The sequence below is a fragment of the Rosa chinensis genome, chromosome 5 (genome assembly GCF_002994745.2).
Source record: "Rosa chinensis cultivar Old Blush chromosome 5, RchiOBHm-V2, whole genome shotgun sequence".
NCBI classification, from domain to species: domain Eukaryota; kingdom Viridiplantae; phylum Streptophyta; class Magnoliopsida; order Rosales; family Rosaceae; genus Rosa; species Rosa chinensis.
Genome location: NC_037092.1, coordinates 86,420,228 through 86,491,072, shown reverse-complemented (window position 1 = coordinate 86,491,072; position 70,845 = coordinate 86,420,228). Strand labels below are relative to the sequence as shown.

Sequence of the window (70,845 nt, the reverse complement as noted above, 5' to 3'; positions counted from 1 at the left end):
AAAATGTACAAAACAACACAATTTACATGTGGAGGTCATGTTCAGGTGTATTATTATATTTACAAATAAAGTTAATATCTCAGTTGATTACAAGTTGTAAGTTGAGCCCAATAGAAACCACTACTATTGGTGAGATACGATCTAGGGATAGTCGCCTAGACATAAGTTGCTTTCCTTTGTTTCAGAAGGCTAGATGGCCAGATTAAGAGGTAAGTGAGAGGGAGGACTCATTTTGGTGACGCTACGGAGGCTACTCCCTCATTGAGGTTTAGGCCCCTATTGGCTACTCCCACATTGTGGTTTACGCACGGTCTATAGTGTCTCTGAGATCCAATTTGAACCCATCACCCAGGGTCTCAACCTAAGACACCATCTATATGCCCCTTACTCAGCTTGGAAAGAACTCATGTGTTAGACAGTTCTCCAAATGCTAATAAAAGCCGCCCTCAACCTCATAAGACCTCAGAAAGGCACTAATGAAGGGTTAAGGCCAATATTAACAAAAGGGCCCTTATCTACTTATACGATTTTACACACTTATAACAATCAAGAATTTAACAATATTCACAATTAATTCTTTTCTTTTCTTTTGTATAACAAGATTAGACACATTTTATACAAACATCTTTCAAACAAGAGCAACAAACAAACGACACACATATTTTTATTTTTTATTTTTTTATTTTTATTATTATTTTTTTATTTTTACGAAGATACTTACAAATATTTTTATTCTTTCCTTTTCTGTACAATTATTTTCAACACTTAGGTACGGGAACAGGGAGTCTCGATGTGCAATGGGACTGAAACAGCTACCCTTTTCAAGACTATGTTTAATTCAATATACCTTAGTATATCACAACATTTTCGTTTGTTATAAATATCATTGATTTCAAATTAAATTCCAAGCAGTAAATCAAGAGGACGTGCGGCCCAAGTATAGTCGTCTAGACACAAAGTCCCTCCTACATCCTTTGGGCAACCTTACTGAAATGGCCAGGTAGGGGAGGGCGACCACGAGAGGTAGAATCCATTTTGGCATGAGCTACTCCCACATTGTGGTTTAGGCCCATTTGTAAGCACTTCTGGATTCAAGAACCTGTCATGAGCATTGTCCCCTTCCTAGACACCATCCCACATAGGCTATACTTACTTGGATGAAAAAGGTCCTAAGTGTGAAGACAGTTCAATGAATGTTAATAAAGGCCGCCCTCAACCTTAAGAGACCTGAACTAGGTACCAATAAGGGGTTTAGGCCAATATTAATAAACACGACTTCACCTATTCATTCTTTAATTTACAACTCACAATTAAAATTCGTATTCAATAATATAAATAACAACCTAAGTAATTAATTAACTAATTAACTAATTTCCTAGAATTATAAACAATTAACAAGTAAATTTTTTTTTTTTTCCGATCACAAAATATAAACAAAACAAATATTCACATATTTAACAAGTGATTTTTCAATCCCCGGCAACGGCGCCAAAAATTGATACGCCTAAAAGCAAGCGCATAATTTAACCCTGAAATGTCATTGTTAGTATATAGTAAGTAGAGATCGTTCTATTCTGGGGATTGAGGGTACACCTGTCAATGTAGGACAAACAAACAATTAAAATTAAAACAAAGTGTATTATTTACACTATATAAACATATGTACGAAAAAAGGGGGGTTTTGGATTTGGATTTCGAAAATTAACCTAAGTAAAGAAAACAAGTAAAACATAAAAAAACACAATTATACGAATGGAGTGAGAGAACAAAGATCAAAACCGAAAACTATGATTAAAATCGATTCAAACCCTAGTATTGTTCATCTAAGTCATGAGAAGGGAGTTGATCATGTGAAACGTTAGAAAGCAAACGATTTCCCATTTTTACTTTTCAATGCTACTTAATCTAAGTGAAAGCACAAAGACTAATCCTATCAAACATGCACTCAAGCCCTAGAAAGCCAGTCAATCATACACATTCAACGCATTAAACACCTAGAAAGGCTATCAACTCAAGTGTGCAACTTAGTATGAAAAAGTCCACCTAATTGCAATCCTTTTTAATTAAATTCGGTTTTTGCACAAAACCTTTACTACTTTTCGATTCAAGAACACAAAACCAAAAAGTTGATTCATGTTCTTAAATTGTAGCACCAATCATACAAAAACCCTAAGTGTTTCGAACCACCTAAGATTAAAATACGAAAGATATCTATAAAGCAAATTTAATTAAACAAACTCACATAAGCAACCTTCGAATTACAATAATAGAATCTGAAAATTTCATTCAATCATATAAAAATTCCAGAAATAATACTTTGTTCAAACACATATGTCAACTAGTTCATAACCAACGAAATTCAAAGCAAAGGTTACAAAGGAGAATCGGATTACACCGTGGATGAAGATGAGATGAACGAATTGATGTTGTGGTCTCTTGAATCTCGAAAGCAAGCTTCAAGGATGGTGGTGGATGAGTGCTCACGGCTTCTCTTCTTCTTTTTTGGCCTTGCTTGAACTCGTGGAGATGACTAGAGGATGGAGGAAGGAGAGAGCAACCTCACGGCAACACTAGGTATTTTCTGATTTTTTTCTAAAGTGTAAACGTCAAAAGAGAGAGAGCCCAAACGTTGAGAAAAGGGGAGTATATATAGGGGACGGCCTCCTTGCTCTCCAAGCCGTGTGCTCCCTCAATAATCTCACGGCAACAATGTGATAACTCCACATAATTTCCTCCAATGCTTGCTTGCCACATAAGCCCTATGAGGTGGTTCAACCAATCACAAAATTTTCTTTTAATTCCCTAGAAATCTTGGCCGAAATTCCTTGAGATAATTTCTGATTTTTCTTGTTTCAATTCGGCCAAACTTCCTTTAGGAATTCTAGGGATGAATCTAGACTCCTTTTTAGCCGTTTCTTGGTCTCCACACATATTTTCTTTCCTTAAAAATTTCCCTAGAAAATCTCTTTTCCGAAATCTTTTATTTTCTCTTTGATTCACACGGCTATTCCTTCTTTTCCTCTTGGCTTGGACGGCAAAAGATCTCCTAGGGTTTATCTTTCCTTTAAAATTGCCCTAGAAAATCTCCACCGAAATCTTCTTTATATTTCTGATTTCCACGCCAACTTCCTTGTTTATCTCTTAGGATTTCACGGCAAACTCTTTCTAGGGTTTCTTCATTGCGTCACAAACCCTAATTCCATGGGCTTTGTGGGCTTTTAATTCAATTGCCGAAAATCCACTTCATTCTTGAGAGTTCTTGGGCCTCCATGCGCCACCTTTATGCCATGTCATCATCTAGAGTCTTCAAGAAGCTTCCCTCATGCCATGTCACTTCATTAATTCGATCTCCACTCTTGGTTGGCTCAAGAGTCTTGTTTTGGCAAGCTTTCCTCTCTGGACAGGGTTTCCTGGTTGGACCAGGAAAGCTTCATTTCTTCATTTCTGCTCATTTGTGCTTCCCTTTGTACTTCATCTTGTCTCCCTCCAACGTTGGCTAGCTTCTCTCTCCATTTGTGAGCTCATTTCAGCTCATTTGTGACAAGGACCTGAAAATAGAAACTGTTAGTGAAAAATAGAAACTTCCCTAAAATGAAAAATGGCAACTTTCCTAAACTGAAAATGGGAAACTTTCTAAAAATGAAAAATAGAAACTACAAAAATGGAAACTTTCTACAAATAGGAACTTTCCCAATCGAAGAATGGAAACTTTCCTAAACAGAGTTTTATTAAGGAAATAACGCAGAAAATGTAGGGAATTGCAGTTAAAACGTCGCATTAAAATGCTCCTATCACTTCCACATGCAAATAAACCACCAGCTCCTCATGGTGGTAGTCGTTGGCTCTGCTTCCATATTTGTCGGCCGCATCGGCCATAGTTGATGCGGTAGTGATCGTACAAACAGATTCCCATGCGGTGGAGGGGGCGGCCCTAGTGGTGGTACAAATACATTATTTCCAGCTGAAGGCAACGGTGGGGCGAGGGGGAGGCCATAATGGTGGTAATAATATACTCTCAGCTGGAGGCGGAGGGCACCGAGGGGGAGGCCAGGTGTTATAATGATGAGCCGGACTATTATAGTCATCATGTAAGGCTGGCTGTCTAGAACGGGTAGCATGGGTGGCAACAAATCAATAGTCTAGCTTGGGGCATTTGGAAGCAACTGCATGGAGAAAGTGGAGTAAATAGTTGGATATTTTTGGTTTAGTTTATAGAGTTGCTTATGCTCATAGACTGCACTCACTACTGAAGATGCCACTGATTGTTGAGATTGATACTCGAGACACTTCAACAACTGCTAATCGCTCGGCCGGGCTATCTCCATCTGCACAGATCAGCAAATGCTACCGTCATCGATCACCAAAACGGGTGAGAAAGCTTAAAGAGTTTATGTATTCTCGTAATTTCATAAAGGAGTGATGCGGCTAAAAGCAAGCGCATAATTTAACCCTGAAATGTCATTAGTAGTAAAAGTAAGTAGGGATCGTTCTATTCCGGGGATTGAGGGTACACCTGTCATTGTCAAACAATTAAACAATTAAAATTAAAACAAAGTATAATATTTACAAATATATTCACGAGTATAAACATTGTTTACGAAAAAGGGGGGATTTTGTTTTTGATATTCGAAAATTAACCTAAGTAAAGAAAACAATTAAAATGCAAAAATATAAAAATACGAATGGAATGAGAGAACAAAGATCAAAAACCGAAACATATGATTAAAATCGATTCAAACCCTAATATTATTGTTCATCTAAGTCATGAGAAAGGAGTTGATCATGTGAAACATTCGAAAGCAAATGAATTCCCATTTTTTTACTTTTCAATGCTAATTAATCTAAGCGAAAGCACCTAGATTAATTCTATCAAACATGCAATCAAACCCTAGAAAGCTAGTCAATCATGTCATGTTTAACGCATTACACATAGAGAAAGGCTATCAACTCAAGTGTACAACTTAGTATGGAAAAGTCCACCTAATTGCAATCCTCGTTAATTAAATTCGATCTTTGTACAAAACCTTTACTACTTTGATTCAAGTTTACACAAAACGAAAAGTCGATTTCATGTTCTTAAACCTAGCACCAATTATATCGAAACCCTAAGTGTTTGCAACCACATAAGATTAAAATACAAAAGTTATCTATAACGCAAATTTAATTAAACAAACCCACATAAGCAACTCTCGAAGAACAATAATATGAATCTGAAAATTCTCAATTAATCATAAAAATTCCAGAAATTAATATTTGTTCAAACACATATGTCAACTAGTTCATAACCAACGAAATTCAAAGCAAAGGTTACAAAGGAGAATCGGATTACACCGTGAGATGGAGATGGTGATGAACGATTGATGTGGTGGTCTCTTGAATCTCGAAAGCAAGCTTCTAGGTTGGAGATGGATGATGGATGCTCACGGCTATGCTTCTTCTCCCTTGGCCTTGCTTGAACTCGTGGAGATGACTAGAGGATGGAGAAACTCACGGCTATGCTAAGAAGATTTTCTGATTTTTTTTCTAAAGTGTATGGAACTGTATGGGGGAGAGGAACCCTTGACGTTGAGAAAGGGGGAGTTTTATAAAGGAGCATGGCTAGGGTTCACAAAGCAATCAGAATTTTCCACATAGCTTCAACCAATGATAATTCGCCAAGTAAGCTTGTGATGTGGTCCAACCAATCATAGAATGCCAAGTAAGCCTTGTGATGTGTTCCAACCAATCATAATTCTCTAAAATACCTCCCTAATATTTAATTGCCGAATTTCCTTGAAATTATTCTGATTTTCTTCATGAATTTCGGCCAACATTCCTTTAGGGAATTTAGGGATGAATCTAGACGCCTTTTTAGCTTTTCCTTGGTGCACACATATTTTCCTTCCATAAATATCTCCCTTGAATCTCTCTTGGCGTCATCTCCTTGATTATTTCTGATTTTCACGTTGGCAATCACACCAAATTATTCCTCCAACAATATTTCTTTCCATAAAAGTCTCCCAAGAAAATCTCTCCTTGAAATCCTCAATCAATCATCTTCAATTCCCACGTTGTCACCTTGTTTTTCCTTAAGTATTACATGGAAAATTTAATCCCCAAGGAAAATATATTTTCCTTTTTTTAAAAAAAACTCTTCCTTGATTCTCTCCTTGCCATGTCATCTTCATGAAACTTCTCGTTCCATTTATGAACTCAATTCTGCTTATTTATTCCAAAAACCTGAAAATAGAAGCTTTCTAAAATAAGAAATGGAAACTTTCTTAAACTAAAATGGAAACTTTCTAAAAATGGAAAATAGAAACTACAAAACGGAAACTTTCTACAATTAGGAACTTTCCCATTCGAAGAATGGAAACTTTCCTAAACAGAGTTTTATTAAGGAAATAACGCAGAAAATATAGGGAAATAACAGTTAAAATGTCGCATTAAAATGCTCCTATCAAATTCCCCCACACTTAGCTTTTGCTAGTCCCTTAGCAAAATCTCACAAAGACTCAACTAAGACTCAACGAAAATTTAAAGACTCTACACAAACAATGACTCTATTGCCCTTCAACTTTTTGTCTCAACAATCTCTTACTTTCACAACACCAAGATTAGCACTCCACCAAGAATCAATGTTTAAGCATTCGAGAGTTAATTGAAACACATAATCTTCACTTACACAAGTAGGACTTGGTTGTAACAATGGTGATGGGTTATGTTAAGCATGTTTCAGACAAGTATGATTCATATCCTCACAAGGTATATCCACTCTTTCTTCTCTCAGAATTCAAGGCAATGCTTAAAAGCTTATAATCACTCAATTATATGTGAGAGAAAATATTTTGAGGCAATCAAATAGCTCACATATATAAGAAATGAAAAGCACTTTGTGAATATAATAATTTTTTTTTTCAAAAGATCTCATGAAAGATATCAACTACTTGCACAGATAGACCCAAGCCATATGTTCAACTCTTGTAACTCATCTCCACATCAAAGGTTGTCCCATCTTAAGGATCAAGAAGGTCTTCTCAAAGGTTGTAATGGGGCTAAGGCTCAAGGTTTTAAGAAACGAAAGATAAGGATTTTAACAAAGTGTCCTAAAAACCTAGCAGAGTTCATGTAGATGTAGAGACTTCTAGAAATCCACCAAAGCATAGCAAAACGTCATGTCCTTCCTAGGGGTAAAATAAAAGGGCCTAATGTCTTCATGTTCGGCCCAATCTTCACTCTAAACTTCCCTTGAATTCTTGTGAATTGGACAAAGACCAAATTTTTCAATAGTGGGCCTTCAATTCAAAACAATCTCCAAACTCACCAAGTATGGGGGACTACAATCCATAAACATTTTTCTCTTCATTTTTTTTCTTTCTTTTTTTTCTAGCCGTATACATGTTTTTTTTTTTTTTCTTTTCATTTTCTTTTTCACGACTTTCACAAATTTTTTTCTGTATGGACAAGTCTACCCCCACACTTGAACTTTCACCTCTTCTCAATCCTCATCCTTGCGCTAAATCCTCAAGTAAAGTCTCAAAATTAGCTCCACTAAGTTTCTAGAACAAAGGGTAGGGTTGTAACTATACTAAGCTTCATGGTTAAGGATTTTAAGGGTGATGAACGAAAAGGCTTAATGTAGGCTCAAAGGGGCTTATCTAGGGGGGTCCCACGACGGGCATAAAAGGGGACACAGGCTTATTTGGCAATGGTGGTAATTCCTAGGGTGCCTCTATCCTTTCCAAAATCAGGGCCATGAATTGATAAAATGTCTCAACAAGCACAAGAGCGAATTCTAGCATTCTCTAGTCCATCAAACTTAATCTATGGCAAGCAGTCAATCAAATGAAAGAATAATGAGATCATCAAAACATCGCCAAGAAAATAAGAATATATTCTTTTTAATTATCACTCCAAGAAAAAGGGACATGGCTCAAATATCTCACATGGGTTTTTATGAATCAAAACTCATCTTAACATGCTTATATTCTGTACCAAGGTCACGAAATCCATATCCACTACACATGCATACATTTTTCATATATCTCAATTAACCAAAGAATACCATTTTAGAAATCATCTCAATTTTGTGATCCTCTTTTAATCATGATTTCAGAGATGTAGAATCATCCTAGACAGTTGAAAGGGCATCCTAAGACTCAAAACAAAAACAAAAGCAACGAAAATTTTTAAATTTTTGACATTTTTCACTTTTTTTGTATTTTTCAATATATGACTCAAGATAAAAGTGTAAATCCCTTCCCCCACACTTAAATATTGCATTGTCCTCAATGTAATCAATCATAAGCATGCAATGAAACAATTAAGCATATAGGAATGGAATTTACGAAAAGACTACAAAAATAAAGGAGAAAATTATAAAGTAAAAGAAATAGCGAAAGAGAAAGCAAATCTGTGTTATTGAAGACTCCTTCACAGCTGCTTCTGAATTGGGTTGCCTCCCAAGCAGCGCTTGAATTTAACGTCTTTCAGCCAGACGGTACCTCCATTAAATAAAGTTAGTGACTATAATTAACAAAGAAATACAAAAAAAAAATATATATATATATATATATATATAAACAAGTATAACAAGTTAGTGAATTACAAACTACATGTAATATTAACAAGTTAAGTACACAAGTTAACAAGTCAGTACATAAGACACAAGTTAAGTACACAAGTGAGTAAAAAAAAAAAAAAAAAAAAACACGAAAAATATTTACACAAGTGTTTTTTTTTTTTTTTCTTTTCTTTCTTTGTACGAAAATACTTACAAATATTTACATTCTTTCCTTTCCTTTACAATTATTTTCAACACTTAGGTACGGGAACAAGGAGTCTCGATGTGCAATGGGACTGAAACAGCTACCCTTTTCAAGACTATGTTTAATCCAATATACCTTAGTGAATCACAATATTTTCGTTTGTTATATATATCATTGATATCAAATTAAATTCCAAGCGGTAAATCAAGAGGACGTGCGGCCCAAGTATAGTCGTCTAGACACCAAGTCTCTCCTACATCCTTTGGGCAACCTTACTGAAATGGCCAGGTAGGGGAGGGCGACCACGAGAGGTAGAATCCATTTTGGCATGAGCTACTCCCACATTGTGGTTTAGGCCCATTTGTAAGCACTTCTGGATTCAAAAACCTGTCATGAACGTTGTCCCCTTCCTAGACACCATTCCACATAGGCTATACTTACTAAGATGAAAAAGGTCCTAAGTGTGAAGACAGTTCAACAAGTGTTAATAAAGGCCGCCCTCAACCTTAAGGGACCTGAACTAGGTACCAATAAGGGGTTTAGGCCAATATTAACAAACGCGACTTCACCTATTCCATTCAATTTACAACTTACAATTAAAAATCGTATTCAACAATATAAAAAACAACCTAAGTAAATTAATTAATCTATGTTTCGAACAAAATATATACAACAACTATTCACAATTTAACAAGTGATTTTTCAATCCCCGGCAACGGCGCCAAAAATTGATGCGCCCGAAAGCAAGCGCATAATTTAACCCTGAAATGTCATTAGTAGTAAAAGTAAGTAGGGATCGTTCTATTCCGGGGATTGAGGGTACACCTGTCATTGTCAAACAATTAAACAATTAAAATTAAAACAAAGTATAATATTTACAAATATATTCACGAGTATAAACATTGTTTACGAAAAAGGGGGATTTTGTTTTTGATATTCGAAAATTAACCTAAGTAAAGAAAACAATTAAAATGCAAAAAATTGATCTTTGTTCTCTCATTCCATTCGTATTTTTATGTTTTTGCATTTTAATTGTTTTGTTAACTTAGTTTTAATTTCGAAAAACCAAAAACAAAATCCCCCCTTTTCGTAAATATGTATATATTTTGTTATATCTTTGTAAATATTATACTTTATTTTAATTTTAATTGTTTGTTTGTCCTACATTGACAGGTGTACCCTCAATCCCCGGAATAGAATGATCCCTATTTATTACGTACTAAAATCGATTCAAACCCTAATATTATTCATCTAAGTCATGAGAAATGAGTTGATCATGTGAAACATTCGAAAGCAAATGAATTCCCATTTTTTTACTTTTCAATGCTAATTAATCTAAGCGAAAGCACCTAGATTAATCCTATCAAACATGCAATCAAACCCTAGAAAGCTAGTCAATCATGTCATGTTTAACGCATTACACATAGAGAAAGGCTATCAACTCAAGTGTACAACTTAGTATGGAAAAGTCCACCTAATTGCAATCCTCGTTAATTAAATTCGATCTTTGTACAAAACCTTTACTACTTTGATTCAAGTTTACACAAAACGAAAAGTTGATTTCATGCTCTTAAACCTAGCATCATTCATATCAAAACCCTAAGTGTTTGCAACCACATAAGATTAAAATACAAAAGTTATCTATAACGCAAATTTAATTAAACAAACCCACATAAGCAACTCTCGAAGAACAATAATATGAATCTGAAAATTCTCAATTAATCATAAAAAATCCAGAAATTAATATTTGTTCAAACACATATGTCAACTAGTTCATAACCAACGAAATTCAAAGCAAAGGTTACAAAGGAGAATCGGATTACACCGTGGATGAAGATGAGATGGATGATAAACGATTGATGTGGTGGTCTCTTGAATCTCGAAAGCAAGCTTCAAGGTTGGAGATGGATGATGGATGCTCACGGCTATGCTTCTTCTCCCTTGGCCTTGCTTGAACTCGTGGAGATGACTAGAGGATGGAGAAACTCACGGCTATGCTAAGAAGATTTTCTGATTTTTTTCTAAAGTGTATGGAACTGTATGGGGGAGAGGAACCCTTGACGTTGAGAAAGGGGGAGTTTTATATAGGAGCATGGCTAGGGTTCACAAAGCAATCAGAATTTTCCACATAGCTTCAACCAATGATAATTCGCCAAGTAAGCTTGTGATGTGGTCCAACCAATCATAGAATGCCAAGTAAGCCTTGTGATGTGTTCCAACCAATCATAATTCTCTAAAATACCTCCCTAATATTTAATTGCCGAATTTCCTTGAAATTATTCTGATTTTCTTCATGAATTTCGGCCAACATTCCTTTAGGGAATTTAGGGATGAATCTAGACGCCTTTTTAGCTTTTGCTTGGTGCACACATCTTTTCCTTCCATAAATATCTCCCTTGAATCTCTCTTGGCGTCATCTCCTTGATTATTTCTGATTTTCACGTTGGCAATCACACCAAATTATTCCTCCAACAATATTTCTTTCCATAAAAGTCTCCCAAGAAAATCTCTCCTTGAAATCCTCAATCAATCATCTTCAATTCCCACGTTGTCACCTTGTTTTTCCTTAAGTATTACACGGCAAATTTAATCCCCAAGGAAAATATATTTTCCTTTTTTTTAAAAAACTCTTCCTTGATTCTCTCCTTGCCATGTCATCTTCATGAAACTTCTCGTTCCATTTATGAACTCAATTCTGCTTATTTATTCCAAAAACCTGAAAATAGAAGCTTTCTAAAATAAGAAATGGAAACTTTCTTAAACTAAAATGGAAACTTTCTAAAAATGGAAAATAGAAACTACAAAACGGAAACTTTCTACAATTAGGAACTTTCCCATTCGAAGAATGGAAACTTTCCTAAACAGAGTTTTATTAAGGAAATAACGCAGAAAATATAGGGAAATAACAGTTAAAATGTCGCATTAAAATGCTCCTATCAAGGAGGGTAGAATATCTCCCAAATCCCAATTTTGTACGTTGTGATGAGAATTGCAATTCGGCAAACCATTCAGCTTATAAGCAACAAGGCAATTTTTGGACACTTAACTAAGGCTGGGATGCCGATTAGGAATCCTTGGGACTCCCAGGGCCACATGACAGACGCGGTAAACCAACCGCCAGCATCCAATTCTCTTCAATACTGTCAAACACGTATGAATTATTTTGCTTGTCTCATGCCGATCATGTGGCCCCATGCAAAGAGTCCGGAGATAGATGTAGACGGTGGAAGAGGGAGAGTTTTCCACGACCGGTGAAGAGGATCGAAAACCAGAAAAACCTGAAAGCTTCTACGGTAAGAGAATATAGAGTCTGTTATCAATGGTGATTGCCAGGTTTGGCATCATGGATTCATGCAATTTCAAGCTGCAAATTTCATCGGTCAGGTTGTAGAGGCAGATATTGGATCAAAAATGACGCTGATTAAATCCAAAATCAGCGAGATGCTGAAGTTGAGACCAACTTTTTTCGCATAATTGACTAATATTTAGAGAGAGCGCACCATTAATCTTCATATACATGTACCAATCCTTATTCAACATTTATTTTTTCTTATGTGAATGGGGGTGTCAAACTATGATTTTTTTTTGTTGATGGAATCTAGATCTATGTATTGACAACTAACGTACTGTATAATTCTTTTCTATACAGTAAATGTAAAATGGAAAACATGATTACAAATGCCACCTATGACATGGTATTATTGTCTTCTTGTACTTTCAGATATACACAGATATGAAGAAAGTGCTCAGGGTGCATTAAGTTGTTTGCCACCCAAGAAAATGGTAGATCCAGTTTCGGTTCAATACCTTGTATACGAACCAGCTTGATTTCAGGCTCTTCATATTCGTAACTAGCCTTTACAGTTTACACAGTCGTCGCATGAAGTTTCTACTTCCTCTTCGGCTTTTTTATCATCGCTTGCATCTTCGGATGAAACTCTTTGCTTGTCATCACCACCTACTGTCAATGATTCAGCAGTGCCCAAGGATTTCTCCACAAAATAGTCTGGCAGAAGGCTTTTCACTGCATCATGTAAAGTAAAGCATCTACCTTCTCCTTGTATCTCGACAGGCTGGTTTATGTAAAAAACTTTGTCCCAACTATCAATCGGTGGTGCATCTTCCAAGTCATCAAAGTCCTCAATGACATACCAAACATATAACCGAACAGGAACTCGGCCTTGCTTCACCTGCCCAGAAACATCAATTTCACCCATACTCGATCGGGATCTTGGAGAGCTTGAGTTCATTTCCCCAAATGCTCCAAGCTTAAGTTTAGAAGATACCCGTAGGTAGGCTTCCAAATTACCATTTAAGACAGAGCGCCAGAGCTCCACCTGATCAGGTTGACACATGTTCATCACATTCTTGCAGTTTCCATTGATTATATATGCTGCCTCTTTAAATGAGTTGATAAAGCTCCACTTGATGCTATCTTCACCTTCATAAGGGATCAATATGTTTCCTGGATATCCTCTAAAATGCACCGTTAAATTCCAAGGTCTCTCCGGCTCTGCACATAGAAGATCAAAAAGAACTCCTGTTGGTATATACCATTTCAAGGGCATGCCTCTGTACTCGAACCAAATAGTGTCAACACCTGGAGGAAGTGCACTGCTGAAGTAAGGCTTTAAATGCGAGGCCAACAATGGTAGGCATCCTAGCCGAGGAGCTAAGATCAGGGCTGGTGGGGGAGAGGGAAGAGTGGTGACTTCGGATTCGTGGAGATGAATCTGTAAAGGAATTGCTCCTTCCCATAAAAACCTCTGTGCTTCCATGTCCATTCTTCTCCCTTTGGTGTGAAACTATAAACAGAGACGAGAGAAAATAGAAGAGAAGCCACTGCTTTATAGCCTGCAACCTAGCTAGACCGGATCGTATATCAACACATAAGGGTGTCAATTAATAAAACCCTAGACGACTAGAGCAAGGAGTATGTCTTAAATAAGGGGAAAAACAAAAAAACGAAATCAAACCAGAACTTTGTACGGTGGTAATCGCTAGACGGGAAAAACGGATATGAGGCAAAACATCTGTGACAGGGGGAAGGATGTAGTTTCACCTCTCTCTATTCTATATATCAAACATGACTGCGGGCTTGCTCGGCGGGGTCTCTCAGTTTTGGTTGTTCTCTTGGGCTGCATCAGCAGTGGTAGAGGCCGGGTGATCGATCCAGGCTTAATTGGATCAGATGTTTGTTAATGGGTGCCAAGCTGTGATCGATAGCATTAGGCTTGGGGGCTGCATTTGGAGGTGTTGGTCAGATCTCGTTATGGGGATCTTTGCGACATCTATTCATCTTTCTTGTCTAGTTGTCTATGATAGGAGGATTTGGAAGAGGCGCCGACTTTGGTGACGTTGTCGATTGTCGTATTGCAGAATGCTGTCGCATTCTGGCTTCAAGGTCTACCCACATAGCTTATTTTGGGAGTTGGGCCTTTAGGCCAAAGTCCAATTATAGGTGGCAGGTTTCTGGGTCTGGACTTATTCGGCTGAGGGCCAGCCGGGTTACTTTAGAGGGTGTATTGACGCTCTGACGTATTACTTAGCAGTTGGGTGATGGGGGTAGGGAGGTCTCTCTGGGTGTTTATATTTAGGTATAGACCCTCTGGGTGTCGGTGTTCATGTAATGAGTAGTCTTTTATCATTGGTAAATATATCCATGAGGCGTCGTACTACAGAAGATAAAATTAATTACACAAGTAAATTAGTCAATCCAAGCACTACAACAAAACCGAGTAGTGGCTTGCTGCAGATCGACTATTTATCATCATAAGGTGGAACATCCCTTGCAAAAAGAATTGAAAAGCAAAGAAAAGCTTAGTTAGAGCAGAAATGCACCCACCATTTCTATGTCGGAGGTTTTTGAGTTGTTGTCCTGCTTCTGCTTGGTATGTAATGTAGTAGAGCTATTGATATCGTATTCAAGCACGCGATGAAACAGAAATGTGGCAACCAAGGAATCCCGGTTCTCTGTAACTTCAAACTCGAATCCTAAGATGGAAACACTGATCTTATCAACCTCAGCTAAGTTATACATCTTGTATGGACCCTCGAATAGGGACGACAATACAAGGCAGACTCTTCTACCTCCTAGATGGACAAAACTAGAGTGACCATGGTTGTAACCATCTTGTGCTGCTTCAAGCAAAGACGACACACTCTCTGGCAGCTCCAAAGGTGGGAGATATACAATAGAATCAAATTCACGTGACATGAGATAGACACCTATAGCATTACTGGATTTACAATAGGTGAAAAGCACGAAATCACCCCCGCAATAGTCAGCGGTGGCCACAACTAAAGTAGTATTGCCGCCAAATGTAAAGCCGGACTTTTCTATTAGTCTCCACTCTCTGTGGATGTGGTCAGCTACGTCAAAGCGAAACACTCCTGGTGACAAGTGACTCGTCACTAGGATGTTGGTGCCCGCAATTGCATGGGAGTACCGATGGGAGTACTGATGTGGAGCGTAAAGAGTGTAAGGCGGAGGATCTGGCAGCTGCGACCATTCCTTCTCTATCGGGTCAAGTACCTCGAAAAATGGACCTGGATTCAATTGCTCGGCTATGGGGTACCCGGCAAGAGCATATAGTTTGCCTTCGACCGCAGCCAGCAGCGGCTCAGGTTTCAATCCTTCAAAAGATTTTGTGAAGCTCTTGATGTTATCATAACCATGGTTGGCATTCGTTGAATCCATTGACGTCACATCAAACACATGAATATCCGTTCTAGGTATTCCTGCTGTGTACTCGTACCCGTGGAAGTTCTCATACCCGCTGCCAGCAAAAAGAATCTGGGAACCGAAGACACCACAACGTTGGGGACTAGCAAGATGCCAGCCAGAAGTAGAAGCAACTTGGCATAAATTTTGAGATGGTGATGATGATAGCACATCACTGAATTTCATGGCTTTTATAACGTAGGAGAATGAAAAATCCGTTCTCTTCTCTACGAAACAAAAGTATAGGGACTTATCCTTAATGCCATCATCCCATACCGTGTCTGCAAAATCCCATTTTCGTTCAGTGTCTGCCGTTAGCTCATTCGCAGAAGTTTGTGCCTCTGGAGTTGAAGTTTTTGCATCATTGTCATTGCTTGCATGATTCTCATCATCCTCGTCGTGGTCAGAAATATAATTATAATCATCATCGTCTTCATCAGAAGGCAGGTTGTCTAGCATGATGGTTGGCATGGAACCAAGTTGATAGCTTGAAGAATTTGGAGGCAACTGTATGACGAAACATGAGTTAAGAGTTTTGCATGACCAGAGCTGATTGAAAACTCCACCGACTAGTTTATAAAGAAGCTTATGCTCAAAAACTGCATCGAGTACTGGGATACCGCAGATTGTTGAGATTGATAATCGAAACACCGCAACGAGTAGGAATTCTTTGTTCCATCTAGTTGTACAGAGGAAGCAAATGCGGCCACCGTCATCACCAAATCGGTTGAGAAAGCAGTCATCTCCTGAGATGCCATCTCCTTCCAAATCTATAGGAGGATAGAATATCTCCCAAAGCCCATGTATATTCTGGCGAGAATTGGGATTCGGCAAACCATTCTCATCCAACTTATAAGCAACAAGGCAATTTTGATTCTCGAATCTGCTCGGTTTGCCAATTAGAAATCCCTGGAACTCTAGGGCACAAGTTAGACGCGGCAAACCTTCTGCGACCATCCACTTCTCTTCAATGGTATCAAAAACGTCTGAAAACTCATAACTTCTTTCAAAAATGGCGATCATGTGGCCCCATTCAAATTTGTTGGGCATATAACACTCTGTCGAACTACGAGACGGGGGAAGAGGGAGGTTTTTCCAAAGCCTATGAAGAGGATCAAAAACCTGAAAAACCTGATAGCGTGTGCTTAGAACATAGAGTTTGTTATCAATGGTGGTCGCAAAGTTCCAGTGATACTCACACCTAGGCAATTGAAACTGGAGAATTGTATTGGAATCGTTGAAGAGGTGGATATTGGATGGAGATCGAGATCGACGAACCTGATCGGCTCGAAATTTATGCAGAACTTCAAATTCAGGCCTGGTCGACTCTTCGCATAGTTTACTCAGATTTAGACGACAGAGTGCACCATTGTCAATATTCATATAAACATACCAATCCTCGTTCGACATCTTTTCTCCTTAAGCAAAGAACCGACTGCTTAAGCGACGGCTTATCTATCCTTCAAACCCTAGCTAGAACCCAATAAATATAAGAAAACAAACCAATCCTAATCAGGAAAGTAAATAATTAAAATCCTGGTCTGACCGGAACAAGCAACCCTTTGTTTCGAGTCAACAACAATCTTTTGTGGACTTTTTATTTGGGCTGGATGATGAGATTGGCCCAGGCCCAAATGCATTACCCAAAAGAAAAAAGAAACTAGTTTTTGAGTTCAGGCACCTCAGTGCTCACACTGAAGAGTAAAGCCGCATCATAAGACACCAAAGCTCTTCTGAGTTCGAACTTCGAACTAACCTTTTGTCTTTCTCTTTCTAGAACAATAAAGTTCTTAGCTTTTTTGTTTTTCTGCTCTTCACATTGGCGCTTTCTAGTGCAAAAAGGTTAGAGATTTATGTCGCATTAATCCTCTCTTGTTGTAATTGTTGTTGTTATTCTGAAATGTAGTAGAGGTTTTGGGTTTTTTTTCCCCAGATGTGTTTCACTGTTGTTGAAATTTTCTGGGGTTTGAGGCAGGTATAGGTACCTGAATTCATACTGTGGTGGTTAGTGAAGTTTACTCTTGTGGGTTTATGGTTTCTCTTTCCCAAAATTTTCTGGGTTTATGTGATTTTGTTTTCTGGGTTCAGCTTACTTTGAGTAGATTTCTGGGTTTCCTGTGGATTTGCTTGTGCTGCTTTTCTGTTGAGAGTTACTGTTGAAAAGGGGGTTTCTTTAGCTTATGGGTTCTGGGGTTTTATCAGCATTTTGGGAATTGCAAGATAATAGTTGCAAAATGACTACTTTTGATTTAGAACAGCAGAAGTTGAATGTTTTTCACCTTAAGAAATGTTGGCAACAACTGTGTGTTGAGTGTTCTATTCCAAGTTTTCCTTCGTTGTGTTATGAATGTGAATTCTGATTTAGTGTATGATGTAATGTAGATTCCATTTAGTGAAGATGGCAACTACTGCTGCTTCCAGCCTGCAAATGGCAACAGCAAGACCCTGCATTTCCTCTTCTCATAGAGTTTTCAGGTCTGGTGCCGCTATGCTTCACGGCAATGTTAAAGTGGTATCATCGTCTAAGCTCTCGAGTGCGTGCCATATATCATCTGTGCAATCTTTCCAGCGGAGCTTTACATCATCATCTTTGAAAATGGATAAGTTTGTTACAAAGGCAATGGCTGGATCTAGTGAGAACAAGCCCTCTGGGTTGCCAATTAATCTGAAAGGTTTATTTTCTTTCCAACTCGTTGCTACCATACTCATATTGGCACTTGATTCATATTTGAGGTCATCTTCATTCCGTTTTAATAAAAAGGCCTTTTTACAACTTCATATATCTTGTTACAAAAAAATCATTTATGTGATTCCTGTCTTTAGTTCTTTTTAGTCTCACATAGTTTAACCTATTGATTATTGTTCCTTATATGGATTGAATGGATTCTCAGTTTTGCAATAAAAAAAAAGTTGAAAGTTACTTATCTCTAGAAGCTTTTAGTTCTCCATTTACATGATTCCCCTCTCTGGTTGTAAACGCATGTAAAGGGTGACTGTAGCAGTAGCCAACGTGCTTTGAGGAACAAAGTTATCTCTACATGATGTACCAGATTACGGTTAATTATTTAATTAAACCATCATTGTGTACTTGCAGAAGTTTTTCTTCAAAATTTAGCTTTCAGGTTTTTACTGATCCAGAATATTACATATGTGCCCAGCTCATTATCTGTATTTCAGTGAGATATTCACCTATTGCTGATCACATTACCTTTCCAACTAAAATTGTATGTGCTTTTTGCAGGTAAGAGAGCATTCATTGCTGGTGTAGCTGATGATAATGGATATGGGTGGGCTATTGCAAAATCTCTAGCTGCTGCAGGTGCTGAAATTCTCGTGGGAACTTGGGTCCCTGTAAGTTGATAGGCCTGATCTTGTGTGATTTCACATTTGCCTTTTGCTCTTTGTAAAATTTGGATAGTGATTTAGTTACTGAATCAGAACCTTGTACCTGCAGGCTTTGAACATTTTTGAGTCCAGCCTGCGACGTGGGAAGTTTGATGAGTCACGCATGTAAGATGTCAGATCTGGGTTCGCATTGGTATTGCTGTTCATTTTGATGAATAGCATCTAACATGATATATGATGTTTCAGGTTACCAGATGGTTCTTTGATGGAGATTACTAAAGTATATCCCCTTGATGCAGTTTTTGATACCCTTGACGATGTTCCTGAGGAGGTAATATTTCAGTTTACATTCATTTAAATAAACTAAAAGTGGCCAGTCATATTGAATCCGTAGACTTTACTTCATCCAGGTGAAATCAAATAAGCGCTATGCCGGATCCAGTAACTGGACTGTCCAGGTATGACTTAAAGCATGTTAGTATTATTTGTTTCCAAATCAATTGGGGAATACGTGAGATTCGACTTAGTTTTTGGCCAACAGTTTTCTATGTTGCTACTCCCGCCTTCCCAAAGTTTGAACTTGAAATTTCATCTGGGTTCTGAATATATGTTTGCAACATGTAGTAAAGTTTTTTTGTTTTTTTTTCCCCCCAAGTATTATTATCTTGGCCAAAGTTCCAATTTGATCATCTAGTCAAGGGTTTTTCGGATTTTGCTTCACTTGCCTCTTTAAACAAAATAATTCTTTTTAATCTTGCTTTGTTATTTTGCAGGAAGCTGCTGAAGCCGTGAAGAGTGATTTTGGAAGTATTGATATTCTTGTTCACTCCCTTGCTAATGGACCAGAGGTACAATAATAAAGTTACAGTCATATTGAATTTTTGGTCACCATTTTCGAGCGCACATTAAAGTTCTCTTTAATAGGTCACTAAACCTCTGTTGGAGACATCCCGGAAGGGATATCTTGCTGCTATCTCTGCATCAAGTTATTCGTATGTTTCTTTACTGAAGCATTTCCTCCCAATAATTAATCCAGGTAAGCTTCCACATTCACTCATTCATTAGTTTTTCTTTTTCTTTTTCTTTTGGTGCACTTGGTCTTTATGTCTTACTGTAAGATGTACTACAGATAAGCCTTGTGTGTGGAATTAATGAGGATTTTGTGCTTACAGGTGGTTCTTCACTTTCTCTTACATACATTGCTTCTGAGAGGATAATTCCTGGGTATTTTTCCATGCATCGTGTTCTTTACAATCTATATGTCCCAGTATTATATGTTAAGATGATTCATTCTTGAATGATAATATGCAGATACGGTGGAGGTATGAGCTCTGCAAAAGCTGCGCTTGAGAGTGACACTCGAGTGAGTTTTTCTTACATGCTTACATGTCACATATCATACCTTTTTTTGTCCTTACAATCTTAATTTGATATAACAATTGGCATTGTGCAGGTGCTTGCCTTTGAAGCGGGCAGAAAAAAGAGAATTCGGGTCAACACAATATCTGCTGGTACTGTGTACACCTATTACTGACTAAATTATCTTTGTAGTCTGTCCATCTATCATATTTTTGGGCCCCATGGATTGATTTTAAATGAACCATGTGTGATCTTATCTCTCTAAATGACCATGTGATCAAATGGCCCCCTCCAAAGCATCATGTGCATTCTGAATCATGAATTCAAATTTCCTTGATAAATTATGAATGACCACTTTGAGGATGACCAAATTAGGCTTGGTGGAGTTCTATTTTCATATTTTTCTATCCGTACCAGCTCAGCTTTATTTCTTGATCATCAGGTCCACTTAGAAGCCGTGCTGCCAAAGCAATTGGATTCATTGATATGATGATTGACTATTCACTAGTCAATGCACCTCTGCAAAAAGAACTATCTGCAGGTGATTTTTTTTTTGTTACTTAAATTTCATTGAACTTTTCCCTTTATTGTGTTTGTTACATTCTGATCCCACAAATCTGAAATAACAGAGGAGGTAGGGAACACAGCCGCTTTCTTGGCATCACCTTTGGCTTCTGCCATCACCGGTTCTGTTATATACGTTGATAATGGCTTGAACACAATGGGTGTCGGAGTTGACAGTCCAATTTTTGAGAAACTTGACATTCCCAAGGATCAGCACTGAGGATAGTCAATGGTTAGTGGTTAGCCACGATCTTAGTCTCTTAGATTGTACTTATAACAATGCAGTTAATTAGATGTCTTGGCCAATGGCCCCATTTTGTCATGAGAAATAGTTTCCCCGAGGACTAACATTTTCCAAGAACTTTGAATCTAAATCCTTTTCAATTTCCCTTTTTTTTTATAAATTGTGCTTGTGAGAACTTGTGTATAAAATATCAAACCCTGCTTGAATAAATGGCATTACCGATCGTAATAGAGAGGCAATTATAAAAGTCTTGTGTAATTTGAGTGCAATTTTCAGTGGTATTTACCACATCTGTTCATTATTTCTGCATTGTCTTGATCTCTTATTGTAACAAGCAATTTCATCAAAGTCGGCCAATGATGCGTCCAGAGCTTCATTATAGTTAATTAAACAAGCACCGATACATGCATCTTCATATTAATACGATCCGGTAAAGTACTAAATGAACATTCATTTCAAAATGTCACCAGGGACATAGTTACCCAAAGTATGCGTGTATACCTACTTGATATTCAATTTGCAGTGAGTAGTTCAAAACTAATACAGCTCCAAGAGGATTAGAGGAATGTCAAAAGGTCAAACCTAACCTAGTGCAAAATGGAATCCAAGTAGAAAGCTGTCTGCCTAATCTGATACTGTGTAATAATGCTCTAGATATACAGCTGGTTGCTGAACAAAATAAACATGCTGTCCGTGTATGACTGTGATCCGGATCCTTTAGTGATCTTAACAATGTTGGTTTTGTGCTTACGTTTAATTACGTTGTCTTGAACTTCTGTCAATAAACTACGTCATTTTGGACACGAGTGCAAAATCAGCACCCTAGGATCAGTAGAGGACCCTGAATCCAACCTTCCCCTCAACTTAAGCTACCGCTTGCACATGTCAAGCTAAAGCTTGCGCTTACAGCTGCGAAGTGCTGTGGCTCCAGAAGCATCATCATTTCCAAAGAATTCTTCTGCAGTAGATTTTTCCTGTACAACCGGGCCATGGTTTCTGGTAAGTTTTCAAATCCGGTTTGTCTGTGGGGCTGTGGCTGTTTGGGAATTGAATGCTGCTGGTTCCTCCTAAGGGGCAGGTGTGCACTTTGTGTGGTCTCTATGAGGCATCAGCTCCTCACCAACAGCCACCATTTCAGTCATTATCTGCAAAGCAAATAAAAAACATTTAAGGACAGACACAATCATCAAAAGGATGGAGAAGTATAATTTAAAAGCTCATTAACCACGACTAATATGCAGAGGACAATCCATGGATCATCTGTGTTATTTCTATAGTTTCTAGACATATTGTTTTTAAAAAAACTACCAACTGATTTCTACGAATGGGATTTTGATACGGAGATGCGCTGATTCCCAGTTTCTGCATTGTACAGACCATGCTACTATACTAAAACTCAAGAAGAAGTAGAATTATATAAATCATTCGACAATGAAGAAATGAAGAAATGGTTATACCTTCCAGTCCTTGAAATCAAATCGGAACACAAAATGGTGATAAGCCACTGCATTGGCAACAGGACCATTCGTAGGTGCTGAACAAGAGAGTATTAATTGAATAAGCCATAGGCATAAATGGTTCAAACGCTACTGTAAACTATATGAGATAAATTAGATTTGTATTGTTTCCTATTCCACTTACAAACGACATGAGAACCATTTGCTTCGACGGCAATTCTAACTCTGCCGTCTTTTGCGAGGAATGAAAGAGCGAATAGATTCTCCACGGTCTGTGCAAAAGACCTTCTATTTAGTATCAAACAACTGAGTTCGACATTCTTCTTCTTCTTTAATATCTCATACATTGTTAACATGTTTAAGTCTGTCTCATTTGCTTCCCCTCCTTCATTAATCTGTTGCGTATAAACCACAAGTATATAACATTAACAAAAGCAGAACACTACATTACAAATTTACAAGTACGTATACAAAAGCAATAAACCTACTCTTGCCACAAGTAATTACTAATTACAGCAAAACATTTTTCACGCAACACACTTGTAAAACGGCTTTACCTGTGTCGGCAGATGAGCTGTGGTAGGCTTTGTACGGCGGACAGCAGCCTTCCTTTCCTTATACTCAGTATCCATGGGTCCAAGCCTTTTAAAATTTTCAAAACCATGAGTTAGAACAAAAAAAATGGAAAGAATCATTAACTCTTGTTTTCATGCAAAGACTCACATTGTGCAACATCCAAAAGCCCTCTTGAGTGTTGGTGGAACAGAAAGTCCAATATCTTTCCAGTTAAGTGAGACATGGGCATCATCTTCGTTCACTGATGACCTATAGACTTGCCCGAAATTTGAAATCAAACTGGTAATGAAATCGCTTGTGGTAGTTTCCCCATTATGATGTGACATAATAGGGGCCACCACGGTTTTAGTTACGTCTAGAAGTGCTTGCGCATCCGAGACTTGTTCTCTGGGAAGCTGTACTGAAAAACACGAAACGGATATCGCCAATTTATCACTAAAAATCAAGATTATAGCAATGTCGAAATTTGTTTAATTTTTCACAGTGATCAAAGAAAACTACTTAACAAAAGTTCAAAATTAACCGGGATACAAACATAATGAAAACATGAATATAGTTTCTCTAAAATGTTAATGGTAATACCTTGCTCATGAAGTCTGTTAATTTCGTCAATAACAACATCAAATTTCTTTGAGTCCTGACTCACTATATCGTCTCTTTTCTCTGCAACATAAATGAAAAGCAAATGAAAACAAAGTATTTAACAAATAGACAATGCAACTCTGATTTTTGTAGTGAATAAGTTTCCGCCAAGTATACCACTGGTCAGCTTCCGGACGGCGAGGTAGCCGGAGCGGAGCTTTCGGCGGGGCTCCGGGTCTTGGCCGAAGTCGAGTCGCTCAATATTGACAGTACCTTCTTTCTCAGCCATTGGAATTTTAGAGATTCTTGGAGCAGAATGATCACAAAGCTGATGAAGAACCCTAAATCCAAGTGACTTTTATTTTTCTTTTTTATAAATACTCTAATAGCTCCTTTATAGACGTCTAAAAAAGACTACCTTAAGGTCTAGGCGTAGGATACAAGAGCCTACAAAAATTGGCGGGGTGCTTAGTTACCAGCTGTACTTTTCCGGTGTTGGACTGTTGGGGCAGTTTTTTTACTATGCGTAAAACATCTTTAACTTTTTTTTTTTTTTACAAGGAGGCTGATGCAGCGGCTGCCCTCAAATATCTTTAAAAATCTCTTAAAATGGGGTAAATAGACAAAAACCCAACTTTTATTTTGGTTAGATTTTAGTTATTTGATATACATTTAATTTAGGCCAAAGTTCCACGTAGATACTTGATATGCATTGATGTAGGCCAACTCCATACAATCGTACACCGGTGAAAACTAGTGGTATAATGGTCTAAAGTCTACTATTGCATGATACACACAAAACCACTCAACTCCTTTTTTTTTTTTTACCAAAATAGGTCAGCCCTTTCATTAAATTCAGCAAGCAGTACAAGAACGAAACACCCCTATGGGGTCAACAGAAAGCAATCGTCCCTTAGAACCATAAGAAACCCTATTCTAGACAAATAGCGACCCATATAATCCCTAGTACACCCATCTTTTAGGAAGTCAACGCACCATTATTATAACAAAAACCAGAAACCTCGAAGCAGGCATAAAAAGGTAACAACTAAGGCACTGGTTTTTGCGACCCAAATATAAATTAAATTAAACTTGCAGTAGAAGGTGACAGACCACCTTCCACATTATCCTTTGCATCAGGAGATGACCCAAAATGGACCCATAGCCCCGTCGAAATTAACCACATCCAAGGCCCAATTTGGGTAAACCCTAGAGCCCAGCAAGCCACTTTAGGAGAAACCCTAGCCTCCTCAACAATTCTGCCGTCGCCGTCAGCTTCTTGGAAACCGCCGCCGTCTCTATAGAAACTACCACCCACATAGAGACCACCACTGCCACCGCAGAGACCACCACCACCCAAGTTCCCATGGGAACACTGACCACTGCCATCATAACCACCATCAAAGACAGATTGCATAATCAGATTTGATGCCCAGCAACTCAAGTCCACCGACAAGCAAGACAGATCTACCATCACCACCATCAAATCGATGCGATCATCGATGCAAGCTGCATGCCGAACACTGGTACCCGCCTTCGCATCCATCCTCCCTAGAGAAACCACATAATTAACATACCAATCCAATCTTAGATCTGGAACAGAGCCACCATCACCACAACCATAGCCGATGACAAGAAGAATTAGGCAGCAGCCTAGGAGCAAGGAGCCCCTTCGAGTTGTCCCGCCGGCACCACCAAGAGTTAGACTAGAGAAAGGTGAAAGGACCCTCCTCTCAGTCAAAAGCACAAGACCACCGCTCCTTGAAAAAAGTCGCCGTCGAGAAACCTCCCGCAAGGGAGTCAGAGAAGAGAGCATAACTACTGTGGGGTGTATGTTCATACGTTGCAAAACCACTCAACTCCTTGCTCCATACAATTTGAAGACTAATCGTTTAATATCGTCAATTTTGTTTCACTTAAAATTCCAAACCACCAGATGCTCATTTCCTCAATAGTGATAGTTAGAAACGAAAAGCACGTTCGATAGGGAATAATAGAATGCTAATGGAACAAGTCAGTAAACTCCTTGGCATCACCGTTGGCTTCTTTCATCACCAGTTTTGATATATACGTTGATAATGGCTTGAACACAATGGGTGTTGGAGTTGACGGTCCAATTTTTGAGAAACTTGACATCCCAAAGGATCAGCACTGAGGATAGATAATCAATGGCTCAACGATTGGCCAGAATCTTAGATTGTACTTATAACAATGCAGTTATATAGATGTCTTGGCCAATGGCCCCATTTTGTCAAGAGAAATAGTTTCCCAGAGGACTAACATTTTTCAAGAACCTTGATTAGAAAAAGAGATTTCTTCTTTTATGTAGTCAAATGCTGTGCTTGTGAGAACTCGTGTATAAAATATCTAACCCTGCTTGATATATGGCATGACCGGTCTTAATAGAAGGGTTACCGTATGAATCTTGTGTCATTTAAGTGCAATTTTCAGTGGTATCTAGTTATTTACCGCATGTCTTGACTTCTAATTATTACAAGCAATTTGATCAAAGTCGGCTAATGATGAGCCCAGAGCTTCATTAATATGATCCACTAAAGTATAAAATGGGCATTGATTTCAAAATGCCACCAGGAACGTAGATACCCAAAGCCTGCATATATACGGATATACCTACTTGATCTTCAGTTTACAGTGAGTTCACAAGTAAAACAGCTCCAAGAGGATTAGGGGAATGTCAAAACGGTCAACCTAACCTAGTGCAAAATGGAATCCAAGTAGAACGCTGTCTTCGAAATTCGGCACTATATAGTAGTAGTCTAGAGATACGGCAGATAGTTGATCAAAATAAACCTACTGTCCCTGTACGACTGTGATCCGGATCCTTTACTGATCTTAACAACGTTGATTTTGTGCTTATGTTTAAAGTTACATTTGTCTTGAACTTTATTCACAATCAACTACGTCATTTTAGACACGTGCAGAATCAACACCCAAGATCAGTAGAGGATCCTAAATCCAATCTTCCCATCAACTTAAGCTTCCGCTTAAACATGTATTAAACGAAAGCCTGCGCTTACACCTGCGAAGTTCTGTGGCTCCAACAGCATCATCATTTTCAAAGAATTCTTCTGCAGTAGATTTTTCCTGCACAACCAGGGCATGGTTTCTGTTAAGTTTTTGAATCCGGGTTGTGTGTAAGGCTGTCGCTGTTTGGGAATTGAATGCTGTTGGTTGCTCCTCAGAAGCTGGTGTGCACTTTGTGCTGTCTCTAGGAGGCATCAGCTCCTCACCAAACAGCCACCATTTCCATCATTATCTGCAAAGCAATTAAGAAACATTGAAGGGGACTGACACAAGCATCAAATGGATGGAGAATTATAATTTATGAGCTGATTAACCGCGACTAACATGCAAAGAACAATTTGTGGATCATCTTGTGTTATTTCTACAGTTTCTAGACACATTGTTTTTTCTTGAGGGATTCTGATAGAGGGATGCGCTGTATTCCCAGTTTCTACATTGTACATATGTTAAGACCATGCTACTACACTAAAACTCAAGTAGAAGTCGAATTATAAACATCATTAACAATGAAGCAATGAACACTAAATTACACCTTCCAGTCCTTGAAATCAAATCGGAACACAAAATGGTGATAAGCCACTTCATTGGCAACGGGACCATTCGTAGGAGCTGAACAAGAGAATATTGAATAAGCCATAAGCATAGATGGTTCAAACACTACCGTGAACATAAATTAAATTTTGCGTTGTTTTACTATTCCACTTACAAACAATATGAGAACCATTTGCTTCGACAGCAATTCTAACTCTGCCGTCTTTTGCCAGAAATGACAGAGCAAATAGATTCTCCACTGTCTGTGCAAAAGATCTTCTATTTAGTATCAAACAACTGAGTTCCACCCTTTTATTGTTCTTTAAAATCTCAGACATTGTTGCCATGTTCAAATCTGTATCAGTTCGTTCGCCTCCTTCATTATTGATCTGTTGGTATAAACCATAAGTATATAGCATTAACAAAAGCAGACCTCTACATTACAAGTAATACAAAAGCATTAAACCCACTCTTGCCATGAGTACTTACAGCAAAACATTTTTCATACAACACACAAACGATTAAACGATTTTACCTCCTTGGGCAGATGAGTTGTGGTAGGCTTTGTACGCCGGACAGCAGCCTTCCTTTGCTTAATCTGAATATTCATGGGTCCAAGCCTTTCAAAATTTACAAAACCATGAGTTAGAACAAAAACAATGCAGAGGAACATTAACTCTTGATTTCATGCAAAGACTCACATTGTGCAACATCCAACAGTCCTCTTGAGTATTGGTGAAACAGAAAGTCCAATATCTCTCCATTTGAGACATGGGCACTATCTTTGTTCACTGATGGCCTATTGACTTGCCGGAAATATGTAATTAAACCAGTAATGAAATCGCCTGGGGTAGTTTCCCCATTAGAATGTGACATAACAGAGGCCACCACGGTGTTACTTGGACAAGTGCTTGTGCATCCGCTACTTGTTCTCTCGGAAGCTGAACTGAAAAATCCAAAATCCCAATTTACCACTAGTATTGAAATTCATTTTACTTCTCCCAGTGATTAAATAATTTTTGTAAATTGTAAATGTTAATGGTAAGGCCTTGCTCATGCAGTTTGTCAACTATATCAATGATCACATCAAACTTCATCGAATCCGGACTCATTAAATCGTCTCTTTTCTCTGCAACACAAATAAAAAAAGGAAATGAAACCAAAGTATTTAACAAAGGAAACTTTGATTTTTTTTTTTTTGTGAATAATTTTCCGGCAAAAATATACCACTGGTGAAGCTCCGGACGGCGAGGTAGTCGGAGCGGAGCTCTCGCCGTGGTACCGGTTCTTGGCCGAAGTTGAGTAGCTCAAAATTGACAGTACAGCCATAGGAATTATAGAGATTCTCGGAGCAGATTGATCACAAAACTGATGAACAGAAGAACCCTAAATTTACACAAGAACCCTAAGTCGGTGGTGAAAAGACTACTCTAGGCGTAGGTGCCAAATTTCAAGAGTCTAGAAAAATTGGCAGGGTGCTTAGTTACCAGCTGTACTTTTCCCGCGTTAGTGCAGTTTCTTACCCTGCGTGAAACGGTTTTCACTTTGACTTTGGGGAGATTTTACTTATTTGATATACATGTAATTTAGGCCAAAGTTCCAGGTAGATACTTAGCACGCCCACATTGATGTAGATCAACTCCGTACAATTTGTTTCACTTAAAAGTCCAAACCACCACATGCTCATTTCCTCGGAAAGTGATATTTAGGAACGAAAGCACGTTTGATAGGGAATAGAATGCTAATGGCACAAGTCAGTAAACTCCAAAAGGATCACAACAGTGTCAAAACCAACCTGTATGAAAGGTAGAATCTAATCTAGGTAGAAAGGCTATCTACCTAATCCTATATACAAGCCAACACACGGTTGATCACTGAATAAATACAGCAGGACTATCCCATAATAGCTATAGCTTGCGCTTAGACCTGCGAAGTGCTCCTCCAGCAGCACGGTCATTATCATATTCAGGGGATTCTTCTACAATAGCTTCTTCCTGCACCATCCGGCCGCGATTCCTGGAAAGCTTTCGAATTGGAGTTGTGTGTCCTGTTTGGGACACGTATGCAGCTGGTTCCTCCTGAGAGGCAGGTTCGGAGCTGGCAGGGATTCTATGTGGCATTAGCTCCTCACCACCAGGCACCATATCCTTCATCAACTGTAAGAATATAAGAAAGGATATGATGTTCTCAAACATGGATGATCAAGCATAACAAGGATCCATTTGGAGATGCACATGATCTAACACTCAACACAATGCTTTTGTTTGTGTTGGGGGGGGGGGGGGGGGGGGGGGGGGGGGGGGGGGGGGGGGGGGGGGGGTGGTGATTTCATTAGCCACTAACCAAAAAATAACAAACAAAATAAAAAGCTTGAACAATCCTCTAGTTTAGATGCCTGCTTTCTTTCAATTTCATTGTGAAAGCTAGTAGGGATTGTCATTATATTTCTCAAACAAGATGATTACAACTCCGTACATACTACATACAAATAAGAAAAAAGTGGTGATCTTTTGTTCAATTTTATAAACTATCTTGCACCCAATCAAGAAGACGTTGCAAATAAAACGTAACACTAAAAGAATGAAAAGTGGACTATACCTTCCAGTCCTTGAAATCAAATCGGAACACAAAGTGTCTATAAACAACCTCACGAGATGCCACTTCAGTGGCCTTGGCAGCATTCCTTGGTGCTGAAGAAGAAAAAGAATAATTGGATAAACCAGAGGAGACAATTAAAACACAAATCTAAACAAAAAGATAATAGTTAGTATTCTGTTGTAATATACATACCAACAAAATGAGCGCGATTTGCATCAACTATGATTTCAGCCCGGCCATCTTTAACAAGGAATGAAAGAGCGAATAAATTCTCAACTGTTTGTGCAAAGAACATTCTGTTTAATATTAAACATTCCAGTCGGACGCATTTCTTCTTTCTTAATATCTCAAACATCGTTGACATATTCCTATCCGTATCAGTTTTTTCTTCTTCCTGTGCATCAATCTGTTGCATAGAAAACACAAATGTGTAAATAGCACTGGCAAAGTTCTCAAATTGCAGGAAACATTCCTACAGTAAACTATTTCAACAGACATTGCCACTGCATTGGCTAACACAGAAATATTAGATTTACGATTGCCCTATTAGCAATAATTAGACTATCATTTCCAGATCATAAAATACACCCAATATAATCAACTTTACCTCCTCAGGCTCATCAGTTGTGGTAGGCTTTATTCGTCTAGTACGAACAGCTGCCTTCCTTTCCTTATACTCAGTATTCATGGGTCCAAGCCTTCAGCAAAGTAACAAATCACAATTTAGTAAATAAACAAGGTAAAATACACACAAATCCTTTACAAAGGGGAATTCATAACAAACAACTCACATTGTACAGCACCCATGAGCCCTCTTGAAAATTGGTGCCACGGCCACCCCAACATCTTTCCACCGAATCGAGGCATGGCCATCCCTTAATTGTCCAAAATCTCGAATCAAACAGGTAATGAAGTCTGATGGAGTAATGCCGGCACTGGACTGTGACTTCACAGAGGTTACCAATGTGTTAGTTATGTCTAATAGTGCCTCTGCATCTGCCACTTGCTCTCTTGGCTTCTGAACTGAAAAGAAAAAAAAATAACAGCAAACATTGCAAACTTATAAGAAATTAACTGTATCTGAAATTCCATCCTTCTCAGTAGTCAACAACACATTTCGAAGCAAAATTTATTCAAAATGGCAATATAAAAACCTCATTAAATCATTTTTCTAAGCAATCCCTTTAAAAAAGTTCGACATTTTAATTTCATTTTCTCCATTCTCAACTTTTTTTTACCAGTAAATTTAATCATAAACTCACAGAGTGAAAGGGATTACCTAGCTCATGCAATTTCTCAACTCTACCAATGATGACGCCAAATTTCTCCGACTCCGGCTTCAATAACTCATTTCTCTTCTCTGCAACAAACACAAAACCCAGCTATTAAACAATAAATTCGAATCTATAAAAAAACACAAACCAAAATTTCAATTTCGAAAACAAATATAAATTCCCGATAATTAGAGATACACACCACTAATGAGGTTCAGGATTTCATTGTAGTCAGATCGGAGAGCTCGCCGTTGACCGGCGTCCTGATCGGTTGACTCATTTTCAACCTGCTCGGAATTGAGTCGCTCGCGCTTCACGGCTCGGAGCCGCTCCGCCTCCTCGCCGTCATCGACGCCACGGCCTTGACCGGCGCTCCGTTCGCGTTTCGCGGTCCTCGGCATCGAATCGGAGGAGGAATCTGGAAAGCCCTGAATCCTAATTGAAAGGAAAGTAAACCCTAATTTTCAGAGAGAGAGAGGGAAAGTGTAAAAATTGGAAAATGAGGTTGGGTTTCCTTTAAAGAAGGGAGATAATTTTTTAGGGGTTTGAAACTTTAAACGCCGCGGTGATTTTCCCGCTCGTAATAATTCGGGATTTTTGGTTTTGGGGATTTGAGAGGTTTTGATTATGAAACCTAAGGCTAAGGGGATGAGTTTTGTGTTTAAAATTTTGAATTTTAAATCGAATATCATATGATGTAACGATGAGCTGTTCGCTTGGTTTTTTTGGGCTGATACCTTGGGGCTTCTTATGTGTTGTAGTTATTTCTGTTTGGGTTTCTTGTGTGGTGTAGTTTAAGATGTATTTATTTTGGGCTTCTTGTGTGGTGTTTACACATCTTATGGGCTCCTTTGTTCTATTATTATCCAATGAATTTGGAAGTGATACGTTTTTGGCAAGTGTAATACTCGTGGTGGATTTAGGGTTATGGATCCACCTTTTTAAAAATAAAAAATAAAAAAATTTAGCTGTGGGCTTTTGTTGGAGATAATCTAGAGTTCTAGACGGTACTGGATTGTTCTCAACTCATAGTAGATTCGTCGCTTGAATCTACTCGAATATGTTTGGAGGCAGTTTCTGGATGTGAGTTTAAATGATCTCATTATGTGTCGTGGTTTGAGAAAACCATATGAAAGAATTTTTTTTTTTTTGAGTAAAAGTTGCACTCTAATTTTTTGTAGTCAGCATTCCCTCCTTAATCTATACTAATCTTTCTTCACACATGTTTTGCATGTGTAATTAGTTTTTTTTTTTTTAATAGCAATATATTTTATGAATGTCATAATTGTTCTTGTGATTTAATCAATTCTCAAAGTTTTTTAATTTTCTAGAGTCATTTCTGTCAAAATTTTTTATTTTGACTAACAAACTCTTTTCTCTTAATAATAGTATAGATTATTATTATTATTATTATTATTATTATATATACACTATTATTAAGAGAATAGGCTTTGTTAGCCAAAATTGAAAATTTTGACAGATTTAACCCTTAAAGATTAAAAAACTTTGAGAATAAATTAAATCACAAGGGTAAATATGATAATTATAAAATATATTTTCATTAAGAAAATTAAAAAGAAATGATTTTACAACCCCCACTTTTCTCTAAATCCTAAATCTATTTCTTATGGGTGGGCGCGGTTAGGTGTTAGGCCAAAACCGCAACCGAACCGCTTCATTAGGTTGTGCTTTATCTAAAACCGCTACCGCATTTTAAAAACCCACACCGCTTACTTCAGTTACACCCTTTTGAGGTGCGGTGCAGATCGGTGTCCGTTGTGTTTGGCTTTTTTTTTTTTGTCCCGCATATTTTTGACCAAAGTCGATAAATTTAGCTGTCCTAAAATGAGCAAAATCAACTATCAAAATATCAACAAAATAAACAAATCATAATCTATTCACTAAATCAAGTAATGAACATTTCAAATAACCTATTCATGAAATCAACATCTCAACTAGATAAATAACATTAACAATTTGTTAGCGTCCCAGTTGGTGTTGTTCCCATGCTTGACCTAGTTGGTGTCACATTGGGAGTTTGCGATGCTCCACTTCCCTGACAATGAAATCAAACACATAATTTAGCAGAAATGAACATAGTTTGCGCTGCTCAACTAATTTGCTGTACTAGTAGCTCAATAACAGTAAACAATGAAACAATCAATTAACAAACACTCATTGTCAAATAATTATCAAACACTCAAACAGTCATTATCAATCAATTATCAAACACTCTGTAAAGGAAAACTAATGAAAACTAATTATCAAACACTATGTAAAAAAGAAAGAAAAAGGAAATACCACACTGAAATCAACAGATCAACAACAACCAGACTTGAAATCAACAGATCAACAGCGTTAAGACTTGAAATCGAACTCAAAATCATCACTATCCACACAATAGCTCAATCATGATTTCAGACTTCTCAAACAAACTTAAGAATCAGTGATAACAAAACCAAATCGATTTGAAGAACTGAAGAAGCAAACAAGAATTGAGATAACATAAACAAGCTGAACCCAAAATCGATTCGAAGTCGAACTCAAAATCAAGGTGAACCCATACCGATTCCATCCGGAGATGAGATGAGAGGACGTCCTCGGTCAGAGTTAGTCAGCCTTAGTCGACGTCTTCGGTCGGTGTTCGATTGCTATGCGTCGAGAGAAAAGAGGGATGTCGCTGTGAGTTGAAAGAGAGGAGAGGACGACCTCGGTCGAAGTTAGTCGGCCTTATTCGACGCCTAAGGTTGCTGTTCAATTACTGCGAGTCGAGAGAGAAGAGCGGCTGTCGCTGTGAGTTGAGAGAGATGAAGGTCTCGACGAAATGAGACAGAGTCGACATGAGTCAGCTAGGTTTTCTTCAATGAAAGCAATCAGGTGCAATGAGGAGTATGTGTAACCGGATTTGAACCAATCAAAATTCGACAACTATTAAAAATAATATAAATAATATTAATTTAAATAAATATTAATTATTTGGACCGGTTTAGTTTTTTTCGCCCGGTTCAGGACCGTATATATCCGGTCTGGTCTGGTCAAGTCTTTTTTTTCCCCCTATTTCATCCGATTCGGTCCCCGAGCCGGTTTTCCTGGCCGGTCCAGCCGGTTTTTGGCCTCCGGTTTGGGTTTCTGCCCACCCCTACTAGTATTTATTCTGCAACAACTATCCACCTTTCTTTAAAAAAAAAAAAAAAAAAATTTCGCAGACTAGTTTTTTTATTACTTTATCTCTAAAAATTTATGGCATTTTGGTAATAAAAGCAACATATGTTAATGAAAAAAAATATATTTAAAAACTTATTTGAGATTCTAGATTTTAGAAACAGGAGTGTAGATTTCAGTTATTTCACTCCCATTTTTTTGTTAAATATTAAAAGACGGTTGAAAATTAACTTTCATAATTTATGCATTATTCTGGTAAAAAAAAAATTTTGACAAAATTTAGGGATCGTAACGTCAGAGTAGACAATATCCCAATGTAATGATTGCTCGTTGATGAGCATTGGTTGCCTCGCCTATTTGACCGACACTTCATTTATATACGAAGCGATGTTATACGTGGCACTCACCAACTTCCCTTATAATTGAGATTCACTCTTGTTTCAATCTTTATGTCATAATTAATCTACAAGATTTGTCAGATTTGTCGTTTATATCGAATCAAATCTTTACTTTTTTAGATCATATAATAACGATATTTTGTCTTTCGCACCATATATGTGCATGCACCATTCCTAACGCATACATCTACCAAGTTATCGTCAAATTTCAAAATTTCAAAATTCCGACCACACCCATCATTTTCTTGCTACGGAAAAGTATTTCAACATGTTCTTCTAATCTTCTCCACCATCGATCGGGGTAGAAGGGTTAGTTTCGGAATTTTGTTACAGAAAACCCAATTCGAAGTTTAGGCCCAAAGGCAGTGGAGCGAGGCCGCGAGCTTTAAGAAAGCCGAACCACGACTTGACCCAAAAAAAAAGGAGGCACCAAAATGGAAATATATAAAAGCGACGAACAAACATAATAAATCTGTACATTTCATCACCCCATCCATAGTGTTAAAAAAAAAAAAAAAAATGAAACTTTCATCTTTGATCGTATAAAACCAAAAACCCTAATTTTGAAAACTCAATGATGAAATGAGAGGAGGAGCATGGCTAGTAGGGAACACGAAACGAGCGCGCAACCGTGGGGCACGTTAGAGGAGCTCTTGCTGGTGTCCGCCGTGAACCGTCACGGCACGAAGCGCTGGGACTCCGTCGCCAAGGAGGTTAAGTCCCGGAGCTCCACGACGACAACGGCGGTGTTCACTGCTCAGAACTGTAGGGACAAGTTCGACGACCTCAAACGCCGCTTCGTCGTCTCGCAGCAAAACGACGCCGAATCGCGAAGCGGCGACGACGACGGGCTGGCGTTTATGGTTGACGAGCTACGCAGGCTCCGAGTCGAGGAGCTCCGCCGCGAGGTCCGCCGTCGCGACGTTTCGATCGTGTAAAAAATTCTCGCCGTGCCTCTTTGATTGAGATCTGACTGTGAGACGTCGTCGTTTCAATGGTCTTGGAGATCTGAGAGTGTGTGTTTGTATGTGTTACAGGTCGTTGGAGTTGAAGGTGAAGAAGATGGAGGAGGACAGAGACCGGAGCTTGAAGGCGGAGCGGCCGGCTCCGGTGAAGGATCTCCATCGCGACGGTGGAGGAGGAGGAGGAGAGCAATCGGAGTTGCCGGAGAAACTGGCCGGAAAACCAAACTCCGGCAGAGACTTCGTGTCCGATTCCTCCGAGCGCGAGAACCGATCCTTCAACGAGTCCAATTCCACAAGCCAGAGAAGCGAGGCGAAAGCAAACGGCGTCGTGGAGAAAAAAAGGGATGCGGACGCGGAGCCCGGCCCGGAGAGGAACCAACCAGATCCGGTCCAGACCGAAACCCGATCCGAACCGGCCTCCGCCAACGGTAAAGTGATCGACGACGACGACGACGACGTGGACGATAAAAACGATCGCCAAGGCGGAGGAGGAGCAGAGCCGACAACGACGGGTCGACCCGGCGAGTCGAACGAGTTGTCGGGGTCGAAACGGGCGGTGGTAAAGGAAGTGAGGAAGCAGAACAGCGATGTTCAAAGCTCGGCTAGCTTGACGAGGAGGAGGAAACGACGTCGTAAAGGTGGCGATAGTAGCAGCGGCGAAGAGCCCGAGGGTGGTGAGGAAGTTTCTCCCGCCACCACGAAACGGGTTAAGCTCGTTAAACTTGAGCCGTTGGTCAAGGTCCTCAGGATCGTCCGCTCGCATCGGCTCGGCTCCGTATTCCAGCGCCGGCTTCGGAGCCAGGTATTATTAATTAAATTATTTTCAAAAAAAAAAAGAAAAAGTAATTATAATTATTTTTTCTCATAAAATTCAAATATTTAATCAAGCTACCCAGAAAAAAGGACGAGGAGAACTCTAAGTTAGACTAGTTTCTTTTCGAGTCCGAACCAATCACGGTGTGGCATTTCCCGGTGACGATGGTGGAACTGTCATTCTGGGATTGAGTGGGGGTATTTTGGTATATTGGGAGTAGAGTTAATGAGGCAGTAACAGTGTAATTCAATCTTGAGCGAGGATGGCATGAACCTTGGGCTACAGTACAAAAAACATAGTCAAGATGGGGATGAATTGGCTTAGGTGGTGGTGGGGTCCAGGGTTGGAGTTTAAATTTGAGGTTAACCCCAAGGTCGTAGACTATGGGACTATGGGGACGTTACGCTTTGACACTAGTGTATATGTAACCGTCGATCTTTCGTGGCCGTTTACTTGATTTGATTTGCTATGAGTGGCCATTTTCCTGGCTAGAAAGCCTGGTGACAGAAAGTGAATTCTGTCACGTGAGTCGGATATTGATAGAAATAAAATAATGTTCACTCAGCTACAGTGAATTTATTTAGTGATGCTTAATTTGAATGACTGATAAGGAACACTGTATTAAGCAGTTGGGATTTCACATACTGGTCGAATCTAATAATTCGTTGAAGTTAAATGCATCCCATGAATTCATCTTTCCTTTTTAATCCCTCCATTTAAGTTCCCTCTTAATAAGCAATACATTTATTATGTACTAGTGTTTCTTTATTTGCCCAAAATTATGCACTCAATTTTTTGGTGTATAAATTTGAGTAATCTATAATGTTCCGCCCGGAATTGACGCTAGCCCCCAACAACATAGAGAATGTTACACTCACACATGCGCAAGGTACAGCTCCTGAAGCGCTAAAATGGAAGTGGCGGGCCACTATTGTATATTGGGTCCTCACACCTTCACTTTTGATGCACCAAATTACCATGAAGCCCCTAATTTTTTAAGCGTGTTGAATCCTATCCATGGTTTTATTATACTGATCAAGAGCCGTCTGTTTCATTTTTTTTTTTCTGTAGGAATCACAAAGGTACAAGAACCTGATTAGGGAACACGTGGACCTCAAGGTGGTCCAATCCCGGCTCGAGAAAGGGGCCTACAACGACTGCACCCACAAGTTCTTCCGCGACCTCCTCCTCGTATTCAGCAACGCCGTCGTTTTCTTCCGCAAGACCGCGCCGGAACACGTGGCGGCTCTAGAGCTACGCTTGCTGGTGTTGAAGGAAATGAACGACCAGCTACCGAGACCTAGACCCGCCGTGAGCACAGTGAAGCCCAAGCCCAATGTAGAGTCCGATATCACTACTACTACTACTTCCATGAGACCCAGCAAGTCGTCTTCGATCGTTGTGTGCGGTAAACGTGGTTCCATCAATGCATTATCGGAAAACAAGAAAGGAATTGTTAGAAAGGTAGAGGTTGAAGAGAAAGAAGCGAAGGTGAAGGTGAATGGGAAGAAGGTTGAAGACAGTGCACCGGTTAAGGTGGAGGACAAGGGTGTGAGGAAGAAAAGGTCGGCTCAGGAAAGAAGGGGAGAGAGAAGGTCGAGGACGACGACAACGAGTAACAGCAAGAATGTAGAAGCGAAGACAAAGCATGAGTCCGGCGGAAATGACGTGAGTATGCGTGATGGTTTGGAGGCGGTGAAGAAAGAAGACGTGAAGAAGAAGCAAGGTGCGGCGAGCTTTTTGAAGAGAATGAAGCAGAATGGTAGTAGAGGAGTTGGACGGGGAAAGAACTCTTCAGATGTTTCAGAGGATGAGAGTAAGGATAGTATGGTGGACGAAGAGGAGGAGGAGGAGGAGGAGGAAAAGAAGAAGAGGACAGGGAGGAAGAAAACGGAGGTGGAGAGGAAAGTGAGGGTGACTCGCAGCTCTAATGGAAGGCGAGGGGGAAGAGGTCAGGAAAGCGGTGGGAGGGGGAAGAGAGGGGTCGGGAGGCCGCCTAAGAAAACAGAGACGGCGGCAGCTGGAAGCGGAAAACGGGGCAGAGACAATGGCGAGGCGGATCAGGTGGGGAGTGCAGGGAGGCCGAGGAAACGAACAAGGAGGTGATGTTCATGAGTGTTGTATCATGTAAATTAAGCTTAGAGCGTGCTTTGGTTGGTTTTTGGTTCTTGTTTTCATGTTGCTAGCTAATGCTATAGGATGCTTAGTTTCAGTTGGTTTTAGTTACTTTGGCCCAAAGAAGGCGACAGAGAATCGGGGTATTACAAGAGGGGGATAGAGAAAAGCAGAGATGTATCGTGAACTTGTAGAATGCTTTTGGGCATCCATTGCATATACACAGGTTTTTTTTGTTTCCTGATTGCAACCATTCTAGTTCTTCAAACATTAGACATTTTCCAACCTATCTACAAATACACTAAAGATTTGGAGGTTTAAATATTAATTAGGGACATTAATTTTAATGTGAAGAAAAAAAAAATCCTTTCCTACTGTAAAGCGTAGATCCAATTTTCTTTTGGGCTTGGATTCTTCAGGTCTGTTTAGAAGAAGAGAATAATGTATCATAGATTATTTTGGGCTTATAATTTCTTTGCATGCTGGTCTCTTGGGTTGGTCGTTTCCGATTTGTGACCGACGAATCTTCGTTTTCAATCCCCAATTAAACTTCATCTTTTCGATTGGTCTGCAATTTTCAGATTTTTTAAAAAGTAAATTGAAGGCCGTTGGTCATTTAAGTGTTACGAACAAATTAATTACTTCGTGTAACAATTAAGATCTTCAAGATGAACGATGTAAATCTGAATAGTTGATGGATTGTTAGCCTTTTAAATTATCTTATTCTTTGATAAAAAAAATAAAATAAAAAACTTAATTTAAAAAACGATTCATTCACTTAGTTTCTTCATTTTCAACCTTTATGCCTTTATTTTATTTTGAATTGTTTAATCTGCAAAAGTTAAAGTTCAAAGAGAAAATTGAAAGGAGAGAAAACAAAGAAGAAAATTATCTTGTGTTGTAGGACGAGATTTTAGATAATTTCAACAAATAATATTGAAAATAAAGAAGCGTCGTTTGCATAGTCATATTAAAAAGAACGATATGAAGATTGAAAATTAGTAGATTCTTAATGATGAAATTTGCTATTTTGAATATATCAGATTTCTCGAGCAAAATCTCAGTTGAGACCCTAAATACAAATTGGCGCAATTTGGCAAGTTATGTAATCTTCTAGAATTTAGAATTTTATCTTCGATTTTAGCTAAATTAGGTTTCCTTATCTTAATCAATAAAAGATTATCATTTAAGTTTTCTAATTCTATTATATTTAGGATTCGTACTATATATAAAAACTTAAAGTTACAATCTAATAAGAAGCTTAAATATAGCACGAATCCTAAATATAATAGAATTAGAAAACGTAAATAATAATCCTAAATATTTTAAGCTCCTGTATAACAAAGGTGTCCAATCTTGATTAAGCACCTTATTAGATTGCCCTAAACCTAAATTGTTAAATCATCTAATTTTTCACTCAAATTTTCAATTTTCAGCTCTAAAACGATTCCTTCAAAGAATATACGCCATCTTGGACTTATCCGCTAAGGTTGTCGGAGTTTCTAGAAGCATCTATAACTTGAATCCAACAACAATGGCGTTGTATATGAGCTCAATGGCATCAGAATCGATGGGAATGTTGAGGGCTTCTGATCATACTTCCATTGTTTCCATGAACCTATTTGTGGCGCTTCAACTCTTTGCGCTTGTATTTTGCTTGGCCATTTGCTGGAGGAGAGTAGATGGATAATTGAGTAGTCCATTACCGCGCTTGCGATTGGATTATGCACTGGTATTATTATATCGCTGACCACAAAAGGGAAAAGCTCTCATTTGCATGTTAGACCATCTCCAACCATTCTGTCAAATGACACGGTGGAAACTCAATGAAAAAAAAATGAAAGATGAAAATGCTCCAATAGATCTGTCAAATCCTATGTGGATTTGACATTCCAATTCTCACTGTTAAATTTGACAGTTCTCACACCTCTGTCAAATTGTTTCTTTTCATTTTTTAATGCCTCGAGTCCTTCTCTTCTTCTCCCTCTTCCTTTTATTCTCTCTTTCTTCCTACCTAGATCTGTTCTTAGAATTTGGGCATCTGTTGATGATGAAAGAAAGATATTAACCACTACTCTATCAACAAAGACTGATGAGAGAAATCAAGCCATATAAAACCAATATTAAAAGTCGAATCCTTTTCCTGCAAACCAACACCCAAGCTGAGAAATCAAGTCATCTGTTGTTGGCTTGTTGCCTATCAAAGAAGAAAAAAGAAACCCAAAGAAGAAGAAGAACGAAGATCAGAAGAGATAAAGAAGAAAAGTCGAATCATTTTCCTGCAGACCAACACCCAAGATGAGAAATCAAGCGATCTGTTGTTGGCATGTTGCCCATCAAAGAAGAACAAAGAAATCCAAAGAAGAAGAAGAATGAAGATCAGAAGAGATAAAGAAGAAAAGTTGAATCATTTTCCTGCAGACCTACACCCAAGCTGAGAAATTTAGCCATCAAAGAAGAAGGAAAAAACCCAAAGAAGAAGAAGAACGAAGATCAAAAGAGAGATAAAGAAGAAAGAGAAAAAATAGTTTTCTTTTTGCTATATATTTTTTTGAAAAATAATAAAATAATATTTAAATATAACTAATCTGTTGGATCAAAAAATTGTAAAAGATGACCATGACACGTCATCCTTGAAATTCAAATTTGACACAAGATTTTTGAATAATCCGTTGGAGATGCTCTTAGTGTTTAGTGAAGATCTTTTCTTAATCTATCTGCTTCCTCCGATCATTTTCAATGCCGGGTTCCAACTGAAGAAGAAGCAGTTTTTTTGTAACTTTATGACAATCATGATGTTTGGAGCTGTTAATTGGCACTCTCATATCATTTGCCACCATATATGTCCTTAGGTGCTATGCATTTTTTCCGCAAGTTCAGCATTGGTTCCCTCAAGAATCAAGATCGAAGATTATTTTGCACTTGGAGCAATATATTATGCAACTGATTCTGTTTGCACCTGGCAGCTAGGTGCGCAATCAAGATGAGACACCTATGTTGTACAGCCTGGTTTTTGGGGAAGCTGTAATCAATGATGCCACATCGGTCGTGCTTGGGATGAAATCAGCTGTTCCAGATTTTTGTGTCCCAAATTTGTCCCATCAACTTGATTAGTCAATAGAGATTAAAAAAAAGAACAAAAGTTTAAGAAAATATTTTTTTAATCTGTATGGACCAATTATGTTGAGGGGACATAATTATAATAGAATAATAGACACAGTTGATTTCATCCCGTCATGATTTTCAATGCCATATTGACCTGCACGCAAACGCATACATGATCACCAGTACTATCACAATTGTTCTTTTCAGCACAATAGTGTTTGGTTTGATGACTAAACCCCCAGTGAGGCTCTAGCTTGCTTCCAACATCAAAACAACACTACTTCACTAGTATGACATCTTCTGAACCTTCTAGTCCTAATTCCTTCATTGTACTACTGCTCACAAACTGGCAAGATTCAATAGCCAATATCAGGTCCGTGGACATATCTCGTCCTACTAGTTTAAGAATACTCTTAAGCACTCCGTCTCAAATTGTCGACTATTATTGGCGAAAATTTGACAATGCCTTCATGCGACCTGTTTTTGCAGGCGGGGTTTTGTACCCTTCCTTCCATAATCACCTGTTGAACCAAATAGTGACTACTGGGTAGCTGCACCACCATGTATTGGGCCAACACTTAAAAGTTTCTCCTTCGGGCCGGTTGAGAAAAGATTTTGCCCCGACATAAATATTATTTTGAATTTGACAATTATTGCCAACGCATAAATATATTTCCTTCATTCTGATTCAGAACACCACCACTTTCCCAAAAACACTTCATTCTGATTCATTCTGGTTTTGTACCTTTCCTTCCATAATCACCTGTTGAACCAAATAGTGACTACTGGGTAGCTGCACCACCATGAATTGGGCCAACACTTGAGAGTTTCTCCTTCGGGTCGGTTGAGAAAAGATTTTGCCCGACATAAATATTATTTTGAATTTGACAATTATTGCCAACGCATAAATATATTTCCTTCATTCTGATTCAGAACACCACCACTTTCCCAAAAACACCCAGAACCCCATTTCTAATGTTAAACTGTACGGTTGAGACCTGCACAGTTGAGACCAGTGATGGAGACAAGTTCAACACAAGGTTGTTCAAACCCAGAGAAGTGAGAGAAGCACAACAACAACATCAAATCAAGGAGCACAATGTTCCTCTAGAGGTTCTGCTGCATCCTTACTCTATTCTGGGTGGCTGTCCAAGGCAAAAGAGAATCAGGGTATTACAAGATGGAACAGAGGGAAAGGCAGAGATGTTTTGTGAACTTGTAGAATGCTTTTTAGGGCATCCATTGCATATACAGTGTTTTTTTGTTTGTTTCTTAATTGCAATCTAGTTCTTAAAACATCAGCATTATCCAACCTATCTATAAATACACTAAACAGTTGGAGGTTTAAAAACTAGTTTTTTTATTATTATTTTTTTTTTTTGGAAATGATGTTTGAAAACTAATTAGGGACATTGATTGTCATGTGAAATCTCATTAAAAAAAATCATTTTCTACTATAGATCCACTTTTGTTTGGGCTTGGATTCTTTGGTCCGTTTAGGAGAAGAAAACAATGAATCATAGACTATTTTGGGCCATGTATATAGAGCATATGTTATTTGCATGCTGGTCTTTTGGGTTGGTCGTTTGACTCGTTTCCAAATTGTGACCAACGAATCTTCATTTTGAATTATTATTTTTCTTTTTTAAGAATAAGAGATTAGGCGATATTAGCTCATCGGAGACAAACGATGTAGGGAACTTGTCCCACCCTCAAACCTGAAGGCGAGGAGTCTGCCCCACTCTGAGAACTCACTGCCCGTCCCCCTATTCAATTTATTAATGATAAAGAGAAAAAAAAAATACAAAAATCAAATAAAGAAGAAAAAAGTCAACGAAAGAGGAGAGAAGGGGAACTTCCCCCTCATGTACAATTCTAAAAGGAAAAAAAAAAAAAAACAGCCATGAAGATAAAAGGCTAGCACCCAAAAAATGCCAAATATCCCTTGCAGCTTCATGCAGTTGATCATGTAGCTAACTTTGCGCACAACCTCGGGGAAGTATAAGCCTCTAACAAGGCGTGAGCAATAACAACAAACCAACAGGATCATCTCGGCAACCATAAAAACTTCCTTCATCATGCCGACCATTTTTCAAAATGAAAAACGATAATTTGGGCGGCCCAAAAAATCAGATTGCAAGTACCCGTGAAGCTCTGCAGGAGGGCTAGCATACCAAGTAAACGAGTCACTTGAAACACCTAAATTTGCCATCTTGTCCGCTGCTGCATTCCCTTCTTCGAAAATATGAGTGCTACGAAATTGCATTCGTTGAATTTTCTTCAAGCAGTTCTGCCATCTCACTCTCAAGTCCCATGGAGGAGAGAATGACTTGAAGGAAATAGACGCTATCAAACTAATAGAATTGCTTTCCAACCACAGAGTAACCCAACCTCTAAAGAAAGCAACTTCAATAGCCACAATCACAGCATAAAGTTCAGCATAAAAAGATGAATTGCAATCTAGAGATTGGCAAAAACTCCCTAAAAAACCCCAGATGCATCACGAAAAACTCCCTCACAAGCTGCAAGACTAGAATTACTTTTCGCCAAACCGTCAATGTTAACTTTAACCCAAGGAAAAAGAGGAGGTTGCCATAGGACATGTTGAGTCTTGGGCGCTTTACGAGGCTTGGGACACACCCCAAGGGAAGATCATAGTCGGGAATCAAGAACGCCCTTATAGTAACCAAGAACAGGAGAACCAAATTGTCGAATCCATGCCATAATTGAACAACACAATGTAGAAAAAATAGGGGATTGATTATCAAACCTGAGTCTATTTCATGCCTTCTAGATTTCTATGAAAGTAAGCAAACCAGCTGCTAACCACAAATTATAAAGCTGAGGAGAAAAAGCCTTGTGACAAAAACCAGCCCAGACATCCAACCGAGAGCCACATATAGGTAGTGAGGTTCCAAACTGATCTGACAGCCATCCCCAAAGTTATTGGGAAAAAGAACAATGTAAAAATAAAGATGACTCTTCAGAAGCATTACATAATTGACAGATGGAAACAACCGGAATCCCACCTCTTTTCAGCCGATCATCATTTGGCAAGCGATCAAAGAGAATCCTCCAAGCCAAAACAGAATACCGTGGAGGAATGAAAGAACTCCAAATAGTAGAAGCCCAATCTCTCAAAATAAAGTGTCGTAGAAGCAAATTATAGCAATCAGAGAAATATAACTCTCCACAGGCTGTAGACTCCCAAATAAGCATATCAGGTTTCGTGTCTAAAGGGAGGCAAATATAAGAAATTTTGTTGTGCAAGTCTGGAAAGGTATATAGGAAAAAAGGAGGAAGTTGCCAAGAATGATCAGAGGTGAAATCAGCCACTCGTAAATTACTGAACACTGACCAATCTGAAACTCCCAAGATTTCCAAAATAGGATCGTGAAGCCATTTATCTTTCCAAAAAGACACTGAGCGACCATCTCCAATAATCCAACGACAATATTGGGTAGTATCAGGAGCAATAGAACGGAAACTGACCAAATTGAAGATTTTCGATAACTCACTTTGGTCCTAGATAATAAAGGGTAACATGTCCGCATATAAACACCCCATTGAGTCAAAGAGGTGAGAGAGTCCCATGCAAACCTCAAAACAGCCGCGGAATTAAGAGTTGTCAGGTTATGAATACCAATCCAGCCTTCTTTTTTTCGGAGCACAAACTTGTGTCCAAGCAACAATGACAATTTTCCAAGTCTCAATATTACAAGACCAAATAAAATTACCCGCCCATTTAGATAACTTGTTCACAAGATATGTAGGCCATTGATACACTGAAAAACTATGAAGAAGCATACTTTGAAAAACATATTGCACAAGTTGCGTACGCCCAGCCATTGAAAGAAGCCTGCCTTGCCAACCCATTAACCTTGACTTAGCTCTGTCAGCTATTACTTGGAGATGGCAACTGCGGGGCTTTCCACAAAATATAGGAACCCCCAAATAAATAAAAGGTAAACGCCCTGCATGAAAACCCAATATACGTTGAACTGCAGCTTTCTTGTGTCGAGACTTAGCTCCAAGATAGAAAATACTTTTCTCTGCATTAATACTGAAGCTGCACTATAACAATAAAAAAAATCCACGCAGACTGTAAGAGAGCGTTTGTCCCCACGGCAAAAAATCACGAGGTCATCTGCATATAACACATGAGAAGGTGGAGTGCAATTCCTAGGAAAAGATATTGGCTTCAATTGACGGGTTTGGAGAAGTAAGGATAGTCCCCGGTTAAGCCTCTTCCGCAAGACAAAATAAAAGTGGAGAGAGACGATCTCCTTGTCTAACACCACGAGCACAAGTGAAAAAACCTTGGGGAGAGCCATTAATTGAAATAGATAGCCTTGTCGAATGAAGAATAGAATTGACCCAACTGGTGAAAATGGGAGAGAACCCAAAGTTGCTCAAAACTTGGAGCAAAAAATCCCAATTCTGAGTGTCAAATGCCTTTGCTATATCCACTTTGATACCCACATTACCACCATAAGCCTTTCGGTCCAGTAAGTTGAAGCATTTAGAAACCATACCAATACACTGATTAATTCGCCTACCAGGCAAAAAAGCAGATTGCTCAGGAGAGATTATACGTGTAGCAAACTAGCAATAGACCCCAAGCTAGAAGCCAAAATCTTTGGAATAATCTTGAAGAGAAAATTGGCTAAAGCAATTTGGGGAAATTGTGTAATAAGCTGAACATTTAGGACTTTTGGAATGAGAACTAAGAAGTTGCAATTCATGTTCGGGTGGATCTAGTTTTGCAGGAAAAATTGTCACACACATGCAACCACATCGGAATCAACTATATCCCAACAAGCTTGATAAAAAGACCCTGAAAAGCCATCAGGCCCTGGAGCACTAGATCCATCCATAGAAAAAACAGCATTTCTAATTTCCTCTGTTGTAGGAATTGCCGATAGCACTGCATATTCGTCATCTGTTACCAGGGATGGAATAACTGAACAAACCTGATCCACATTTGTAGAAGGAGAGGAAATTTCATAGAGATTCTGATAAAAAGCCACAGCATGTTGTTGGGTGTGTGAATTAGTCACCCATGTTGGATTGCCATGCTCTCGGCAATCTTTGAATGAGGACGATACAGCGGCGGAACAAACTATACTGGACATACTAGTGGTGGTGCAGCCGAGGGTTGGTTGATTTCTGGGTCAGGCTTGATGAGTTGGAGCAGGGTTCATGTGGCCCTTCAAACTAGGGGTTCAGTCAATGGCCAAACCCTAGTCTTCAGAACACAAGTGTCAAATTCTATGTTGGAAATGCTACTGCACAACCTGACTTACCTAATTCAAAGGCTGCGTTTGAAAGTTACTATTGTTAGCTAAATAGCTGCCTTCAAGTATAAGGGGTACAAGTATAGTATAGGGATTTAAGAAAGGTTGTCGAACCCAAGAAGATTGGATTCTTTTCACTAGTTAGGGTGTTAACTTAAGGAGAACTAGAATATGTAAATGTACAATCACAAACCTAAATTCACAAGGAAATCTAGACTCATGTTGAGTATGTGTATTGTGGTGGTAGTGAAATTGTTTGTTGGATAGAGTGGTGAACCAAATTAAACTAAATGCTCAAATGTAAACGAAACTACTCTAAACTAAACTAGTAATATAATAGATGAAGTTAGGGGTTGGATTGTCTACCACTAACCTTCCTTGCAAGTATTGAAGTTCAAATACAAGTGATGCTATTCTAATTTCTCAATAACCCTCTTTGCATCTAGATAAGTTCATAAAGGCTTAAACTCCTTTAATGTTATCAATTCCAACCGGATAAGTCTAGAACTAACTACCTAAGAACAATTCCTATTACCGGTTAAGTCTCAATTCATTGTTCCTAGATGCATAAAGTTTTGAGTTTAGATAATCATGCGAGCAAACCAATCCTAGATCTAGGTGATTTTAACTCACAACCTTAATATGCACATAGAGGATGCTATCATGCTATCAATGCTCAAGGTTAACTACTCCTTAAACATTTTTTCATAAGATGACAAATACAACACATTCAAAGTATTTAAGTTTGAATTGATGCATTCACTTCTTGAATTAGCATATGAAGATGAAAATCACAAGTAACATCAAATGTCAATTAAAACATCAATTCATACAAGTTTGGCTAGGGCCCAACAAAGTAACTACTCACTCATAATCATACAAATTAACATCAAATCTATGTACATCAAGGTAAATTAAAGAGTTAAGGAAAGAATGAACTAGTTGAAGCTTGGCAAATCAATGGCTAGCTCCTCATTTATTTTCCTCCTTCAATGCTCCTGAATCTTTATTGATAGTGAATAGATGGATGATAAGTTTCTTGATGGTGATGATGAATGAAATGGTGATAAAGATATGATGCTCATTTGGCCAACTTTGAGTGGTAGTGATGGAGTAATGGTGGTTGTGATGGAAGTTGAAGAGTATGGATATTATGAGTTTAGATTTTGAGAAGTGGAGATCGAGGTTTTGTAGAGGATATTGAGAGAGAAAGAACATGTAATGGGGTGGTGCGGGTGATGTCTCTTTTTTGTGAAGAATGAGTGCTTAAATAGATGGAGAGATCGAGATGTGAAAATGGTGTTGAGAAGTCAAGATAGCAGCTAGGTTTTGAAATTAAGCAAAGAGGTGGAGTCTGAGAGTGGTAATAGATCCCAAAAACAAGGGAAAAAAGTATGTGAGTGATGGTGTATGTTAGAGTAGGAAATGATGAGCGAGGAATAATGATTAAGTCTAAAACATGATAAATATTGAAGTGATGATGACGATGGACTTTTAGGTAATATGGAGTGTTTGGTTGAATTGGAACCAAAATGTTTGGAATTTGGTTAAGATAGAATGATGGTGAATGGATGTAATAGAATAGATGCTATGGTACTCATCCTCCTTGCTCCTCCATAGATATGGCCGGAAAATACATGGCACCACCATGAGTGGTGGTGTGCCGCCATTTGTGGTGGTTCGCCGGAATTTGGAATTTAACATTTTGCTCTACATTTGACCGTCATTCTTCCTAGCTCTAATTCTCCACTTCAAAGCCCAAAATTGATGTTTTCTTCACTTTTGCAATATTCCTAGATATATAAGAAAATGATTTTGTGAAAGTTAAAATAGACTCAAAAACAAGTTAAATTTAATATTTAGATAAATGCATATCTATGTAAATTAAGGTCTAACAACTATGTAAGGGATTTAGAGGATGCAAACACTATGGTGAAAACTGTGACTGGTAAATGGCTGTCTAGGGTTGAGGATAAGGTTACCATCTCTCCAAAGAAGTTGAAACCAAGTTTGGCTGTGAGTCTGATTTGCAGGTACAGAATATATCTTAAAGAAGAGAGGTTGAAGAAATAAAGGTCGAGGGTTTTTTGTGTGGTGGTGTTAGAGGATTGATCTCTGATTGAATTGTGTTGCTGGCTTTGATTTAAGATCTGCAACTTGATCTCTGATTGGACTGTGTAGCTGGTGTTGATCTCAGATTTCTCTGCAACTTGCTAGCAGGTGGTGGTGAAGCACTGAAACATAAAACAGAAAATACGCTCAACTAGAAATATTTCGATTCAGGCTCGGCCTCGCAAAATTTTGGTAAGACCCGGCCCGTGTCCAGCTTTAGATGTTGCCGATCTGAATGTCTAATAGCATTGCAGCACGTATGTCAATCGGGCCCACTAAACAGTAGAAAATAGTGCGCAGCTGCACCACCATGTATTGGGCCATCAAGTGAGAGTTTCTCCTTCGGGCCGGGTTGAAAAAGGATTTTGCCCCGACATGTCATCTTCTTGAATCTTGACCCGGAAATAGATCCGCTGCTCTCCCACCAGTGCTCTCTAGTCTAAGAACAATCCTTTCAAAAACTATAGGTCCTGATTTTCCTTCTTCTCTTTACATTGTTTATGGGCTTTGCAAGCACCTATTCTCTGCAACAATGGTGCTTTTGCTCCAAGACCCAATTGAACCAGAGTGCTTTCCTTACAACACCATTTTTTTTTTTTTTTTTTCAAAAGAATTAGAACTAACTTTTCAAACTCATAAAGCTCTATTCTTATCTGGGTTTTATATAAAATGGAGATGGGTCTTATTGGATTTCTGGGATACTGCTTGTATATCTCCTACTTCTGCTGATCGGGCTCGTCCTACCTGCCTCATGTAAGTAATTTGATTGCTTTGCATGGCTGTTATTCTCATTTTTTGTTAATGTTTGTTTGGTTTGAATCTTTAATTTTCTACTTGATGGGAAACAAACAATGGCTTAAACTGAGGAATTAAACTTGAGAACAGAATGCATAAAAGATAATGGCACTGACTGCTACTTGTATTCACTTGCATAATCTTTGAAATACTTGGGGCCTGTTTTAGTCAGTTGCAGAATACGATTGCTAACAGGGTTGTGTATAAATATCTTATATCAGGATCCGTATATGGTTAATGTAAAAGCTAGAGCATTTTATGAACATTTTATATGATCATGAAAAAGCTTGGTACTGTGAATTTTGGATTCCCCACGAATGCAGAAGCGCTGAAGCTTTGGAGCTGAGTGCTTGTGTAATGATTTTGATGAGTCAACTTAATAGTGTGATTACATGGGGAGGACCATCCTTCATGAGGGTTACATAGCCATTATTCAAAAAAAAATTCACAATACATTGATTTTTTTTTCAGTAGAAGTGAAAATATGTTGATGAACTCAACACCAAGCATTCAATTATTTAATTATAAACCAGAAAAGCTTTGTTATACACTCTACTTGTGAATTGTGATCACCAGCAGATACCTTCAATTACTTGACCTGCCTGTTCTAGCTACTCAGTTATTTTGCTTTCTTCTGCAAACGAATTGAGTTGTGTAGCAGCATCAGTGGTTTACAAAGCTTTTATAAAATTTAAAATGAAAAGCTTCGACTAATTTTAAGCCTTCTCTACATTCTGCCATATACTACCATTTTTTGAACTTATCTTTTATCTTATACAGAAACTGGAAATATGCACATCTCCATGACCTGCTCAGCACCAGAGGTCCACAAACTCCCCAGAATCCTGTAATGAAACCAAGAGCCACAGAAATATGCAACCATGGAAGTTCAATACCATTGTGGACATCTTCAGTTCTATTATTTATCCCACTTATATTCATCTGTTGGCAATTATTTGGAAGTGGTGCTCCACAAAGTCCCGGGTTCCCCTCAAATGCAGTGGCGCTGAAGCCCTGGAGCTGGGTGCTTGATGGTATTTGTCCTTGGAGATTATTGTATGCAACTGTAAATGATGACAAAAAATGAAGACTAGATAGTGAAGCTGGGATTTTCCCTGATAATTGGTTTCTTGAGAGGTCTAATCTCTCCAAGTTTGTGAGGTTTGATATTTGGTTTGGAATGCCGCCAAGCAAGTTGTTGAGGCTAAGATCAAGTTCCTGAAGAAGTTGCAACTGACCAATCTCATTAGGTATCCTTCCACTTAGACTGTTGTTCCTGATGTATATTGCTCTTGGAAAACTGGACAGATACTTGTACTGCAATTCAGTCACAGACGCATTAGTGCGTTGGGTGTAGATGGGTAGTTCGAGAGAACCATGGACTGTTTGAGTTGCAGCCTTTTGTGGTGATACCAATGCTTGTAAATTGCAAAGCTCCTTTGGAAATCCACCTGACAGTGAGTTATTAGTCAACCTTATAACAAACAAATTTGGAAGAGCCCCTAACCAACTAGGAATTCTGCCAGTGATTCTATTAGAAGCCAGATCCAGGCCTTCAAGTTTCTTCAGCTTTGACAGCCATAATGGTATTTGACCTGTAAGTTGGCAATCGGGTAAACCCAAAGCCCTAAGGTTTTGGAATGCAGAATCAATCATTAATCCATCTCCATCTGGCATTTCTTCACCTATAAAGTTATGTGACAAAATGAGTACCGTGAGACTTTTGCTACTCATCAGTATCTGCATTGCACCTGTGATATTGGTCAGTCTATATTGAGTAAGGGAAAGGAAAGACAGGGATTTCAGTGATAAAATCTCGGGTTTTATTTCTCCTTCTATATCATTCTCACTCAGTCGAATTGCTCCAAGAGACTTGCATGAGTAAAGGCTTATTGGCAAGGTACCAGTGAAGTGATTGTCCACAAGGTCAAGTTTACTAAGTTGAGTAAGTCTGGAGAAATTAAGCTTGGAGATATCTCCTCCCAATTGGTTGTATCCCAGATTCAGCTCTATAAGGGTTGTGCAATTCATCAAAGATGGTGGCAGAGAACCTTGTAGATTGTTGGAATGAAGGACTAAGTGCGTCAATATGGTGAGCTTCCCAACATTGAGAGGAAGCAACCCTGTCAGCTTATTGAAGTAGAGCTCTAGAACTCTGAGGTTGGTGAGATTGACAATGCTGTTACTAATGGGTCCAAAAAGATTATTAGAAGGTAATGAGATTTCTTGAAGTGTTGGAACATGGTAAATGTCACTAGGAAGGGGCCCTGAAAGATCATTGAAACCGGCACGAAGGACCTCAAGCTTGGAGCAGTTCAGTAGTCCAGGAGGAAAGATTCCACTGAATTCATTGAAAGAGAAATCCAAGAGTCTAACCGAAGAGGAATGAAGACAGAGAGAGGATGGGATTTGGCCTGTCAAGTGATTGTTGCTGACATTTAAACTGCTCAAATTCCAGGCACGCTGGAGGAATGAAGATTGAATTGTGCCTTTAATTCGGTTGTTGGATAAATCCACTACTCTGATATATCTGAAAGGTAGAGACAAGGGTAGCTCTCCGGAGAGAAGGTTATAGCTCAAATCAAGGACCTCAAGATGACTCAAGGACAAGAAGAAGCCACTACTTGGCTCTATCAAACCATAAAGTGAATTATGGGAGAGGTTGAGGTGGGTGAGATGTGTGAGATTTTCAAGTGATGAAGAAGGAAAATTACCTCCTTTGAGTTTGAGGCCTTTAGAGGGTAAGCTCAAATGAGTGACCGAACCACCTGGATTACAAGTGATGCCCTCCCAAAGGCAGCAATCACCGGAAGTCCAATTTAGAGGAGTTGAAGCAGACAAAGTGAGGGCGAAGGTCTGAAGAGAGCTGCGTTCAGGTTGGTTGCATGCATGAATGTTTGTGGAAAAAGTAGAGAATATGAAAAGGAGGACAAGGAAGCCATTAGCCATGGGGTGATATTAGATTTAGTTCATAAATATAGATTGCTCAGAGGTCTGTATTTATGCTAGATTGTACAGCCATTAGTCATCCACTGTTGAAGACTGGGAGTGGAAGTCTTTTGGATTAGGTTTGGTAATTGGTACTGCTTCAGTCAACTTTTTCATTCTGGGATTAGACGCTTTGCTCGTCTAATTTGGATTCCATAGACAACTTGTCTGTCATCCCAAACTTTAGTGTTATTTGTAATATTAAATACAAATTTTGAATTAATATAATATTTATATACTTGCATAGCAAGAAAGACAAAACATAATCGATTTGGCATAATTGGAGTCTAGCGATGGCGGCAGATTGGGACGCGGAAGTCTCTCTCCATCTCGAGTACAGTCTCGCTGTTGGCTTCTGGTAGCTCGATTTTCGGTGGGCGAAGGAGTCGGCGTTCGTGGTAGACTACCCTTTTGGTACTTTAATCTTCTGGTAGCATGAAGATTGCTACATAAATTGATCCTTCATTTTTCACAAGCCTTTACAAAAAGAAAAGATGCTTGGATCTATCCAAATAAATAAAATAAAAAAGATGCTTGGAGTACCAAAGTTCAACTGTTTTCCTGGTTTCATCCTAGTTAAAAGGACCGTTTCTTTGCCAAATTCCTCATCTTGAAGATTCATGATGACAGAAATTAAATATGAAAACGAACTTAAAAGCCTTCTCTCCCACATAAATGTCATCACAAAAACAGAACCATGGAAAAGATAAACTACCAAAGCCTTCTCTCAACTCTAACTAAACACATTCTTATCATCACATAGAGCCTATATTGTAAATTGTCTACCAAACGTGCATCTGTATTTCTTCTAAAACACTGGAGGACCACAAACTCCATAAAATTCTATGATGAATCCGGGTACAACGGAGAAATGAAACCATGGAATCTGCTCACCATTGTCCACATCTTGGCTGTTTGTGTCTTCATCAATTCATCAACTGCCTGGCACTCATTTGGAAGTGGGGCACCGCAAAGTTTCAAATTCCCCTCAAATCCAGAGGAGTGGAAGCTTTCAAACTGAGTGCTTGTTGGTATTGGACCTTTTGTATGAAACATTGAAAAATGATTGACAAGAAGTTAAGTGCCAATGATTCTGGGATTCTCGTGTTAGGTTAGTCCCTCCTTTGGAGGAGAGTGATTCATGTGGTGCAGCAAATATTGACTTGGTTTTCATTCACATGCAACTAGGACAAGATGCAGCAAGTATTGACTTGGGTGAATAGCTAGCTATAACCTAGCTACAAGACATTGTTGAGGCTTGTAGAAATTGAAGATAAAGCCATGGGGCTGCTGCAACTTGAATAGGTGCTGCAAATGTATGTTGGCAGCAATCTTTGAAGATAGAGGTGGCTGCTACAAATCTGCAATAGGAAGGAAGATTGCTGCCTGGTTTGGCTCCAAAACCAGCTTGCTGCCTGATGTGATTGCGTAGGCGTGCCAGCACCGTGGGGTGCAGTCGTCGGGGAGTCCCATGACCTGACTTCTTGATCAAACGATGTGGACGAGGAGAGCATCAACCTCGTCACAAGATTCTTTTCTTGCCTTTCGGAAAAAGACTTCTTGCCTTACTGGTAAGGGCTTTGCTTATGATCTCTTTGCGTCACCGAATCGATACTCAATATTGTAGATTGAGTAGAGCAATCACCTGGAAGTCTGGAGACGCACGGGTTTTGCTAAAGCATATCTTTAGCTTCGCTGGGTTGTGAGGGAGTTACCCTTGCTTCGCTGGTTTGCAACTAGGTTGCAGGTAGTTTGCTCCGGAGAGGCTTTGGTAATCTGTGCGATTGATTGATTGGAGAGTTGTGTCCTGTTTCGTCCTTGAGACCCGGTATTTATACTTAGGGTTTCGACTGTTCCTTGCCATAGAAGGATCACCGATTGCAGTTTCCTATTCAATCTCCACTACTCGATTTCAATGAGGATTCGTTTTCCTTTTGGATATTGGAATGGGTGAAGCTATAACCCAAACCCAAGTAGATTTAATTTTGGGCTGTAGGTATCAGCCTGCTATGCTTAATCCCCTATAGGGATCTTGCCAAATACTTTTGGGCTCAAACATTGCCCCCCAGGCCCGAAAAATTGTAACTGATCGAAGGGGACTTTAAACGACATGACTCATTACCGAAACGAGGCCATTAACGAAGGCTCGCATCTATTCAACTGTGAAACGTCTTTTCGTCGCATCATTTCCCTCACAAAATCTCTTATTTAAATTCGCAGCCACCTCCAAACCTGTCACATCAGAAACTCCCCAGTTTTTCTTAAACCCAGAAACCTTCACAGAAACCCAGAAATGGCTCCGCCCAAGAAAATTATCATTGATCAGGAAGAGGAACTTAACGAAGCAGCCGCCCATAATTGGGGAACCGGGATCGGTGTCCGCTGCTTTACCCATACCAATGTCCAGAGACCTCTGCTGCTCAGACTTCCCAACCACCATGCCAGATTGGGTTCGAGATTCCATTCCGGATGACGCTCTCGCCCCCTTCGGTCTACCCATCCATCGACCCATTCTAGTCCTCCGACGGACTCCTGGAGATTTCAGCAGTTGGGGCGCCCATCATCATAGAGCCAAAATAGGGTTTTGGCCGTCCACCATCAGCACGGCGGAACTCTCTTGGTATCGCGAGGCGAGAGCACAAGATCTGGCCCACTGGAACGCTGCAGGTATTACCCACACTATTGATTTATGCTTTCACCTTCCGCCCGGTGGCAATCGCTCACCGCTAGCTGCCTTTCTTTGTTTCTGGAATACCTCCACCAACACCTTTGATTTTCCCTTTTGGCCAAATGAGTATCACATTGCTAGATATTCTTACCATTACTGGATTGCCCATCGATGGCGTTCCCTACGTGCATGGTCAATTTGACTCTGTCACATTTGCCTAGACAATGGCCTAAACCGGTCGCAGCACCTATAACTGCTCTTACCCACGATGGCTGACCCATTACTGCCAAGAGCACAACGCCACTGGTGGGATTGCTTTCTTAGAGTACTGGCTTTGCCAGTTCATCTTCTGCACCTCTGCCAACAAGCCCACCAGTCGTTGGACTTCCCTGGCCACAGCCCTCTACAACGGCCGCCGCATAAGGCTCGGATAACCACTACTAGGCGCTCTCTATCGCACTCTGTATCAAGCCACTATGCGCCCTTTCGAGACCAGCAGCTCTGGCCCCTTTTGGATCCTTGACTTCTAGATTCAAGTTTATTTCCCATATTTTTGCCGCGACGACATTCCGCTGCTTCCACCGGCTAATGAGCTCCTTGGTCAATGGCTTAGCCGCGAAGCAAGGTACATACCCCCCTTACTCCGAGTGTTTCACATACCTGTACCTCCTACAAGAAATGCCCTACTGCGACTTAGTACTTAGTACAAGATTCCCGCCTCTGCTCGAACATGAGTTCCTTCTTGGGCATCCTAACTATAGTGATCGTGCGCGCTTGGCCTTTCGCCTCGCGATCTCCTGCTCAGATATCAGACTCGCTGTCGACGAACTCAGTTACAAACTTTATGCACCTAATCACTTCGCTCGCCAGCTCGGTCTCATCCAGTTAGTGCCATTTCCCCTCTATGACGCTTGGAACTACTACACCTCCTAGCGCAGAATTGGCCCGCCCAACTGGACCTCCACCAGCCCAAAGCATGCTTGTACTGGTCGACCTTCCTAACTGGGCCAATAAACTCGAACCCATCGATGGGGCTGCTGAGGAATATGAGCAATGGTGGTCAGAAGTGTCTGTTAACTGCTGAAGACAAAGGGATGACTAGCTCTTCGCGACCCGTTTCCAAGATTTAAGATATCCCTACTACGCTGACACTGAATTGCTTGCTCGTTTCCCTGAGGTTGAGACACGATCTCTGCTACCCGCGCGAGCCCCTTGTCCTGCTCAGGCTGGAATCGTAATCAGCGAGTCCTCTCAAGAGGTAACCTCCTTAACACACCCCTCACTTTTCTCCTTCTATTTCATATATCTCCCTAACTTATACTTCATTGTAGAAAGGAAATATGTCGCCTTCTGGCAATTCAGCAATAGGTGTCACTTCGACCACCGGCCAAGCTGCGAAGCAAAAAGCAATAGCGACGGAGCCTGAAGTAGAAGATTCCTCTGATGATGAAGATCTACAGAAGGTAAAGAATCTCTCCCATTATGATTTGATAGTATCTTTCGATATCAACTCACTTTTCCATCTTGCCAGATCGTCGCAGCTCTAGCTCGCAAATGCAGTCATGCTGACCCCCGGACTGATCTATGGGAAGACGACGAGCCACTCGCTAACCTCCTGGTAACACATACTTACAGCGCGCATTGACACCTCATTTCATTATTATGTCTGAAACTATAACACTCCTCACTTGAAGGTTTGTCACAGGTCTTCCAGGCAAGTTGGGGAAGGATCATCAGCTGCTGGCGAAGGTACCTCCTCTTCACAAGTCCAAACACCGCTTGTTCCAAACAACTCTCCACCTCCAATCAACACCATGAGTGACTCGCAACGAGCATTGGTCCCAGTGTAAATTCTAGATGATAGCTCGCCTGAGGCTGATGAAAGAATGCCACCACCAGATACTCCTCACAAGCGGCCAACCACAACACTTATTTTGGAGCGAATAGCGTCTGACTCGACTCCCCACGTTGTCTAGGCTGCCCAAGACCCCATGGCAACAGCGACTAACCTCGAGCCCATTGTTGAAGAGGTATATCTCTTGTAGTCCTCTCTTCTAATTCCCACCTTAATCCTTCAGATATTCTAACGCCTCTTTCTAGGGTCGAAACGTCGCTTTGAACCAAGAGGTGGATGTCGCGGTCGAGGAAATAATTGTCGAGAATCCCGCGAAACCCGGTGGCGACCATGTAGCTGACCAGGAACCTGCCCCCCAAGTACCTGAAGCAAGGGAAGAGATGAATCCAGAGCCCGAGACGGAAGCAGCCCCTGTTAATATTCCTGCTCCCTCACAAGCTCCACGTTCCAGATTAGAACGGATGGGCCGAGTACTTGAAGTGACTCCACCTGGAGTTGTGGATGATGCTAGAGAAGGCCTGCGCAGCCTCCTGGGCCCAGATGTTCTGACACTTGGCGCACCTATGCGAGCCCTAGAATACCTCCGTGTACTTCTTCACGAGGGTGCCATCACTGCAACCCAGTTCCACGACATAGATAAGTTGCTGGATGATCTACCCAGGTGACTCAATGAGAAAGCGGTCGCGATGGCCCAGGCCAAGCAAGCCCAGACAGAGTACCAAGCCCTTGCTCAACAGATGGACTCCTTGCGTGACCTATTGGGCGAGCGGGCCATCCTTATTAGAGATCTGAAGCTCGCGCAGAACCACCGTCGGTCCCAAATTCAAGACTTTCAAGACCAGCTAGACGCCGTAACCGCTAGGCACGCCCATGAGGAGCCTCTACTGGAGCAGCCCTTTGACGCCTCTGAGATATTACCTCAGAATCTAGCCTAGGCCCGATCGACAATCCAACAAGCAGAACGGGCCGCTGCTGATGCCAATTTTCATCTGGAAGAGCATTTTCTCCGCCTGACATATGCAGGTCGGGGACTCTAAGCCTCGGGTGTTAGGCCCATTATTTTGTATGAACAATATTAATATTATTATTGTTTGGTTATTTGGCCCACTTGATTGGCCCAAATACGCCTTTAGTTCTATAGGCAATTGCGCACTTAATATGCTCATTAACTGTTTTTGAAAAAGATAATCTCGAAATGGAGCGGTTACCTTCTTGAAGACAGTTCCCTTCCCTACGCGTTTTCAACTCTTTCATTTTCAATATTTTTGCAGGTAACCCTATTGATGGCTCTATTGATGAAATTGAATCCATTTCAACTGTCTATTGAAGGGTTGAGGCCACTGAAGTTGGGCTTATAAATATATGTACTTGGCGAAAAGAGAATTCACCCAACAATGACTTGCCCAGAGATGGCTTTTCAAGCCTTGCTTCTCTTTCTCCTTTTTCTGAAATCTTCTTCTCCCAATATCACCCCCAGCCTCCAAATCTTAGGCTTTATGGCTTAATCTCAAATCCTGAGTAGGCTTTATGGCCTAATCTCAAGATAGCCGCATTTTTTTGCCTCTCTGACATCCTGGATGCAATCCACCGGTTTCAGTTAGGTTGAAGAACATGCGGCGCTCCTAACATGGGAGACCACTTCCTGCAGAGCCTTATTCCTCTGGTTCCCATGTGCGGAGCAAACAGAAGAAGGGAGGAAGGCCACTTTGAGCCTTACGCTGTTCTTCGACACCCTACCTCCCGGACTCACCAGCTCAAACTTCCGTTTTGTCCCGGAGGGAGATGAGGCAACTGGGCTGCGCTTGCTTCTAATGACCACCTCCATCTCGGAGGATAACCAATCTAAGAAGACCACGGTGGTTATTTCTTTCCCTCTCCTCCCAGAACAGATGATAGCAGCTGTAGTCCCGGTTCGAGAAGGGTGAAGAGAGGAAGAGTAAGAGTAACCGCCTCGCCTACTCTACCCCTAAAAGAAGATCCAGAAACTCTTAGAAGATCTGAAATCCTGTGATTCTCAGCCACCTTTGGCTTTATACTTTTGCAAAAAATGTTTTGCGAATAAACTGTATTGCTTCTAGCCGGAAAGCCACTTTATGAATACAAAAGGAATAATTTTTCTGCAATTTTCAATTTTGTATTATATAATAAAGCCTCTAGTATAGGCCTTAGTACCCATCTTCTTACACTCACTGTCAAAAGATTACAAAAACTGGAAGAGAAATTTATAACATAAAAATAATAATTTTGCAAAAATGTAAGGGCTGCGAGATCAAAGCCCCATATGCACAGTGGGTTGCCCCCCTAGTCTGACTATGTGAAGCGAGTACAATAGAGTGGGGCCACTGAATAGGCCCTACTAAAGATGAGAACGCGTACAAGGAAGACTATGGATGCCCCCAACCGCGGGGACTGGTGGATCTTTGATTACACACATTTCTATGCATGTAATTGTATCTAAAAGACTAGAAATAAGTTAATCATCAAGTCAATTATTATGTAATTAATCTATTTTTATTTATTTTGTAGTAAATAAGCGGAGTTGCAAAAACAAGAAGAAATCGTGCAAAATTAAAGCAAATTGGAGTTTTCGACAAGTAGGCGACCGGTCATGAGTCACTTTTGTCCAACAAATGAGAAAGAGAAAGAAATGAAGGCAGATTTAATTAAATTAATTAAGCATGGGCTTAATTGGAAAATGGAACAATGGTTTGATTAGATATTAATTAAACCAAATTAGTTTGATTACAACGGAGCTGCATGGCTATAGCTTTAATTAAGCTATAATTAATCTCAACTTTTTTGTCTTTCTCTCTATCCCTAGGCAGGCACGTGGGTTGTGCATGGCATCTGTCATCAGACTTATATCCTCTCTCTCACGCCAACCACGTGGCCATCCGACCCACTCATTGTTGTCCTCTCTTGCAATCAAGACCGTCCATTTCTAATCAACCCTTTTTCTCACCCAACACACAGAGACCACAACCTAATTATCCCTATATATTCATTCTCTCTTCCTCTCTCAAAAGAACAGACTGCAACAGCCGCACCACATTCAAAAACAGAGGCAACCCTTTTTGCAGCTCTTTTCTCCCATCCTCTTCCTCCATTTTCTATTTTATTTAGTTTTATTTTAGGAATTGGAGGGATTAGTCACCCAAAACTTCAAGGATATATCAAGGGGCTCAACTTCTACAAGATTCAATATTTGGGTATTTTGTGGGAGTTGTAATTCAAGGCTAGTCATGCTAGCTTTTTAGCTATTTGTGATTATCCTTGTTTTCTCCCACACTTCTCTACACTTTGCTATTTGAATTTTGTAATCTTGATGTCTATGACTATGAGTTGTGAGTAATTTTCTTGTTGGGGGTTAAGGTTGTGTGCCCTAACCCAAATTTTGTGTAAAAGATGTTTAATTTAATGTAATGATGCAATTTTTATATGATAGATGCTTATATCTATTTTTGTTGGGTTAAAATGCATGTCTAGGAGCCTAGTCAACTCTAGGGTGTGCATTTTAAGCATGTCTAGGACGGAGTTAGAGGCTTGACCTCCTCTAATTCCTAAGCTAGAAACCTTCAATTTCGTATTCGAGGGGTTATAAGTGTGGTGATTTACACATGTTGCATGATTGCGCGGGCGGGTCGCTTAGTAGTCTAATTCCTTGATCTCTACGCCTCTTGATGTGAATTAGAGACCCTTGAACCGGCTCTAATTCATGTCAAATGAGTTCATACGACCCTTGAACCGGAGTAGGAATACCATGAAAGGGAATTTCGGTCCTTGAGCCTTGAACCGCCTTGGATACGACTACCGCCAAAGTAGGAAATTTGCATCTACATTAGATTAGCTTCCGACACATAGAATTTGGGTGAAGGAACCTCCCTAACACCTGTCATTCCCATTTATTTGGTTATACTTTTATTAATTTCTTTGCATTTTATTAGTTGCTTTACATTTTATTACTTTTTGTTAATCTAAAATCATCTCTCAAAATATTGAACTCCGACCTCATTGTAGATAGTCATCACTAGGCTCTTAGTTTTGATTAGGCTTTGGTGAAAATCAAAGCCGAGCATTGCTAAGGCTTGGTGCCTTAGATTAGGTTTTTTTACTTATTTTATTTTCTTTATTTGCTTAGTGACTTTAGTTCCGACTACCAAAGGATTGTGGGTGACCACTAATCCCTGTGGTACGATAATTTTGGGCTTAATACTTCCCTATCTTGACACGATTCGTATGCTTGCGAGAGTTTATGAACCAAGTCAATCTTCAAACTCCCACACACTAGGGTAATATTTCTTCAGGAACATGTCGATGATTGGGTTGCGATGGATGTCGCCATCTAAATTTTTAGGGTGGAATGCCCCCTATCTAAAATCCTATGAATGACAAAAGGCCTTCCCAGTGCGGAGTCCACTTGCTGCGACCAGTTAACTTTTCACCCAACGGCAAAACTGCTTTCCAAACGAGTTCACCTTCCTTGTAACTGCGGCCACGCTCCTTGTCCATTACTAAGTTATCCAAGGCAGTTAGACATTGTTCACTCAAGTCTTCATGCTCCTGCCACATTGCCTAGACGTAGTCTTCGCAGATCAAATGATGCTAATCCTGGACTCGCAAAGATTGAACATTGATCTCTAAGGGTAGAACTGCATCATGGCCAAACATCAAAGAGTAAGGAGTAGTGGCAGTAGGAGTCCGCTTCGAAGTGCGAAAGGCCCAAAGCGTCTCATATAGTGTTTCATGCCACTGGCGCGGATTCTCCGCGAGCATCTTTTTCAGCAAAGTGATTATAATCTTGTTACTGGCCTCTGCTTGGCCATTGGACTGGGCATAGTAAGGGGTTGAATGAATGAATTGGATACGCAAATTAGCGACGAGCTCTTCCATGTCGCGTCTCATAAACGTTGCCCCCCTGTCTGAAACCAGCACTTCCGGAATGCTAAACTTGCAAATAATATTGTGGAAAATAAATTGGCGTATTGTGGCGCTAGAAGCCTCTTTCAAAGGCTCAACTTCTACCCATTTAGTAAAGAAATCAGTAGTGATGATGATGAACTTGTGCTGGAGAGATGAGTGAGGATGGATCATACCTATTAGATCCAGAGCCTAGCCTCGCGCAGGCCACAACTTGATGATAGGCTGCATGGGAATATTCAGAATGTGCTGAATTAGCCTATGTGCTTGGCAATCCTGGCAACCTTTCGCAAACGCAATACAGTCCTTCAGAATGCTAGGCCAACAATACCCGTGGCGTCGGATGAGCCACCTCATTTTGGACCCCTCTTGATGGGCTCCACACACGCCTGCATGAGCTTCTCTCATTAGTCGCTTTGCTTCGTGACCATACACATACCGAAATCGATGTCATCCTCGCCGCGCCGCCGTAACTCATTATTCCTGAGAAAATAATTGAGCGCGAGGAAGCGAATCTTTCTGTCGGTGGTCGCATCCGGCTACTTGAGGTACGCGATCAAAGGGATGCGCTAGTCCACATCTATAGGATCTAACACCGCCACCATGGGCTCTTCAGGTGGATCAGGTCCAGCGAGCCAAGACAGTAACGAACGACGCTCCACTTTTAAAATTCTCTCGCGAACGCCATATTTTAAAGTTATTCATGTAGCCAGTTGTGCGAGTTCATTGGCAGCAAAGTTGCGCTCGCGAGGAATATGTTCCAAGTTCACGTCCTTGAATTGCACCAAAAGCTCGAGTGCACGATCCAAGTATGGCGCCAGCAAATCACTCGTACACCTGAACTTCTCGCGGAGCTGATTAATAACAAGTAGAGAATCACCGTGGACCTGGATATCTCTGACTCCCAGTTCTAACAAAACTTCTAGGCCTATGATGAGGGCCTCATATTCTGCTTGGTTATTGGTGCACCGGAATTCCAACTGGAAAGAATAGGAGAAACGATCGCCATCTTGGTTTTCCAGGACTACACCTGCCGCCCGCTAGTGTATCCGTTCTGGAACAGTCAAAGTATAGGGCCCAGGGTTGGAGGGAGACTGTGGCCTGGTACAACGCGGCTTACTCTGGTAGGCACACTAGGTCTGGCCAATCTATCGCTTCAGCTGCGACTTCTATGTCCCGCACTGCCAGTACGTTCAACATAGGGTGATGGGCCAAAAATTCAGCAATGCCTACCCCTTTATTGCCTTTGTGGAACATACTACAGCGAGAACTCTGACAAGGTGAGCACCCACTTACCAATGCGGCCTCTTAGAATAGGCCGTGATAGCATATATTTAATCAGATTTGTCTGCGGGATGATGCAAGTCGTAAAGGATAACATGTAATGTCGCAACTTACATACCGAAAAATATAGGGTGAGGTATAGCTTTTCCATTGGAGTATACCTTGCCTTGCAATCTGTAAGTGTCCTGCTAAGGAAAAAGATAGCATGCTTGACCCCATCCTCATCGTCCTGGGCAAGCAGGCTGCCAATAGAAGCCTCAGCCGCTGAAATGAATAATTTGAGTAGGAATCCAGGCCTGGGAGGAACTACGGGCTTGCTAGATAGGCCTTGATCTTGTCAAAGGCCTCTTGATGTTTAGGTTCCCAAAAAAACTCGCTCTGTCCTTACAACTTCAGCAGTGGGGAAAAAGGATGGATCTTGCCGGTAGAGTTAGAGATGAATTGCCGCAAAAAATTGATCTTGCCCAATAGCTGCTGGAGTTCTTTCTTCGTTCGCAAGGGAGACGCGTTGATTACCGAGTTTTCCTTATCCTCAGGGACCTCAATCCCTATCTGGTGAACAATGAACCCAAGAAAGTCGCCGGTCTGCACTACAAAGACGCACTTGGCCGGATTCATCTTAAGTTTGTGCAGCCGCATGCGCTCAAAGACCTTTCTGAGATCTGTAATGTGGTCCCCTCGCTTCTTAGATTTCACAACCACGTCATCGATGTCAACCTCTAAGATCTTTCCTAGTATTTCATGGAAGATCAAGTTCATAGATCGCTGATAGGTGGCCCTGGCATTTTTCAAACTAAAGGGCATGGCCACGTATTATAAAACACCCACGAAGCCAGGGCAACGGAATTTGGTTTTGTGTCTATCCTCCTCCGCCACCGGAATCTGGTGATATCCTGTAGTTCCATCCATGAAAGACAACAGTTCATGTCCCGCCACCGCGTCTACCAGCATGTCCGCTACCGGCATAGGGTAGACATCTTTGGGAGTAGCCAAATTGGTCTCTATAATCCACGCAGACCCTCATTTTTCCATTCTTCTTGCGAACAGACACTATATTAGATAGCCACTGATTGTACTTGGCCACCCTGATAATGCCCGACTTGTGCATCTTTTCTACTTCCTCTTTAACCAAAAGTTGGGTCTCCGAGTTCATCCTTCGCGGTTCCTGCTTTACAGGCCTCTTGTTAGGTAATGTTGGCAGCTGATGGCAAACCAAGTCAGGAGACAAGCCTGGCATATCTTCATATTTCTCTATGAAACAGTCCTTGTATTCTTGTAATAAGTCAATGAGCCTCTGTTTCTCGCTAGGCTCTAAGTACGTGCTGATAGCCACTTCAATGGGCTCGTCAGCTATCCTAAAGTTGATCTTCTCTGTGGGGTCCCTAACTTTTGGAGGAGTGTCATCTAACGCTGCAGGCCCGAGCTAGATTTCCTCTCCTTCCTCTTCTCTGTCAGATATTTCTTCGCTAACCACTTCCAATGTTGCGACTCGATCGTAGGCCTCTCTTTCCACTAAGTATGAGGATATCATGTCCTACAACGAATGGAAGGCCTCTATCCCTTCATGTGGAAGGTTGTAATCCATTAATTATTCAAAGGGTTGGGCACAGCGTGGCCAGGCCTTTCCAGGTCTTCTTTCGCGAGCGTGAGCCCCCACTGTGCCAATTCAGAGGCCATCACCCCTGTGGGGCAGCCCTTGTTATCGATGCCACTGACTTGCAATGGAGTGATTGGCTCCAAGTAGTACCTGGCATCTACATAATTTGCGAAAATCAGGAAAGGGCGAGGGTCAGCTTTAATCACCTTCACCATGTCGGTAACCCTATTCCACAAGATCAACTCCTGGTGGAGCGTTGACGGAACACAATAGCTCCGGTGAATCCAATCTCTCCCTAGAATAGCGCTATAAGTTGCGTAACAATTTGTAACAAAGAACGCATACGGAAGGGGTCTACCTTAATTGTCAGGAATAGTAAGCCCAGCGTCTTTATCACTATTCCCGCGAAGTTCTTCAATGTCAGAGAGGTAGACTGGATCTTCTCTTTCTTGATTCCTAACAGCTGCATGGTCCTTGTAGTAATTACATTTACAGCCGGGTGTCAACCATTATCTTGCTGACCTTAGTCCTATTGATCTCTGCTGTGATGTATAAAGGTCGCATGTGCTGCACCATGGCGGGTGTGGGCCTCGTGAAGCTCATAAAGAAACCCTTGTTGTTGGCGTCTTCAGTCTCAAGGAACACTGCTTCTTCCAACGACGTAGTTGCGGCCGAGGTAATCTGCAACTGTTGTTCTCCAGCGGTGTCAGCTTCTACGAATTCTTGTGCAGCAACTGGTAAAGCATACTTAGCAGGAAGCACATAAACCATGTTGCAGGAGGTATCCAGTAGCTCTGTTTCATCCATGTCATTATTGAGGTCGAGCTTGGGCTCATCTGCTGGGATTTCAGCATTGAACTGCTTAGCCACGAAAGCAATCAATGACTCCTCTGTGGGGATTGTCACCTTGGTTTGTTCGTGTTCTTGTACCCTGACAACCTGCATTGGCAAATATGGATTCGATTTCGCCGCTGGTGTTTCCTTTGGGGAAACGATCACCAGGCTCTGAACTTTTTTAGGTCTCTACTACAGGGTATCTGAAGTGTTGTCCTTGCCCCCCCCCCTCCCTAGTCTTTTAAAAACTGAGGACTTGGTTTCAAGCTCGTTGCGGAACAACCTGCACTTGACATTTGGCCGCCTAGTTGGCTAGCTTTCCTTCCTAACTGGCGGAGGTATCCGTTCTTTAGTGATCCTGCAGAACACACTGGGCTTAGATGTCCCTGTCTCTGAACTTGCTTGTCTATGGAAGCGGCAGGGAGCCATCAGTGGCTTAGCTACTAGCGCCTCCATCTCCTTCTAATATTGTTCAGGAGATTTGGCCAATTGCGAAGGCTTAATCAGACCCTGGTCTAAAGCCTCTAATGTTCGCTTGGCCTCTCCAAACCTGCGTTGTAGCTTCCTTTTCTTAGAGGCTCTGATTTCTACGGCCTTTCCTTTCTCCCTAGTGTACCATTTTCCATCCTTAATGGAAAAGGTCGAAGGTGGCGGAATGTAGGGTTTGGTCACGACATCTTTTCACTCGCTCTTAATCCTCCCATCTTGTTTTTGTTCGGCAGCTGCCGCTTTCAGTTTCTTGAACAAGTTGGAGTCCTTTGGGGATGGTGGTGATTCCATCTTGTTCCTTGCTTTGGGGTTAGAGGGCTGATAATTTCGCGACCGCGACACCCACTTGATTGGCGGGAAATAGCCAAAATGAAATGTCTGCTCAACATCTTCATGTGACACCTGGATGCCACATTCCTCCTTGCTTCGCGAGCATAGGACCACTGGTGAGGCCTCGTTGGCAGGTTTTGCCTTCATCATTGCTAGGACCTCATCCTTACCTTCTTTTTGTCCCCTAGTAGTTAAGTCTAGGGTTAATTTCCTCTGGTTCTTTCTGGTCCAATTCACATTGACCATATTGACCCCTACTAGCGCTGCCGCGGTTGCCAGAGCTTCCACTTGCAAACAACCATTATTAAGCCATACCTGAATCTAATCTTTCAGCTTCACACAATCAGCTGTATTGTGGTTCCACAGATTATGGAATTTGCAGTACTTTTTTCCCTTCAGCTGTTCTGGGTGAGGGAAGGGTCCAAAATTCGTCTTTACCATTTTTGTGGCTATCATCTCATCTAAAATCTCATGCGCCTTATTGGCATCATAGGTATACGTCGCGAACTCAAGTTTGGTGAAGGCGACAGACTTGAACTTGACTGGCTCTTTGGTTATTTTCAGTTGCTTCAGGGTCGAGTTCTTTCTTCCTGTGAGCTCAAAAGCAGAAACATCATTCTCCTCTTCCTCATCTTCAACTTGGGAAACCTCTTCACTGTGATAATAAGGATCATATGAGGGCAGCAAATAGTTTAATGCAGCCACCATCCGGTGTTTTCCAGGCACATAGGTCCCTTTGGACACATTCTTCCTGGCATCCATTTATCTAAGGAGATGCTCGAAACTTCCTACTTCAGTAACCCATTGACTGTATCATGTTGCCATGAGGCTTCTTTCGCAGGCGCAACTCCAAGCCCTTGATTGCCAGTTCAACCAATTCCCTCTCTGGTAGTACCATGTTCAGTTTGGCCTTCTGAATTTAGAACATCTGGAGATATGCCACCACAGATTCAGTAGGCTGTTGGGACATCTGAGTGAGAGAAATCAAATCAACCTCAGGCTCTATAGCTCTGAAGGTCTCTCTAAAGAGTTTTTCCATTGCTGGCCAATTCGCCACTAACCCTAGGCGAAGCTTAGAGAACCACGTAAAAGCAGCTCCAGACAAAGAAGTGCTAAAGATTTTGCACTTAAGGCTGTCATCATTCTAGTAACAGATGGTGTGGCGGTGCTGCTGTTGGCCTTCTCACGAGCATTAGGCCATATGTACTTGCCGGATCCAGAGGGCTGACCAAGAGAATCAAGGAAGGCGCTGGGTGATCTATTCAGAACATCCTTGACTTAGTCCAACTTGGCTTTATGCATGGAAACCTGGGTAGCAAGATTAGATCCATCATTACGAAGACCTGCCAATTCCAACGCAATATGCTTGGTTTGGTTTACGATGTCAGCAGAGATGTTTTTGCCCTAACCATTAATCATATTCATGAGCATCTCATGGTTTGCTTGATTCTGCTTGGCCATGTCAGCCAGCTGCTCCCGGGTATGCTGCGACTCTTGTTGGGCTGATAACGAAAGTTCATCCATCTTCTTTCGCTGTTCCTCCATCCTCTTTTGCTGCGCCTCCAAGACTTTTTTTGTCCTTTCGTTGTATGCAGTAGTATTCTGCTCTTCTATGCTCGCATTCTCTGGGAAGATAATCGGCACATAGGGCTCAATCGTCTCCACACCCGATGCCACATGGGAGGTATTGGACGCATCGCTAACCTCGTTAGGCTGGACAGGAAGGTTTTTGTCGCCCTCAGTAGTGAGTTGGGGAGTTCCACCCTGTTTAGTTGACATATCTAATGATCGCGGGTTGAGTGAGAACCTTTGAGTCACCTGTTCGCCCGTAAGACCACGATAGTCTGCACGAGAGTGTGGCCTGTAACTGGATGTCCGGTGGTTAGGGCAGTTAGCGTAAACCTTTTGGTAAGGGTTCGCGCTCGATGTCCCAATGGTTACGATTGCAAAGAAACGCTATGCAAGTCCCACTGGGCGTGCCAAAATGTTTGGCTCCAAAACTAGCTTGGGTAGCAAACAGTCTTTTTTGCTGATGTGATTGCGTAGGCGTGCCAGCACAGTGGGGTGCAGTCTTCGGGGAATCCCTTGACCTAATTTCTTGATCAAACGATGTGGACAAGCAGAGCACCAGCCTCGTCACAAGGTTCTTTTCTTGTCTTTCGGAAAATGACTTCTTGCCTTACTGGTAAGGGCTTTGGTTGTGATCTCTTTGTGTCACCGAATCGATACTCAATATTGTAGATTGAGCAGAGCAATCACCGGGAAGTCTGGAGAAGCACGGGTTTTGCTAAAGCGTATCTTTAGCTTCGCTGGGTTGCGAGGGAGTTACCCTTGCTTCTCTGGTTTGCAACTAGGTTGTAGGTAGTTTTCTCTGGAGAGGCTTTGGTAATCTATGCGATTGATTGATTGGAGAGTTGTGTCCTATTTCGTCCTTGAGACCCGGTATTTATACTTAGTGTTTCGACTGTTCATTGCCATAGAAGGATCACCGATTGCAGTTTCCTATTCAATCTCCGCTACCCGATTTCAATAAGGATTCGTTTTCCTTTTGGATATTAGAATGGGTGAAGCTAGAACCCAAACCCAAGTAGATTTAATTTTGGGCAGCAGGTATCTGCCTGCTATGCTTAATCCCCTATAGGAATCTTGCCAAAATTACTTTTGGGCTCAAACACCTTCTTTGAATCACATGGGCTACTGTAAATAAAGATAGCAGCAATATTTGAAATGGAGGGCTTGAAGACTTTACATGTTTTCACACTACAATCTACCATGAAGCATTGCCTATAAATTGGCAGCATGGTAAGTCATCTTGTGTAGAGAGCAAGTAAGCTTGTGTAGAGGCAGGCACGGAGAGGTTCAACAACAACTCCAAGGGTCTTCAAGATGTAGAAGATAGGGGGAGTGTGTTCAAGGGCGTGTATAGCTCTTGGGGTAGAGTAATATTCTAGGATTGAGAGAGGGTGTACAAGGGGTATCCTTTTGGATACAAGGGCTCGGGTTGGGTATAAACTTGAGTGCTCGAGTTGTGTATAAACTTGAGTGGTGTATCTTGTACTTGTGTAATTATCTCATAGTGAAGATGAAAACTCTCCGAGAATGTAGGCATGGATTTTGGCCTAACCTCGTTAAAACTTGTTGTCTTCTTGGCTTAGTTGTTTCTTATTTCCATCTCTACTACTAGTACTTGCATGGAGGGGGATTAATTTCCCAACATCTCGCAGACAAATTAATCACGGAGAGATCTAATGTCTCCAAGTTCTCAAGGTTGGAAATTTGGTCAGGAATGTTGCCGGAAAAATGGTTAACACTGAGATCCAAAGCATGGAGAAGCTGCAATTGGCCAATCTCACTAGGTATAATGCCATCAATTCTATTGTTCCGTAAGACTATTTGTGGCAAGTTCTTAAACAGATAACTTTGCTTTCTAGCTTTTGTACTATTCATGATGAAGATGAGGAGTTCAAGATAATTGTGGTCTATTTGAGTTGTAATTTCTTCAGATAAACACTGATAGTCTGCATAACTCCTTTGGAAATTCACCGGAAATTATATAAAAGAGCCTCAGAAGACTCCCAAACCAACTAGCCAAGCAAAGCCAGACTTTTAACAGTTACTTTGCGCAGATATAGGACTTTGGCACTAGGTAATTTGGTTTGGTAGGAGATGGTTTTGGAATAGTTTGACTTCTTATGAATGCGACTTCAGTGTGTTAGAAAATGAGACTTTTTCGATTTATTCCACCAGATTAGACTACACTTCCTCTATGATGTCACTCACGTCAATCTCTTTTTTGATAGAAAACGAATAAACGATATCTTTTTATTTATTTTTTTTTATAACAAATCGTAGAATCATCGGATAATTACTTTGTCTTTTAAAATTCTTCGACTATATCATTAGAATATTCAACTTTTATGAGTCAATACTGAACCATCGGTTTTTGTTGTTTATGAAATTTGTAAGCCGCATATTAGAATCTAAATCGGCCGGTAATTTCTGAAGTAACTTAATTTTAGGGCAGAATTTTGCTTGTTTAATTTGAGAGCAAAGGTTTTTTTCTTCTTCTTATTC

General features: G+C 40.3%; 6 protein-coding genes and 2 pseudogenes across 6 annotated transcripts; 3 read left to right on the top strand and 5 right to left on the bottom strand.

Annotated features, from left to right (window-relative positions):
- Positions 1-12,496: 12,496 nt before the first annotated feature.
- On the bottom strand, positions 12,497-14,216 carry LOC112164374 (autophagy protein 5-like). The gene has a single exon (XM_040507470.1). It carries the CDS (start codon positions 13,529-13,531, stop codon positions 12,599-12,601), a length of 933 nt encoding a protein of 310 aa, XP_040363404.1. The 5' UTR covers positions 13,532-14,216; the 3' UTR covers positions 12,497-12,598.
- A 2,949-nt stretch (positions 14,217-17,165) lies between these two features.
- LOC112165883 (enoyl-[acyl-carrier-protein] reductase [NADH], chloroplastic) lies at positions 17,166-21,230 on the top strand. Its single transcript, XM_024302579.1, has 13 exons — positions 17,166-17,313; positions 17,854-18,143; positions 18,713-18,822; positions 18,926-18,981; positions 19,063-19,147; positions 19,227-19,274; positions 19,590-19,664; positions 19,741-19,852; positions 19,989-20,040; positions 20,128-20,179; positions 20,270-20,327; positions 20,618-20,716; positions 20,805-21,230. The coding sequence occupies exons 2-13, from the start codon at positions 17,870-17,872 to the stop codon at positions 20,957-20,959; spliced, it is 1,176 nt and encodes a 391-aa protein (XP_024158347.1). The 5' UTR covers positions 17,166-17,313; positions 17,854-17,869; the 3' UTR covers positions 20,960-21,230.
- Positions 21,231-21,635: 405 nt separating this feature from the next.
- Positions 21,636-23,904, bottom strand: LOC112164373 (non-structural maintenance of chromosomes element 4 homolog A). The gene is made up of 7 exons (XM_024300576.2): positions 23,776-23,904; positions 23,599-23,679; positions 23,164-23,416; positions 22,998-23,082; positions 22,625-22,835; positions 22,441-22,517; positions 21,636-22,128 (listed from the first exon to the last, which is right to left on the bottom strand). Exons 1-7 carry the CDS (start codon positions 23,885-23,887, stop codon positions 22,051-22,053), a joined length of 897 nt encoding a protein of 298 aa, XP_024156344.1. The 5' UTR covers positions 23,888-23,904; the 3' UTR covers positions 21,636-22,050.
- Positions 23,905-26,054: 2,150 nt separating this feature from the next.
- LOC121053090 lies at positions 26,055-28,724 on the bottom strand (annotated as a pseudogene).
- A 136-nt stretch (positions 28,725-28,860) lies between these two features.
- Positions 28,861-31,725, bottom strand: LOC112168147 (non-structural maintenance of chromosomes element 4 homolog A). The gene is made up of 7 exons (XM_024305269.2): positions 31,249-31,725; positions 31,052-31,132; positions 30,564-30,795; positions 30,380-30,470; positions 29,965-30,178; positions 29,773-29,864; positions 28,861-29,330 (listed from the first exon to the last, which is right to left on the bottom strand). Exons 1-7 carry the CDS (start codon positions 31,445-31,447, stop codon positions 29,082-29,084), a joined length of 1,158 nt encoding a protein of 385 aa, XP_024161037.1. The 5' UTR covers positions 31,448-31,725; the 3' UTR covers positions 28,861-29,081.
- Positions 31,726-35,069: 3,344 nt separating this feature from the next.
- LOC112166487 lies at positions 35,070-38,735 on the top strand. Its single transcript, XM_024303352.2, has 3 exons — positions 35,070-35,540; positions 35,644-36,373; positions 37,457-38,735. The coding sequence occupies exons 1-3, from the start codon at positions 35,203-35,205 to the stop codon at positions 38,489-38,491; spliced, it is 2,103 nt and encodes a 700-aa protein (XP_024159120.1). The 5' UTR covers positions 35,070-35,202; the 3' UTR covers positions 38,492-38,735.
- A 1,299-nt stretch (positions 38,736-40,034) lies between these two features.
- Positions 40,035-41,614, top strand: LOC112164372 (annotated as a pseudogene).
- An 8,939-nt stretch (positions 41,615-50,553) lies between these two features.
- On the bottom strand, positions 50,554-52,758 carry LOC112167259 (receptor-like protein 2). Its single transcript, XM_040506046.1, has one exon. The coding sequence runs from the start codon at positions 52,756-52,758 to the stop codon at positions 50,554-50,556; it is 2,205 nt and encodes a 734-aa protein (XP_040361980.1).
- Between the last annotated feature and the right edge of the window lie 18,087 nt (positions 52,759-70,845).

Coding starts and splice junctions, on each gene's coding strand:
- LOC112164374 (XM_040507470.1), bottom strand. CDS start 13,531: ATGGACATGGAAGCACAGAGGTTTTTATGGGAAGGAGCAATTCCTTTA.
- LOC112165883 (XM_024302579.1), top strand. CDS start 17,870: ATGGCAACTACTGCTGCTTCCAGCCTGCAAATGGCAACAGCAAGACCC. Junction 19,853..19,988: donor CCTCCCAATAATTAATCCAG/GTAAGCTTCCAC, acceptor TTGTGCTTACAG/GTGGTTCTTCACTTTCTCTT. Junction 20,717..20,804: donor GCAAAAAGAACTATCTGCAG/GTGATTTTTTTT, acceptor CTGAAATAACAG/AGGAGGTAGGGAACACAGCC.
- LOC112168147 (XM_024305269.2), bottom strand. CDS start 31,447: ATGCCGAGGACCGCGAAACGCGAACGGAGCGCCGGTCAAGGCCGTGGC. Junction 31,133..31,248: donor AATCCTGAACCTCATTAGTG/GTGTGTATCTCT, acceptor TGTTTGTTGCAG/AGAAGAGAAATGAGTTATTG. Junction 30,796..31,051: donor TGAGAAATTGCATGAGCTAG/GTAATCCCTTTC, acceptor TTTTCTTTTCAG/TTCAGAAGCCAAGAGAGCAA.
- LOC112167259 (XM_040506046.1), bottom strand. CDS start 52,758: ATGGCTAATGGCTTCCTTGTCCTCCTTTTCATATTCTCTACTTTTTCC.
- LOC112164373 (XM_024300576.2), bottom strand. CDS start 23,887: ATGGCTGAGAAAGAAGGTACTGTCAATATTGAGCGACTCGACTTCGGC. Junction 22,836..22,997: donor CAGCTCATCTGCCGACACAG/GTAAAGCCGTTT, acceptor TATACGCAACAG/ATTAATGAAGGAGGGGAAGC. Junction 22,518..22,624: donor AAATGGTTCTCATGTCGTTT/GTAAGTGGAATA, acceptor TCTCTTGTTCAG/CACCTACGAATGGTCCTGTT.
- LOC112166487 (XM_024303352.2), top strand. CDS start 35,203: ATGGCTAGTAGGGAACACGAAACGAGCGCGCAACCGTGGGGCACGTTA. Junction 35,541..35,643: donor CGTCGCGACGTTTCGATCGT/GTAAAAAATTCT, acceptor TATGTGTTACAG/GTCGTTGGAGTTGAAGGTGA. Junction 36,374..37,456: donor AGCGCCGGCTTCGGAGCCAG/GTATTATTAATT, acceptor TTTTTTCTGTAG/GAATCACAAAGGTACAAGAA.